The sequence below is a fragment of the Saccopteryx bilineata genome, chromosome 2 (assembly GCF_036850765.1).
Source record: "Saccopteryx bilineata isolate mSacBil1 chromosome 2, mSacBil1_pri_phased_curated, whole genome shotgun sequence".
NCBI classification, from domain to species: domain Eukaryota; kingdom Metazoa; phylum Chordata; class Mammalia; order Chiroptera; family Emballonuridae; genus Saccopteryx; species Saccopteryx bilineata.
The window spans coordinates 222,255,946-222,316,893 of NC_089491.1; the positions used below are offsets into that span (position 1 = coordinate 222,255,946).

General features: G+C 46.9%; 1 protein-coding gene across 4 annotated transcripts; it reads left to right on the plus strand.

Annotated features, from left to right (window-relative positions):
- Positions 1-7,725: 7,725 nt before the first annotated feature.
- On the plus strand, positions 7,726-60,618 carry C2CD2 (C2 calcium dependent domain containing 2). 4 transcript variants are annotated; one of them, XM_066259323.1, is made up of 16 exons: positions 7,726-8,451; positions 17,972-18,070; positions 33,041-33,160; positions 36,314-36,418; positions 40,232-40,354; positions 41,075-41,198; positions 42,678-42,786; positions 44,451-44,515; positions 46,352-46,476; positions 46,905-47,079; positions 47,896-48,009; positions 49,898-50,025; positions 51,733-52,042; positions 53,781-53,901; positions 54,694-54,730; positions 59,430-59,571. In XM_066259323.1, exons 1-16 carry the CDS (start codon positions 8,179-8,181, stop codon positions 59,439-59,441), a joined length of 2,040 nt encoding a protein of 679 aa, XP_066115420.1. In that variant the 5' UTR covers positions 7,726-8,178; the 3' UTR covers positions 59,442-59,571. The 4 variants fall into 4 exon arrangements, with proteins under 4 accessions (XP_066115420.1, XP_066115422.1, XP_066115419.1 ...); XM_066259325.1 differs by lacking the exon at positions 53,781-53,901 and having other exon boundaries at positions 7,728-8,451; positions 59,430-59,493; XM_066259322.1 differs by lacking the exons at positions 53,781-53,901; positions 54,694-54,730 and having other exon boundaries at positions 7,728-8,451; positions 59,430-60,618.
- The last annotated feature ends 330 nt before the right edge of the window (positions 60,619-60,948 follow it).

The following is a 60,948-nucleotide window of genomic DNA, read 5'->3' on the forward strand; positions in this document are numbered from 1 at the left end:
CCACCTCTCCCATGCCTCAGCCAATGCTCACTCCCATTTCTTGAATAAAGATGTTGATGTCATACTGATATTGATCAAATTTACAGACCAAATCAAAGCTGGAAGAATATCGGATCGGCCATGGGCAAGGCCAAAATTAAAAAGAAAAAACTTAGTGGGATCAGAAAAGAGAAGGACTCTGCAGGAACTGGGCTCTGCACGGGGCAGGGAGTTAGGGTGGGTTAACAGAGATTCTAGAACCCTACGGACCTCTCTCTAAGTCAGGCATCAAGAAATACCTTCAAAAGTGTGTGAGAAACCACGTCCTGGCAGTGTGCTGGGGAGGCTGGCCTGGGTGACAGCTGGAAGGGACACAAAGATAAACAACGTTGCCCTGCAGAGGGTTTTCTGTGGGTGCCCCTCAGGAGTTCCCAGCCTGTCACCCCCTTTTACGGGAATGTTTGCATGTATTCCTGAGTTCATGCAGTTGGTATAAATGCAGACCAGCCTCCTAAACGTCACCCTTTACTCCTGGAACATTCCTCTTCTGGTTTCCCTTGGAAGGCTCTGTTCAAGATGGAGACCTCATTTTTACCTGTTCCCCATTCACCTGCTCTCCATGGCTTTACGTGCTGCTCCTAATGACCAAGGACAGCCAGCATGCCCTGCCCAGTCCTGCCTAAGAGCAAGGGAGACATGTAGCTGGAAATCACTTGGCCATCCTTTTCCTGTTCCTGTGGAAATGGCCCCGAGACCCCCCCCCCCCTCTTGCTCAGGGAGGCTTGGCTGTGTGTGTGAAAGGCTGCTGGTGTTTTCCCTGCAGCATTCTTAGTGGTGTGGGGACAGGACAGGTCCAAGAGTACTTCTTTCTCTCTTGCTGGACAGAGAAGCATGGAGTTAAAACCATATACACGAATAATCAGGAAAACTGGTCATTTTGAACACATGCGAGGCAGGATCGTCACATGGTCACACGAACAGCAACAGTGGGGATAAAGAAGGACCTTTGTCTCCCCCTGAGGCCCATCAGTTGACTTCTTCTTGTCACCTGGTGAAGAGCCAGGAAGGCAAGGGCTGGGCTGCTTCCCTCCTGAGAGTTCCTGGCTTCATCTCTGTGGCTCCTTAACTCAAGGAGAACCAGAGTGAACTGGATGGGGAAGGGACCTGGGGTCCCAGGTGGTGTCCCCCTGCTCTGCTGGCTCCTCCCTCCCTGCGCTGAGGCTCAGCAGGGCTCCCTGACAAGAAGCTAGCAGGGCTTCCAAAGGTGACTCTGCCAGGAAATGATGCATCAAGAGAATGACTGCGATGACCTCAGGTGTTCATAGGTACAGTCACACCTGCTACCCTGAGTGGCCTGGGGATAATGGCTTCATCAGAATCGGCGAAAAATCAAACACTGCAGTGAATTCATGTGTAAACGCGTGCCATAATTGCGCAGGGATGTCGTGCAGATTCGCTGCAGGAAGGGTCATGCAGGGAACACCTGGTCTCAGGTCTAGCTCTGCCACCCTGAAGCCAGATGTCCCTGCTGAGTTTCTCATTACAAGAATTCTTGCAAAGTACTGGGCAAACAGATGGCCTCGTGTTTTCTTCTCTTGATCACCAGATCAGTTGTTTCCAGGCTTCAGTATCTTCCAAACCAGGAAAATTGTCCTCGCTGTCTCACTGGACGATTTGGTGAGCCACAGCAGTAGATAAAAGTCATCTGTAAAGAGCACATTAATTATGTGTAGGAATGTGGCTACTGCTGGGCTATTTTTAAAGCACTTTTACAGTAGTTTCCTTTAACTCTTAGTGTAGTATTTGAGATATTTGATTCTATCCTTGTGCCCAACAAGGCTTTTTAAAAACAACACCTAAGACAAAGAACAATTTTAGGCCAAAATACAGGCAAAACATTACACGGAATGTGCCTTACTGAGGGTCCCACGTTGGGTGCTGAGTTGTGACCATCCCTTCTGCCGGTGGGTCTTGGCTGACCAGCCGGGAGCACGCCCTTCTCTAGCCGAGCCATTCATCAAGCCTGCCTTATTTCCAAGTTAGCACCAGGAATGGCCAAACCAGTGGGACTGAACAGGCACATCCAACAGGTTCTGAGAAGCTTGGAGAGGGGCCCTTTGTATGGCCCAGTGTTCTGTCCCCAGCAAGAAGGCCCCACAGCGCCTACCCCCAGTTGGAGCCTCTGGTGTGGCCACAGCAAAATACCAACAAGGGCTGGGTTGGGGGTGGGCTCTGCCACATCTGTCTCTTCCTCAGCGTGCTCTCCTGCCAAGCTCCCACCACCACCCACGGAGACCCACGATCTCAACTTTTACAGGCTGGACACACCTGGCTCCAGCAGTGTGAGCTCAGATATCAGCGGACAAGGGTGGGGCCAGGGGAACAAATGTTTAGGTGACTGCCTCCTTGAAGATACTTTTTCAGCCGACAGAAAATAGGTTAAATATTTTCTTCCATAAGGCTGGTTCCAGTCTTGGGCACAGCCAAAATTGCCAAACCACCTTGCTCTTAGGCAATCATTTGGGAGGCTTAACTGAATCACCTGGTGGAATGGAGGCTGCCATCTGGGTCACATTCCTCCGTCTGCCTGGTGTGGGCACTGAGTTGCAGGGGCTGCATCATCAGGTGGGCCAGAGCAGGCTCTTGGCAGACTGGCTGGGCCGCAGCAGGCCGGCAGCACTGACCCTGTCCCTGCCTGGCTACCGCCCGGCAGCCTCCCAGCAGCACTGCATGACTCAGGCTCCTCGGGGTGAGATGTGCGGGCACATCTTGTTGGCTGTTCACTCAGGGTGGGAGGGGGATGGCCTGGAGGGCCCTTCTGAAGGGCAGTGGCCTCTCTGGCCCTCCTCAGTGGGCACCTACAGGGTGATCATATGATTGCCTGGCCATCTCCGTGGTAGACCCTGGGTGGGACTCATCTCTGTCTTCCCCAGAAAGGCTGGGACACAGAGAAGCTCTGTACAAGTTCCTCTGATGAACCCTAAGTGAACTTCCTTCCCTTCTGGGTTTGAAAGACTCCATGTCTCTTGGACTTAAGAACACAAAAGGTAATTCATCTTCCTGAGACAGGTCTTTGCTCGAGGACACGAGGAAGGGGACCCTTTCATTTCCACCTTTTCACGTGTTTCTCTTTTTAGTAGAATTTGTTTGGTTTATAAACCCTGATGGGAAAAGAAACAAAAACATGGGCTTTGGGGTCAATGTCCCCTGGGGTCAAGCTGTCACTTTCTCACTGTGTGGCTTCAGACAAGTGACTCAGTCCCTCTGGACTCAGCTTCCTCACGTTTAAAACAGATAATGCCATCCTCTGAGTGTTGCCAGGAAAGTTAAGGGAGCCCATCAAACCCAGGCCTCCCTTGTCTGTTAGCACACACATCGTGAGCTCTGTGCCCACCAGCTGACTGCCTACCACTTCGGGCACACCTAGAGGACCCCCATCACAGGGATGTGCAGTGACGTCGCCAGAAGGATCTTGCTGGATGGTGATGTCTATCTCTATCACAGTCACTTGTTTCAAGGTCAGCTGACTTGTGACCCAGTTCTCAGGCTCAGGAACTTCCCCCCCGGCCCTTCTGATGCTGTGCTTATGGAGTTTCTGCCGTTACACAGAGTGGCTGCCTTTCTCCTGGGAAGGCACCACGAACAATGTCTCAGTAAGTCATGCAAATGACCAGCAGGACCATGCAAGGCCTCTGATGGAGTTGTCCAGTACAGGGCCCAGCTCTGGCCGCAGGTGACCTTTGACTGGGTTTCAGGCTCCCTGAATCCACCCGCAGGCATGACAGGAAACTGACCCAAAGCACACCCAAGCCTCCGGACTGTGGAAATGACTAAGTCCATGCGACTGCAGCCAAGGAGATTGAGTTAAATGTCCACACAGACCCCACTACTGAGAACACAGAGCCAAATCTTAAAAGCAGTTTGCTAACGGAATTCTTGGAATGTCTTCCCTCAAGGGCTGACTGGAGGAAGCTGACCACTTGTATTTACAGGTCGTCCATCCCAGGTCATCCATCCCAGCCCTGCTGGGCCCGGCATTCTGATGCATCAGGGCATCAGCTATTACTTGCTAATTCAAGCTATCACCACCACCACCATCATCTGTAGCCATCGTCATGGCTACAGCGTAAAGAAATCTCTGTACCAAGTTAGAGACAAATGAGAATCCCCTCTGACCCCCTCCTTTCCTCTTCCAGATTTTTACAATAATACATTAAACATTTCACAAAATTTTGAACAAGTATTTATGTATATGCATCCTAATTTCTGTATTTTTTATAAACCCACAAGAATATCTGATTCAATGGTAATGACTTATTTCTAGTATTAATAATAATTTTGGTTATAGATATAAAGCATAGATAACACTGGACATATTTATTTCATTTTTAGAAATGTAATGTCATCACAGAACCTCCCGGGCTGGGCTGGAGAAGATGCTGCAGCACTCAGCAATGGGGTGACCGCGTGAAGCTCCCCCAGCAAGCTATACTTGTCTACGTGAAGAGCATTCTAGGGACATTTCCAAAATGAACAAGAGCACAACGGAGCATTTACTCCTGCGTCCTGTGCTCTAGTCCCATAACCAGTTACCGTAGAATATTCTAAAGAGGAATTTAGAAAAAGTTTCTGCTGTTTCCTCCCTGTCCTTGTGGACCGACCTGGTCCAAAGTTCAGAATGATGTCTTCCAGAATATTTTGGGAAGGTGGCTGCTTCTGGTGGGTCCTTTAGGTGGATGTGAAGATGTGTTCTCTTGGGTTCCTGTGAGCCTGGTTCCATCACTATCAGCTTGGCGTAAGAGCCAGGCTTGGGGCAATGGCTAGCCCCCCTGCCCCGGGGCCCTCCTTGCCTGCTCACATTCGATCAGCAGGAGAGCATTGGAAGATTCAAAGCACAGGGATTTCCTCCTAGGAGCATCAAAACTATCAAACAACCTCTGCAGAGCAGAGTGTGGAGGACTCGACCCATCAGAAGGTGTGGTAGGCAAGAACCAGCGTCCTTCCCAGTCAAGCAGCAGGTTGGCTCCTTGGGTTGGAAGAGATGAAGGAGAGGGCAATGTGCTGGGAACAGGGAATGTCACCATATGTGGGGAAAATGCTGCCCTTACAGAGAGCTGAGCCTTCCAGTGTCCCCCATATCTGGGATTAATGGGACGGAAAGCCCCTGACACCAGGCTTTCAGGAGCAGAAGTGAAGGCAGACCGGTCTTTTCCATAGATTTACAAGATGTTCCTGTTGCATGTTTTGGCCAACTGCATTTTCCTGCAAGCCCAGATGATTCCTCATTCTCCCTCCATTTTGTTCTACATAGAAGTAATTCAATTCCTAAATGTGTACATTCCTTTGTAAAAATTTCAAACCAGGGGTGGTTGTTAGATCACAGTTTGTTACAAGCCTCTAAATGAGCCAGGGGGGTGAGCATGCCCTGGAGACATGGCCATGAGGAATGAGACTGGTTCCACCAGTCACACAGGATGGACACTCTGTAACTGCCCACATGGCTACAGCCAGTGCTGGCGTGCATGTGGACTCATGCTGGAATAAGGAGACAGGAGCTCAAGGTATTTGGTAATCCCTGGTATTCTGGCAAGGGGGCCAGCAGGGCTTGAATTCTTCAACTGCGTTGATCTGGTTGCAGATCAGAAAATAACTAGAGGTTTGCTCCACATAAGAAGAGATTTCCAAGAAAAGGAGAGTCATTCCTCAACCTTTAAGGGCCTGGGGCTGAATGAAGAGCTCGTGTTTAATGATCAGATGACTTGCAGAAAGTAATAGGACCATTCTAGTTCTACTCTCAAATATCAGACCTGCTTAGAGCTGGCTCTCCCCTGCCCAGCTCACCTGGGCAATCTGATGATTTCTGTTCCCTGCCAGCTTCCCGTTCTGTTCCCCACAAGGGCTCTCAGGCCAGCGGCCTCCCCATTCCTTCCTTCTTCCTTTTTTTTTTTTTTTTTTTTTTCTGTATCTTTTTTTTTTTTTTAAAGATTTTTTTTTTTAATTTTTATTTATTTATTCATTTTACAGAGGAGAGGGAGAGACAGACAGAGAGAGAGAGAGGAGAGACAGAGAGAGAGAGAAGGGGGAGGAGCTGGAAGCATCAACTCCCATATGTGCCTTGACCAGGCAAGCAGGGTTTCGAACCGGCGACCTCAGCATTTCCAGGTCGATGCTTTATCCACTGCGCCACCACAGGTCAGGCCTCCTTCCTTCTTCTTAAAGAAAATCCAGGCCCTCAGATGTAAACTTCTTTCACCCTCCTAATGATTTCTGCCCCCCAATTTCAAACTCACTGATTCTCCTCACCTGGCCTCTTAGCCTCTAATCAAGGAATACAGTCTCCTGTGAGGGCCCATCCCCTCTCCCCCAGTGGTGCTCAAGGCCTAGCTAAATCCTTCTTGTGGACTCTGGGGTTACGCTCTGTCTGGACTCTCTTCCCCCTCTACTTCCCTCCAACCCAGCCTCCTCTACCTGCTGCTGAGAGTAATATTTGTAAAATGCAATGTTTTCACTCTGTGCTTCAGACAGTGTGTGGCTTCTCCTTTTCAGTGGCTCAGTCTACTCCCCATAACATAGGTGCTCCAGTTGCAACCCTACACCACCCTCTTGCACTCTCTGCCTCAGAGGTACAAAGTCACATGCAGGCGCCAGCATGTGCGTGTGTATACACACACGCTTCTGTATATGTCATCACAGCAACCTCCCCATTTCCAGCCTGCACCTTACTCCCTGTGTTTAATACTTTCTATCCAGGGCAGATCCATCACACTATCTGTGGCTCTCTCTGCTCTCCTGTCCCAGGAATTTTGCACAATAGGTAACAATAAATGCCACTAGCCTGTGAACCAGATTTAGATCCTAATCTCCGGTCTGCCAAACTAGCCTGCCTTCTTAGCAAACTCCCCCAGCTTCTAAGGCTTCTCTACCCAGTATAGCAGCAGGGAGGGGCTGAGGAGGAAGCAGGGATGACCCCTCTGCTGCAGCAGCAGAGCCACAATCACCATTGGGCTTACCCACCAGCCTGGCCCATCTGCAGACCCTGGCTAAGTAACAAAAGGCGAAGTGTTCAGGTCTAGCCAACCCATTCAAGGTCAAATGCCCTTTAAACAGCTGCAGAAAACATCAGTGAATCATTATTTTATGACTTACGCCTTGGAGAATCCCAAGCTAGTGTTCTGTGGCATTTCCTAATGAAGGAGGCTGACTGCAGGGTGAGAGGCAAAGGGGGCTGCCAGACACAGGTGTGCATACACACTTCTTAACAAATAACATCCATTTGAAGATGGTGAGTCTCCAGGCCCTCCTGACTTTGGGGTGCGAGTCATGGATTTCTAGGGACTTTCCAAGTATGTTAAAACCAGACACCGTCTTGCTAGTGGACAAATGATGATCCTAGAAATCACCTTTTCACAGGCACAGGCACACACAGGCATGCACACACATGCACACGCACGCGTACGCGTATAGGGAAGCCGAGACAGCCAGTCCCACAGTATCCCTGAAGGCCAGCTGACTAATTGGAAAGTCCCGCGCACCGCGCTGTCGCGTCTCCACGCTGAGAGCTTGTCAGCTTTGGAGAAAGACGCGCTGGGCACGCCCAGCAGGGCAACCGCGCTGCCGCGGTTCGCGGGAAGTCGCGGGAGGAGGTGGGTGACACGCTCACGTGGCCAGGCTGAAGCCGGGAGCTGCGGCGGGGGCGGTGTTCACTGGGGACGCTGGCACTAGGCCTTTAAGGGGGCAGGAACGGCCCAGGCGCCAGGCACCCAGGCCCCTCCCCCTCGGACCCAGCTCGCCCCGCCCTCTCTCCCGCCCCCGGCCGGAGACTCTCCGGACACTGCTGCGCAGCGGGCGGGACGCTGGCGGCGGCGCGCGCAGGAAGAAGCCTGCCGGGCCGCGGCCCCGGGAACTGCCCAGACGCTAGGTCCGGAACGCGGGCCGCCGCGTCCCCTTTGCCAGGTGTGCGGGGTTGGGGGCGCAGTCCCGGGCGGTGGCCGCAGTGTGCGGGCCGGCATTTCCTCCTGCTCGCCGCTCCCGGCTTCCTGGCTCCCGGCTCCGCGTCCGGGGCCCACGCCGCCAGCCGCCCAGATCCAGCCCGCTGCACCCCTCCACGCCCCCCAGCCGGCCGTGGGCTGATGTCCTGAGCTCGCCGCCGCGGCTGCCCTAGGAAGTTGGGGCGAGGCGCGCAGGGTATGCGCCATCACCATGTCCCGCTTGGACTCATGGCTCGGTGAGGTCCAGTGGCTGTTCTTGGTGTCGCTCTTCGTCGTGGCCTTGGGTACGGTGGGCCTGTACCTGGCGCAGTGGGCGCTGGCCAGGGCGCGATCTCGGCCCCCACCGCGGGCGGCGCAGCCTGGCGAGGACCAGCGCCCGGAGTCGGACGTGCTTCTCTCCTGGATTCTGACGCTGAAGAGCTGGAGGAGCCAGTGGCAAGCTGCCTGGGTGGCCGCCCTGAATCAGGAGGCCAGACGGAAAGGGGTGAGTTTCTGTGAGGGCGTTGGTGCAGCTGCCGAGTTGGGTGCGTCTGTGGCGGGGTGCCGGCCATCAGCGCAAAGCTCTGCTCGGGAGTCTCCCAAAGCCCTTGATTGATCCTAGGTGAGCCTTCCTCGTGGGAGGGCGTCCTTGGAAGTTAGTAGAAAGGCCCTGGAGAGCTGATGACACTTGATGGGGAGTCAGGACAAAGTGATTAGACTTTACTTGCCACACATGAAGTGTGTTAGGTACTGGCTGTTGGAGAGACTTGTCAGAGGGGCCCATTTCCCATCTAGCTCATATCAGCCCTTCCTGGAGTCCCAGGTGGATTCTTGTTCCCAGCTGGACACTTTTTGCGTTTGCACCTGTTGTATGAATAACTGTGACCCAAATATGCTTCCATCTATAGGGCTGAATTTCACCAAGAATGTATTTGCAAAAGGTTTCCTTACATTCCCTGGCATATAAAATTTGTGACCATTTGTTGAGAGCCAGCCACTTGCCAGACATTGTAGTAGGAACTTTGGGTACACCTATCACATGAATCCTCACAACACCTGGGACTGTAAACACTTTATAGGTGAGGAACTGAGACCTGGAGAGGTTCAGTATCCTGCTGAGGGTCACAGCCTGTGCTTGGCAGAGCTGGGATTAGACCTAAACAAAGTCCCCAGGCTTGTGCCCTAACTGCTACCACACACTCTTCTGATTTTGTTTCTTCCATAGTTAATGACGTGGTGACTTATTTTTACTTTTAAGACATCTTAGTTTAATGACAAACCCCTGGCATCTACTATTTCCAGGCATTCCGTAGTAGGAATTAGGACCTGGTGGGATTGAGTAGGTGCTTCTCTGCCTTTGCTGGTCCTCCTTGCTTTCATGGTTCTGCATGGGCTTATGCAGCTCAGCAGAGAAACTGTGGGCCATTGGCTTTGGACATAGCAAATACAGTGCTCCTGGACCCATCAGCCTTCAAAATGTCCCAGAGCGGGCCCTGGGCCTGGTGTTTGTGCCATAGCCTTGACTCGTGTGGCCATGGGTTTAAAAAACAAGAAAGCTTGCATCTAAATGAACATAAATCCAACAACTTGAAAGAGCATGTTCTAAACTATTGAAAAATAATTGTACCTTTTGGATGAAAAAAAGGCTTCAAGGTCAGTTGGTGTCTATCTTGCTGCCTAGAATCTGTGTCCCTGTTGTCCAGAGCTGGACGTCTCCTGGTCAGGGGAACTCATCTGTTGTGGGAGCCCTAAAGCCATGTGGCCTCACATGTGGGAGCAAACACAGATTTGTTTCCTCACCAAGCTGCTGTCATTGACCCAAGATTGACCTGGTGTCACAAACTAGGTCCTGGGGCTGAGGCCACCTTTGTTGGTGGTGTGAGCTGGTGTGAGCCTTGTTCCTGCTCTCTCTAAAATTGAAAGGCGTGTTGAGTGAGTAACCTGGGGGATCTGTCCTTCTAATCCCAACGAATTCCTTCTGTGTGTGAGTTAGGATAGTCCTTCTTAACCCAATCTGCTTCATTTCCTGACAATTTTCAGTTGGTTTCAAAAAATAACATTGCCTTAGACCAGGGGTCCCCAAACTTTTTACACAGGGGGCCAGTTCACTGTCTCTCAGACCGTTGGAGTGCCGGACTATAAAAAAAACTATGAACAAATTCCTATGCACACTGCACATATCTTATTTTTAAGTCAAAAACAAAACGAGAACAAATACAATATTTAAAATAAAGAACAAGTAAATTTAAATCAACAAACTGACCTATGCTCCTCTCACTGACCACCAATGAAAGAGGTACCCTTCCAGAAGTGTGGCGGGGGCCGGATAAATGGCCTCAGGGGGGCCGCATGTGGCCCGCGGGCCGTAGTTTGGGGACCCCTGCCTTAGACCCTGCTTACAATTCCCCTCTGGAATGTCTGGTTGGTCAGGTGAAGCTGAAAACCCTGAAGAGTCTGAAGGTTTCGAAAGTAAACCTTTCACTGAATCACTGTACTCTGTGGGAGCAGGGACAGCTCTGTGTTCAGGGAATGGAAAGAGAAATTTGGCTTGCTTGCATTTCCTCTGTTCTCTGTCTGCTATTGACCATATACTGCAGGGTCAGAGACATCCATGTCTCCCATCCCTGTCTGGAAGGGAACATAATGTATAGGATTCAAGCTCAAAGCAGTGCAGAGGCTTCCCTGACAGTTTTTAGTGGCTGCAAATTGGATCTGATTGTGCTCCCTTATGCCTGGAAGTGTTGCTTGATTTGAATTCAAATGGAAGGTTTTGCAGACAAATAGGATCTGGGGAACTCAGCTTCCTGCTACTTAACTTGTCATAGGCTCTTCCCTGTCCTAGGCCATCACTGTTGCAGCACCAGTGACAGTATGAGTGAGCAGGCTGGTGGTGTAGTGGGTGTCCTGACCCTGGCAGTCAGCCCTGCAGTTTCTCTTTGCCCTCCCTCCAACTCGATTTCCACTAATCCCGGATTAGGGTTGATACTCTGTGCCCAGATAGGCCCAGAGAGCCATAGCTTAATGTCCCCCTCCAGTCCCGCCTTTCCTATTATCTCCCTGTCCAGGCTGGGGAGGACACCACTACTCAGCCTGTCACTGGGAGGGTTGGACGTGCACTGGAAGTAACAATCATATCCAGCATCTTTGTGAAGAGCGGTATTTTCTATTGAATGGAGATGGTAACTCCTTGCATTCTAAGTCTCACCCCAGCTTTGTATTTTAAGACTGAAAGGAATCCTAGACTCTTCTAGTGAAGCCCCTTCCTTTCTCAGAGGGGAGACTGAGGTCCACAAGCTGGGGAGACTTGCTGGGGTTGACCTAGACCCTGGTCTGGGTCTTCATGGTTCATCCACACCTACAGTTACATTCCCCTCTGGGCAGCAAATTCAACTTTGAGACCGTACGTTCCCTTTAACTGAGGTCCAATGAGAAAAAGATTTGACTGTTTCATGTATCATCCCTGTGAGGCTCTTTTCTCCCAAGACCCAAGGATTGAGCAATAGCCATGGAGCCTCCTTTGATTCTGACAGTGCAGGTCCCTTGTGTCCGGTGGCCCTATGATTCTGACCCTCACTCCAAAACTATTTTTAAATTAGGATGGTGAGTTGGAGAGACATGAGAGGAAACCGTTGCCACTCTGCCAGCTGGCCAGGCTGATTCAGTTGTTTGGGGAGCACAGGAGAATTGCCTAGAGAGCTTTGAAAAAACACATGCCTTCCCCTTTTGCAGTTTGGACTAAATAGGTTGGCAGGGGTGTGGAGAGTATACTGTATGTTTCACAAGTTCCTAGTGAGAGGCTACTAGATGTACACCTGTCCCTAACTATCAATCAGTTGCCCAACAACACCTCTCCACTCAGATGTTCCAAACACCTAATTCCAATTGATCTGATCACAGTTCAGTCATGGAGGACAGAGACCCTAGAAATGCCTCAGTCACTAAACTTGGAACTAATACCCTATTATCCAAAAGCAAAAGTTATGCCTTTAGTTTCTCTGCATAACACTGACATTCACAGAATGGTTTGTGGTGGCGGTCAGTTACCCCAGCGATGGTCCACACCCCTGACATCCACCTGGGAGACTTGGGATTGCCATTTTTACAACCTCTGGCAGTGAGCTGGACAGTGCTTCCCTCCCTAGATGGATGCCCACACATCGTGAGTGCTGGCCACAGAGTGTGGGCTGCTTTTGGACTTGTCAAGCCTTGGGCCACCCTGAAGCTCTGTGTTGCTTAGGCCTTTGCCCCAGGATTTTTTTCAGAGGGATGTTGTAGATGCAAATGATCAAGACTGTGGGATAATTTTTGGTTTTCGGAAAAAACACAAAAGAGGGTGTGTGAACTTAGGGCATATTATTTATAGTTCTAATTTGTAGAGGAGCTTCAGCAATTTAAAAAGTAAACAAGCCCTGGCTGGTTGGCTCAGTGGTAGAGCATCAGCCTGGCGTGCAGGAGTCCCAGGTTCGATTCCCGGCCAGGGCATACAGGAGAAGCGCCCATCTGCTTCTCCACCCCTTCTCCTCTCCTTCCTCTCTGTCTCTCTCTTCCCCTCCCGCAGCCACGGCTCCATTGGAGCAAAGTTTGCCCGGGCGCTGAGGATGGCTCTGTGGCCTCTGCCTCAGGTGCTAGAATGGCTCTGGATGCAACAGAGCAACACCCCAGAGGGGCAGAGCATCACCCCCTGGTGGGTATGCCGGGTGGATCCCGGTCGGATGCATGCGGGAGTCTGTCTGACTGCCTCCCCGTTTCCAGCTTCGGAAAAATACAATAATTAATTAATTAGTTAATTAATTAAAAATTTAAAAAAGTAAACAAAGTGACAATACTTCAGAATTTTCCTGTTATATAATGAGCTTTGAGTGGCACTCAAAAAAAGTCCAAACTCCTTAACTAGTGACAGTGGGCACGATATAAGAAGTCAGTTGGCATGAAGGTGAAGGCAACCTTGGGTAAGGGGCCTGAATAGGCCCCTCCTTGTACCATACACTGTGACCCCTACCCCATAACTAGTCTTTCTGTTGCTCAAACATTCAGGGTTCTTTGCTGGGGGAGCCTTCCCACAGGTCATTCCTTTTGTCTTGAACACTTATTTAAACTTTCTCCATATTTAACTTCAGTAAACCTTTTGGAAAGTTACCTGGTCCTCCCATTCTGCCAAGAGGCTGCCCCACCTCCACCTTAGTAGCCTGTGCTTGTGCCCCGAATTGCATTGACACATTGTGGTCACTTGTGCCTCATGGGATTGTGAGCTAGGCCAGAGCCCTATCTGTCCAGGCACAGCCCACCTGGTGTCCAGCTCAAAGCTGGCTCGGAGCAGGTTGTAGTTGGGGTGGGGGTGGGCATGGGCTGAATGGCAGGGCCAGTTAGAAATTTGTCACTGGTTGGGGAGAAACACTGGTCATGTGTATCACCCCATCTGGACACAAGCCATCCCCACTTGGGAGCCAGCCAAGCCTGGGCAAAACAAGCTGTTTAATGTGCTTTTGTTTTTCACTTCTAAAGAATCAACATTAAAGGAAGCTCACTGATGACTTTGCAAATTGTCCATATGATTGTCCGTATGGAACGCAGGAGTAGGCGCCAGTTCACATTATTCTTTGTACTCACCCATTCTCCCAATGGGACCAGAATTTGGGGGAAGGAAGAATGGGTGTAGTGTTAACTAAAATTCCACCAAAGCTAACTTGATTTCCTTGACTCCTATCAACCCCTCGTAGGCTGCTGAGTTGGAAGGGAACTTCTTGAGCCAGTTGGAAGAGCTGTGTTCACTGCTCAGGCTGAAAGTTCTGGGGCTGTGTGACCTTAGGCAAGTCCTGACCTCTCTGTGCTTCATTTATAGAAGAGGATAAGTTTGGGTTCAATCTGGAAAACAATATACTCTGGAAAAGATAAGACCTATTTGAGGCATTTAGCATATAGAGTCAATAAAGGTGGGCTGCTTTCTTGTAAAGTCTCTTTTAAAAAACTTATTTTTTTGTTGCTCTTAGATTTACAGAAAAGTTGCAAAAATAATTCAGAGAATTTCTATATATTCTTCACCTAGCTTCACACCAGGTGTGTACAATGATCAGAAACAAGAAATTAACCTTGGCACATTGTTACTATAAGTTACAGTAAAATATTAACATTGTAACAGGACAAGAAATTAACATTGGCACCACATTATTATGTAACTATAATTCATGGTACAATGATATTAATGGTATAACAAAACAAGAAATTAATATTGACACAATGTTACTATAACTCATGGTACAACGATATTAATATTGTAACAGTAAAAGACATTAACATTGGCACCATGTAACTATAATTCATGGTACAGTGATATTAATGGTACAACAGAGCAAGAAATTAATATTGACACAAGGTTACTATAACACATGGTACAATGATATTAACATTGTAACAGTATAAGATACTAACATTGGCAATGGTCTAACTAAAGACCTGAATTTCACAGATTTTCCATCAGTATCCTTTTCCTTTCCAGGGTCCCATTCAGGTCCCACATGGTGTTCAGTTGTTGCTTCTTCTTAGTCCCTTGAACGGTTTGGTAGTCTTTCCTTGTTTTTCACAACCTTGACAACTCTGAAGAGGATTGATTATTCTTTTGTCAAATGTCCCTCAACTTGGTGTTTTTACAAGATTGGGCTGAGGTTATACAAACCACAGAAGTAATGTGCCCCTTTCATATACTACTCTAGCATGGGCTTCATGATGTCATTGTAACTCACCGCTGGGGATGTTGGCCTTGATCCCTTGGTGAAGGTGGTTTCTGGCTGTTTCTCTTCTATCTTATGTCTCTGGAGTTAAAGATATTTTGCGAAGATACTCTGAGACTGACTATACACATCCTGTTACTCCTCACAGTTGTCTCACTGATTTTGGCATCCATCTGCAACAATTACTTCTAGGGAGTTTACTTAATGATGATATTTTGTTGTTTTTGTCTCTCCTACATTTATTCATTGGAATTCTGCTGTAGGAAAGAGCTGCCACTTCTTCCCCATCTATATATTTATTAACATCAGTGTGGACTCAGGTATTTATTTTATTCTGTGCATTATAATCCAGCCCTATAGCTGTTTGTTTTGTTGTTACAGTTGTTCTTTTTGGGCCATAGACAGCTGTTTTAGTAGTAGCCTTCGTGTTCTCCCATCAAGATAGAAAGCTGTGTGTATGTATATTTAGCACTTCCTTGCTGGTTCCGCAGATGTTTTTTCTAGACTCATCTTCTGTTTTCCCCTGTCTTAGCCCTGAATTCAGCCCTTTTCCACCCAGCCCTGATTCCTTCTACTGGGGAAGTGTTTAGGAACCAACAACTGGGCATCAGGTGGGCTCATTGCTGCTGAAGTGTCATTGCTTCTAGACTTTTTTAGTGGATAGAGCTAGGAAATACATGTGTGTATACTAACACACTCAAGCATACGTCGGTATTTCTCTGTCTTCCTGTCTGTCACAGCCATGACTTCTGATCCTTTGGCCTTCGGTCAACAGCATAGAGTTTATTTTATATTCCCCTGTCCATATTTTAAACTTTATTCTTAAGGAGGGTACTTATTATCTGGGACATACTTATTTATTGGGTCAGTTCTGGCATTCGCATGGCGTAGTTTCTGAATTGCTAACCTGTTCCCCTGTGAGAAACACATTTACTGCCTAGATTACAGCATTTATGTGCAGTCAGGATATTGTTTTGTGAAGTGTCTTAGGTTAGACCTGTGTTTTCCCTCCCCTTTCACAGTTATGATATTCATTTATAATGCAGTTGGGTCCATTTGTTAGTGTTTATATTCCACCTGGGGTTCTTCTCACGTCCTGATTAAAGAGAGAATCCATATTCACTCAGTGATCTGGGAAGCCACCCTTGTCCCATGCCAAGTTTGCACATGTATCTGTATCTGTTTAGGACTTCTTGTTCCTGTACACTGGTCCATTCGCATGTGCATGCGCCAGTCCACATGTTAGGAATGTGAGGGGTCTATTGTGTGTGCTGTTGTCTAACAGGGCTTGTCCCTTCATGGTTTATCTTTTCTACTGTTTTCCTGGTGGTTCCTGATGTTCCTTTTACAGCTGGATGTAAAGTCTGGCTTTGGTCTATGCGGGGTAGCATCCGGAGTGGGGGCTGTCTGCTTGTGAACAGTCTGGGAGATCTGGGAGTTCGTGGCTGGGTGTTGTGCACACACTAGGCTTCCCGAAACTCCAGAATTAAGCAACTGGAAAGGGAACCTGTGTCCTTGTTTTAACTTAATAATTTATTTCCTTTTTGAGACCATTCTTGGGCATTAACTTTCCTGGCAGAATCTTCCCAGAGTTTTAATCCATAAGGTGCCCTAGGTATGAGCATATGAACTGCACCCACCGGTTCCCAGGGTAGGATGCTGCATCCAGGCTGCACACGGCAGTGGTGGGTCTTTAGGCTGGAACAGAAGGTACATTGTTTCACTGTGCTGTCTGGCAGCTGTTACCACTCCTACTGATGGGTCACTTCCCTGCCTGGTACTGGGCGCCATGCTGGGGCTGTTCTCTCAGCCAGCCGGCCAAGTACACGGACCCATGTCATCACCAGGCTCAGGGGGTACCCCTGGTCAACAGGTCACCAAAATAAGCACCAGCCGTAAGGAATGTCAGTAGAGCAGGCAGAAACTGTGATTTCATCCCTCTTGGGGAGTAGATTTAATTCTCCTCTGATGATTTGGGGGTGCTGAGATTGGCATTGCTAAAACAGGATGAAGTTCGAAGCGTGTAATTGAAAGTGTTTTGTGCCTATTAGCTTTGCTCTGGATCATGGGGCATTCTTAGGAAGTAGCTTCTGATGACAGCCCTGATGACATCATCGCCTGCTTGTTTGTGCTGTGCCTGTCAGAAGAGCCTGGGTGCCTTGTGCAGAATTTTATTTTCCCACCCTGGTCACGTCTTGTGGTTGGAACCAGCTCACCGCAACGGAGAGTCTCTGAAATAGATGGACAGTGGGGGGGGGGGGGGGCAGTTGTGAGCTGGAGGTTTCTCTTGCAGCACCCAGTCAGAACTTGCTTGACTGTGATGCACGTCAGAAAGGGTTTTAAGAAGAATTCTGTTCCAGGATCATGTCATTGGCATAAAAGTGTTTGGCCTCTCAAGAGAAGTTATTTTAAAAAGGACAAACCTCATTGGCTCTCCAAACCCTGATTTGTTCTCTCATAAAACATCCGTCTTGTTGTCTTGGGGGGGGGGTGTCAAATTAATTTAATTGTACATCTCTCTCTCTTGGAGATTTTTAATTGCAAGAACCTAAATGGACATCAGCTGACAAGCCACGGGGGAGTTTACGGGAAGGATGCAGGAGGATGCACGGAACTGAAGGCAGGGTTGAGCCAGGGGGCCTTGGAGGCAGGAGCAGTAGCTCAGGAACACTCCTTGAGCACAGCCACCAGGCTGACTCATTTCCAGCCAAAGAGACTCAAATTCCAGGGAGAGGCGGCCAGCCCTGGGGGTCCCTGCCCACCCACCCCTCAGGTGGTGGGAAAAGAGAAGGGGACACCTTAATTTAAGTACAATGCCAGCATCCATGGGCCAGGGAGAGGTGATGCTCTCAAAACAGAGAGCCGTCACCAGAAGAAGGAGAGAATAGAGCCCTGGAATCTGCTATGCTCAGCCAGATTTTGTGCGGGACCCACAGACCCACAGATCAGCACACACACCTCCCCAAAGAGCCCGTGTTTCTGTACACTGAGAGCGTGAGCATGCAGAACACCCCTCACCATCATAATTGTGACTGCTTTGCTCTGATCCTGGTCTCTGCTTCCTATCCTGGTCCCATCACCGAATCTGCCCCTGAGCGCAGTCCAGCCTGAGCTGGTTCACTGGTGCATGCACCTACTGATATTTGACCATTACTGCTGCTTAGAAGCACAGGGTTAACTAAAAGAAGCCATATTACATTTCCTTAGGTTTGCAGAGCTTTATAGCAAGTACATAATCTTCTCTACAAAGCAGGCATTGCTGCTGTGCATGCGTCTCCTCACTGTGCTCTTCTGTTCCAGGGCCCGCTGTCCCTTTCCTTCGAGGAGGACCTGCAGCAGCAGCCCCTGGAGCTGGCCGTGCAGCGGGTCTCAAGTGCGGCCAAGTCAGCCCGGGAGAAGGTGAGCTGGCTGTGGTGGCCTGTGGTGGGCCTTTCCTTACTGAAGAAGCAAATTTGAAGTTGGTGGGGGTGGCTTACTCTTCTTAGTATTATTGAAAATGCTGACATTTTATAATAAAAAAATATCTGCTCCATCAGCTGGTGAAAGGATACATAAAATGTGGTATATTGATGCAATAGAACATTAGTCAGCCTTAAAAGGAATGAAATTCTGACACATGCTACAACATGGATGAGCCTTGAAGATATTATCCTCAGCTGGAAGAAGCCAGACACAAAGGGCCACATGTTTTAGGATTCTGTCGATACGAAATATCCAGAATGGATAGATAAGTAGAGACAGAAAATAGATTAGTGGTTGCCAGGGCTGGGTAGGGGTCGTGTTTAAGGGGAAATGGTGATGGCTTGTGCGGGTGTGGTTTCTTTGGGAGGCAATGTAATTAATGTTCTGAAAGTGATGGTAGGGATGGTTTATATAACTCTGTGGAGTACATTTTTAAAACATTTAATTCGATAGTTTAGATGGATTATATGATATGTGAATTATTTCAATCAAATATATACATTTATATGTATGTATATTTATGTATATATTATGCTCTATGTAGAGTCATTTTACAGTTATGAACCATTCACAAACTGAAATTACTTGTTAGACTGGTCAAATACCATAATTTTAATGGTTTTTTAAATGGAAAGTATCTATAAAACATATTAAATAACTTTCTCTTTTTAAAAATAATTTAAACCTTTTTTCAATTGATTTTGAGAGAAAAGAAAGAGAGAGAGGAGAGAGAGTGAGAAGCATCAACTCATAGTGGCTTCACTTTAGTTGCTTGTTGATTGCTTCTCGTACATGCCTTGACCTGGGAGACTCAAGCCAAGCCAGTGACTCCTTGCTCAAGCCAGTGACCATGGGCTCAAGCCAGCAACCTTAGGCTTTAATCCAGCAATTTTGGACTCAAGCCAGTGACCTTGAGATCATATTGATGATCCCGTGCTCAAGCCAGCAACCCTGCACTCAAGCTGATGAGCACATGCTCAAGCTGGTGACCTCCAGATTTGAATTGGGGACCTCAAGTGTTCCAGGTCAATGCTCTATCTACTACTGCACCACCACCAATCAGACTAAAAAACTTTCTCTTAAATACAAGGCTTCCCTTGTGTCTTTCTACATTTTATTATTCAGTTAAAAGCATACTGTGTAGCAGACGGTGAGGAAGGGACATCTTTGTGCTTTGTAACCCCAGGTCAAGAAGCACAGCATGGCCAGCCCTGACATCACCCCCCACCCTGGCTCAGCTAGAGTTTATTCTTCTGTATGTACAATTTTATAGCAAGCTTTCCCTTTATAGGACATGGCAGTTTTGAGAGTCATCCAGATCAATGTATGTATTGCAAATGTAGAGCAAATCTATTCATTTGCTTCAACTACAGTTCAGAGTTCTGGATGGACCAGAGCTTCTTTCTCCATCCTCTATTGATGGATTATTAGGTTATTCTCTCTTGTTCACAAGTGTAATAAAGCTGTAGTGAACTTGAATGTTAATATCCTAACCTCTCAGGCACCAGCACAGGACTGTGTCAAGGGAAGACAAGGAATTGCCAACAGTGTAGGCGTGTACCTTTCAGCTCAACCACGTTCTTTAGAACTGGTCCCCAAAGAGCTGTTCCACCTCACGCTGCCCAGCAACACAGGCAAGCCTCTTTCCCATCCCCTTGCCAAGAGAGTCACATAGCTACCTAATCCTGGAACGAGGGTGGGGTAGTCTCTGGAAGATCCTGGGTGACAGGAGGAACCAGCGGCAACAGCACGGGATGCTCTGACCAGCACAGCCTGTAGCGCTGGGAGGGGCCGGGCAAGCATGGGGTCTAGTGCCCAAGTTTCACAAATGGGGGCGTAAGGCGCAGACCCTACTGAGGCCCCTGTGTGAGCAGTACCTCCCAGTGCATTGAGTGCCCCTTTTATCACAGGCACATAGGGACTGAGTCCTTTTGTGGTGGGCAGTTTCTGTTTGGTATTTTCTGCCACTGTCCCAATTAGGAGAGAAACAGTGCTCCGGGCCGGCCAGGAGGTGTAGAGGAGGGAGCTGGCTCTGGAAGCAGCAGTTGACCATTCTTGCTGTTCTTGTTAGTACTAGAAAAAAGGGGAGGGTTCAAGTATGTTTGTTTCAATGCAATTACAGAACTAGTGCATGCTCATTAAAGAGTTGAAAACAATTTAGAAGTGTAGAAACTTTCCTTTTTTAAAGTCTGCCCCGAGCCCTGCTCCCTCAGGTCCCCCAGGCTGGGACTGCTGACTGCTGACCACAGGGTGCCCACAGAGGCTTTCACTGCAGGCGGGTGGGAGAGGGCGCACATAGTACTGTTTTGTTTTACAGGCATCTTCAGGCTCTTGACTTTTACATTTCCTCAGCCAGATGAGGAAATGAGAGCTTGTCATTGCCTGGTCATGCCGTGGCCAGTGCTGTCCCCTTCGGACAAGCTGGCCGGCCAGTTGGATGGACAGGCCCTTGGGGCTCTGCACAGTATGGGAAAGTGGGTGTGGTGGTGGAGTGTGTCGCAGTAATGCCTGGCAGCCCGGGGCCTGTGCATGCCCACCAGTGGGGACACCCTGCCACTATCTGCCTGGCTCCTGGGAATTTGAGAGTAGGACTCATTGGGTGCTTGGATCCTGTATGTGGCCTTTTCCGCTCTGGGACGAGCATCCTGGTCGACCATGGCACCTCACATGGTGTCCTTTTGCAAAGGGCTTGAGCCAGGCTAGTCAGTTTCTCTTGTAGTGTGTCTGTGGTGGGTTTTTTTTTAAACATCCGTGCATTAAACGAAAGTAAGCACACAAGAAGGAGTGTTCTCGAGCTGCCTGTCAGGCAGGACGCTGACAGTGCTGGCCTCTGTCTCCTTTTAGGGCCTAACCTATACCCCCTAACCCAAGGATCCCACACTTAAATTGAGTCCTCTGTACTCATCATCATGCCTTCTCTCAGCATAATTCTTGAGAAGGAACAAGCTGACAGAACCAGAGGCTCACACACAGATGTTGTAAAATAACTACAAGTGTGTGATTTCAAGGACATTGCTCTCCCCTTCCTAAATTCTCTCCACAGTATCAGAGTGTAGCTCTCTTGTCTCTCTAACTCAGCCGCAACACAGTTCGTGTGGATGGCGTTTGAGCTAGTGACAGAGACAGGCCTGCCTGGACCCACGGTGTCTAATGAATAGTCATGTCTTTGATCACTTAGCTGAGAATAGGAGCTCTGGTCTGCCTTTGGGAGCATCTTCCTGGTGTGTCTGTTCTTGAGTCTCCTCACGGGCCCCCCAGGAACAGAATCTGGCCTGCTCTGCTCTCTGGCTACCCTCCACTTGGTCTTTCTCCTGCAACCCCTGAAGATCCCACATGCCAAAGTCATTGCCTTTTCAGACATCTGGTTCACCAGCAAGCCTGCCTCAGTGTCCTGCACAGAGTGGGGTCTTGCTTAGAGCTGTCATCCTGCAGGAACTGTGGGAGGTGCGGAGCCCACACTTAGAGCTGTGGCATAATCGGGGCAGCCTGAACTGCAGTCACAACACTTTGGACACCAAATATGTGGCGTTTTCTTCTACGCAACAACCCATTCTCCAACTTTCTGGACACCAGTTGGGTGTTTAGAAATTTAGTTCGATTTGAGTACTGACTGGTGCAGGACCCACAGGGTAAGGGCTCTGCCCCTGGAGACTGTCCCCATGTCCAACACGAATTTCAAGTCAGGACCATCTATAGTCTGATCAACTGGCTAAACCATCTACCTCTTCTCAGGTTTGATAATTTGCTAGAACAGCTCACAGAACTCAGGAAAGCCGTTTACTTATTGTTATCAGTTTGTAACACAGGACACAACTCAAGAACAGCCATGCGGAAGAGGCTCTGGGGCGAGGTGAGGGGCAGGGCTTCCATCTCTATGGGCACTGCCCTCCCCAGCACGAGGGGATCATATAGAGGTTCCATGACATAGGCTGGGTTGATTAAAATCAATGGCCACTGGGGTTGAATTTAATCTCCAGCCCCTCTCCCCTCCCAGGAGGTTGGGAGGAGGCTGAAAGTATGAACAAGTATGAACTCTCTAGCCCTGTCAAGGTATCACTGGTGATGGCCCACCTGAAGCCACTAGCACACAAAACACACCTCATCACTTGGGAGAGTCCAAGAGTTTTAGCAACTGTGCCAGAAACTGGGGACAAAGATCAAATATTTACTTAACACAAGCAGCTGCTCTGCAGGGGCTGTGACATTTTCCCAAAGAAAGCCTCAAGCATCCTGTCACCAGGGCTCCTGTGTGCAGCACACACTCTGCCCAGCCCCCTCCCCCCTGGCTCTGGTGGCCAGCGTGGGCTGGGTGGAGAGGCATCCCCTCCCCCTGGGGTGCAGCAGGGAACTATCACCTTTCATCTCCCCTCAAGGGGCTCGCTCTGCCTGCTGTCCAGTCTCCGCAAACCCTGAGTCTTCATCTGTTTCCCAGACTGTAATTATGCTCTTAATGCAGCGAGATTCTACCTCTGTGCTCTTGCCTCACGTCCTGGGAGAGGCTCACTCTAGAATGTGTGACCCAGAAAAAAAGAGACCTTTATTTCAATATTGCTGGTGGCCCATGAGCCAGCTCTTCCTCCTCATGATGCAGCAACAGCCCCTCCCAGCCTGTCCCGGGGCTCCTGAGCCACTTTACTGGGCTCTCAAGTCCCACTTGCAACTCTGTGCAGGTGGGAGGTCTACCAGCACAGCCTGGAAACGCCTCATATGTGAAACGGGCTTCCGGGCTTGTGCAGTGATAGGTGCTTTGCTGGGCTAGCCATGCACTTTTTTTTGTTTAGGAAGCAGGCTGAATGTCTCTCTGAATGTAGCATTTATTTGGAAAGCTTGCCAGTTAACATGCTGGGAGCAATTTTTAGAGATTGGCAGGGTCATTGACTTTTCTTGGTGTGAGGCCTGGTGTCCTGTGAAAAGCATTCAGTCTCTTTGATTTCAGCACCATTTGTAAATAAATAGAGACTTCTAATTAATGATCAACTGGGGGTTACAGTTTTAGGTCAACGTAATGACCCAGCCAGCATGGGGGCCCAGCTGTGAAGTGAGGGGTACGGTTGGGTCTGGGCTTGTTTGGGGTGCTTCCTTCCCTCCTGAGCCGCAGGTGCCATGTGTGTAAAGTATTAATTCCTCCCTGGCAGGAATGTGAGGCTGCCAGCCCATGTGGTACCCAGCATGACGCCTGCCATGTCGTCATTCCTGATGCTATCAGGTGTGACCAGCCCTGGGCGATGGGCTCGTGTTCATTCTTGCTGTGTTCCAACACTCCTCTGCCCGAACAAGTATCACACCCACTCTACAGTGGAGAAAACTAAGGCAGAGAGAGTCTAAGTAGCTTGCCCAAGGTGACTAAGAGCTACTAAGTAGCAGAGGTTGGATTTGAACCCCAGTTGCCCCTCCAGAAAGGAACTCCAATCGCTGCACACTGTAAACAGCATCATTACTATTATTTTTGTGTTTTTAGTATAATTTCACTTAAGCCCTCACTCCTACCCTCACCAGGAAAGAGATGTTGAGGATGAGAAAAGAGAATTGAAAGGCACTAACCAGCCTTTTCTTCCATAAAGCCAGAACAATACAGAATTGGACGACTGCCTGGGGTTTCCCCAAAATCGTTCTGCATTGTAGGTCAGGGAACCCCATGGCAGGTGCTGGGTATGTATCCTATATTGTGTGCATATGGTATTGCAGGAATCAAAGGAGGACAAAAATGCCCAGACAACTTGATAAAGGAAGTAGAATTTATTTAGCTGGTGGAGCAGCATGACCCCAAAAGAGGCGGCAAAACACGTGCTCTCCAAGTTGATTTTCTTACAGGTTATATACCTTTACAGAATACAGGTTTTCATGCAAGGGGCTCGTGATCCCTTTGTCTAGAGGTATATGTCACTCTCATGACTCCAGGATGGGAGGGTGAGTTTAGGTGGGTTCAGAGGATAACTGTTGGAATTTTAAAATTAAGGTATGTAAACATTGTTTCTTAAAAGCTTTTGAGAAAAGAAAAGGGGAAGGGATTTTCAGATAAGTTCTATCTTCCTTGCTTTGTGTAGCAAGTGGCCCCAGTTACCCTTTCAGAGAACTATATGAAGTAGTTAATCTATAACTGGCTGACTCAGTTGCCCCTGCAGGCTCTCTTCCCTTGCATTCTTCTTGTTTCTTCCTCCTCAGGGACGAGAGGTGGGGGCCTGAGTTTTCCTTCCTTAATGGTTCTTTCTAAGGCTGCCTGTTATGCATTTCTATATTGTGAGCTTCTGGGGTCTCCTCTGCTCTTTCCAGACTTCAGTGGGTCCCTTGGTTTGCAGAGTTACCCTGGTTCATAATTGTTCATGTTTGTCTTTCTAGTTGCAAGGAGAATGCTTAGTTAACCTCTTCTGTTTTTCTTTGTTTGTTTGTTTTTTTGTCCCGCTTTACTCCCCTCCTCTCCACCCCAACCCTCTGGTAGCCACTTCACTTTTATCTATGTCCATGAGCCTCAGTTGTTTTTTGTTTTGTTTTTTGCTTTGCCTGACTTGAAATTCCATGTACTCCATTAACCTGGAATTTATGCTAAAATACTAACAGGTTGTGAAATTGTTTTGAACTAAGTCTTTCCGAGGGTAGGTAGAGATTACTCCTGGGAGGGCCACCTGTTTGCGTGGGTTACAGTGTATGGAATTCTGGGCTCAGTAGCTGTCGAGCGTAGTCTGACTTCCCCTGGAGAAGACAAGGGAAGAGGACCCACAGCCAAGCCGTGGTTTTGTTTGTGTGTTGAACACAGAGCATGGTGTTAGGGGAAGGGTGTAGCAGGGTGACCTGGCCCCCGACGAGAGCGCTCATACACAGCCTGGAAAAGACCCAATTCTTTGCCCTTCATCTTAAAGGAAATTTCTTGCATGTGTTTCTTCATGCACAGAGTCAGTGAAAGAGAACTTCACGTTTACAGATTTTGAAGTTAAAGAATGTGCAGTGAGATTGTGTAAAAAGTGTACACCTTGTGGAAGTGTAATGTTACTGAAAGCTTTGTTCATTTTAAAGTGTCCCAACAAGAGAGGCATGCCCCTTGAACGTGGACCCAATGTTCCCTGGGCTTCCCTCTTGTTTCTAGCATTTGTTCTCTCCGTCCACTGGGAGAGTTGTGTACAAAAACCCACCTTCGGCCACATATTGTGAATGAGTGGGCAAGTAGGATTAACTTGATAGATGTTCTGATAGTGTTTAGCCCTAATGGATATTACCTTTAAAACTGAGCCTCTGTTTCAGAATAGAAACAATATTTTAAATCAAGTCCACGCTATTTTAGGGATCCTTACAAAGCCCAGGCTAGATTGCAGTCGGGAATGAAATCTGATTGGGAACTCCGAATGATTAGTGAAGGATCTTTCCTTCCATTTTATTTTAGAGTTCTGTTCTCAGGATGTTACAAAGGATGATTCAAGTGAAAAATATTCAGTGACATAAACCTTTATGGATGCGTTTTTTCTCGGCACTGTTCCTAGTTCTTTTGAAGGCAAAGTAATTAAATTGTTGCCAGTTCTCCAGAGTGTTCTAAGAGAAGGAGCTGAGGCAGCTGTACAGGAGGCTTAATTGAAAGGAAAAGCAGAGAGAGTACAATGGGGTGTGAAGACTTTAGGGGACTTTCTGGTTGGTAAGCAATAGCAAAACTTGGGAGTGCCAGGCCTGGAGTTCTTTGGCCTAGTTTTAAACAAAGGAACACAGTTTCAAGATAAGATCTATTTGTATAGGTCTGTGGGTATTTAAGGGACAAGACCTATTTGTATAGGTCTGTGAGTATTTAGGGCTTGAAGCTGGAGTCTGTCATGCAGGTCATGATGCATGACAGTCTGATGGTACCTTCACTATTGATCCTGGGACTGGACTAGTGATGCCCTGACCTTGATCTATCTGACCAGATGCTATGGACCAAAAAAAAAAAAGATTCTATAGAAAAGTAACCAGTGTGATCATAAACTCCAAACAGGACAGGTTGTGGTGGGTAGTCATACCCCAGGTATATACCTTCATTAGTAAAAGGCTTATCTTTGCCTCAGCAAGCCATCTCCATTGTTTCTGTGTGTCTAGGTTAACACATCTTTGAAATGCCTCTTTTCAGACCATTCCTTCTAATGTGTGACCACCGTCAAGGGAGCACATAATCTTAACTCTCCTATAATCCAGTCCCACCTTCCATGAATCTTCCTTATGGTCCCTTCTTACTTTCCAACGCATAAAGGAGGGGGCAAGCAGCCATTCCAGAAAGCATTGATCTCTGTCTGTTGAGATCTTGCTTCCAGGTGTAGCCTCTGTTTGGCTCGACAACATTTTTGTACAAATTCTCTATAGGTTTGGATGTTACTATGTCAACATGTTTCTTGAGTTCAAGACGCCTACTGTCAGGACCCTCACCACTTGCAGCCCACCCTCTGTGAAACACTCTCATATGTACAGAGGAAGGGGATTCATCAGGAACACACCAGCTCAGCCTTCTTTTGCATGTTGTTGGGGCTTTCTGAGGAACTAACATGGAAGCTTCTGAAGGAGTTCCCATGAAACCAGAAAACATAATGGAGTTTGTGCCGCCTGTCACCAATTCTGAGACAGAGGTTGAATCTTTATGGGTGCTTTATTCAGATGGCCAGCAGTCTGGGAAGATGTGGGCTACATTCCCAAATTATCTCAAACCCCTTTCCCCGGCCAACCTTCTTATAAAGGGAAGAAAAGGGCAGGTGAGGCTTTTGGGATTTCAAGGGAGAGTTAATCAGATCATAGTCAAAGTTAATTGGATCATAGCAAGAGTTCTGTCCTTGGAACACAAAGGCTTTGCCTGCAGTCCCCTGGGGCACTAAGGTGGCTTGCTCACAGATGTTCAGGTGTCCGTTCTTGGAGCAAAGCTTTTACTTGTGTTAACCATTAATGCCCACTGACCATAACCACAGCCACCATTACTCAAGCTTAAATTTTAGCTCTTGAGTTACCCCTATCATAAACACAGTGTATTTGGGGCCAGGAGTCTCAGAGGTCAAGATCAGGGCTTCTATCTGTTCATTGATATTTTCGGAGCTGTCAACCTTGGACATCCTGGCCACTTAGGAAAGCTAACTAGCTGGGATTTTGAACCAGGTGATCCTGTCTCTGCTTCTAAGAGGGGAACCCACTGGGGTGGCGTGGTGTTGCCACTGTTCTCCTAGGCTGAGGGATTTAATCCCCATTGTAGCTAACACCTTAATGCACTAAAAGAAGATTACTTATGTTTAAAAGCTTTCCATTTTGTTCTCATCCATTTGACAAACGGTCCATTACTATTCTCAGAGTAGCAGGGGCAGCGTCTGGCCTGGAAAGGATGTGGCCCTAATCGTCCCTCCAACTGGCCTCATGGGAACAGTGGTCGCATTTTGTTTTGGCCATTTTGCAGTGTTAAGGTAGGATCAGATTATTATTATTTTTTTTTTTTCATTTTCTGAAGCTGGAAACAGGGAGAGACAGTCAGACAGACTCCCGCATGCGCCCGACCGGGATCCACCCGGCACGCCCACCATGGGGCGAAGCTCTGCCCACCAGGGGGCGATGCTCTGCCCATCCTGGGCGTCGCCATATTGCGACCAGAGCCACTCTAGCGCCTGAGGCAGAGGCCACAGAGCCATCCCCAGCGCCCGGGCCATCTTTGCTCCAATGGAGCCTTGGCTGCGGGAGGGGAAGAGAGAGACAGAGAGGAAAGTGCGGCGGAGGGGTGGAGAAGCAAATGGGCGCTTCTCCTGTGTGCCCTGGCCGGGAATCGAACCCGGGTCCTCCGCACACTAGGCCGACGCTCTACCGCTGAGCCAACCGGCCAGGGCCAGATTATTGTTTTAATTAGCATTTTCAGATGGACACTGGAGAAAGGCCAAGAAAGGGTTGGTCTGTGGGACTTGGTTGTATCTAAAGCAGTGTTTCCCAACCTTTTTTGTGCCATGCCCCACCTTAACCTTTCTAAAATTTTTATGTCCCCCCTATGTAACATACATAAATTTTAACATTAAAAAATTGATTTGTTCACTTAATAAACATAAATGATAGGTTCTAGGAAGAAATCACTATGAAATTGTTAACAAAACACAGTAAGTAAAATTTCAAAACATATAATGAAAAACAGAAATTTAAATTCCAAATAATTTTAATACAGATTTTTCTATATTAATTTATTATTTTAATTTAGTGTGATCTTTGCGCTTGATGCTTGCTGCACAGAGATTTTATATTAGGTTCCAATTTGGTTAGCTTTAGTCTCAAGTCTCCACATTGTGTTATATCCAGCCGATTTCTTTTTTTTTTTTACCAGTAAATCATTTATAGCACTAAATCCACATTCAGCTAAAAATGAAGATGGAAACGGTAGCAATAGTTTTCTTGCACATTTGGTTGAATTTGGGTATTTGATTTCTGTTTCCTCACAAAGCCATGCCATCGCTCCTTTGATATTAAATAAAGCTTTAACTGACCCATCATTTTGCAATTCTGCGAGTTCTTCTTGATACTGCATAGTTGATAGATCAGACAAATCCACTAACTTTGGCTGCATCATCCATGTTGGGAAATCAATTTGTTTTAAATCAGAAAATCTTTCTTTTAAATCAGCCGATAGAATATTCAAATGATTGACAATAACAAGTAAAGCAGTATCAGTTACTTCACATTTTTGGAGCCAATGAAACTGTTTAAAGTTTTTGTTGTTAATATGTTTCTGACATAACTCAATATTGGTAATGAAACCAAATATCTTTGCTTTTGCATTGACAAGAGTTTTATTCCTTGAAGTTGCTTATTTAATATATTTAGTTTTTCAAAGATATTGGCTAAATAACTCACAAATGCTTTACCATCTATTGTTAACAGATACTTCATTTCAGGTTTGTTGCTTAAAAAATCACCCAGAGTATCAAACAGTTCCATAAATCTTTTCAAACAGTTTCCTTTAGATAGCCATCTTACTTCAGTATGAAGTAAAAGTCTCACATGGTCTTCATTTTGTTCTTCACAAAATAGCTTGAAAAGACGCTCACATTTGCCACTAGCTTTAATAGCATTAACACAGTTTATTACTGTATGTAATTCTTCATTCAGAACAGGCGAGATGTTTTTAGCTACCAAGTTTTCCCTATGAATAACACAACTCACAAGAATCATTTCTGGATTCGCATCTTTCATCAATTTTAAGCAGCCATTTTTCTTGCCCATCATATTGGGAGCACCATCTGCAGCACAAGATGTTCTATTTTTCATTGGTATATCATTGACATCTAAGTAGTTTTTTAGCTTATTATATATATCTTTGGAGGTAGTGGTGCTTTCTAATCTTTTACAGAACAACATTTCTTCAGCAAAATGTCCTTTATCAATATATCTTACGTAAGTTATCAATACTGCCTCACTGTCTCTCAAAGTTGATTCATCCATTTGCAAGGAGAATTTTCTTGTTTTCAGCTTTTCAATAAGTTGTTTTTCAATATCCTCACTCATTTTGTCTATTCTTCTGCTAACAGTATTGTTACTGAGTGGCATAGCTTTTACATCTTTGTCATCTTTTTCAAGAACCGTTTTAAGAAATGCTGACATTAAAATATGTGTTAAAATATATTTAATGTGACATAGAGTAAACATATACTAAAAATTCATATTTATTTAAATGTATATAACACATTTACTACACTACCACTGCAAATCAAAAGGTATCTATATTTTTCCACTTGACAAAATTTTCTGGAAAGTTATGCTTCTAAAATTAAAATTGTCGTGCATGCACTACTATAGCCCCAATAATATTTATAAAATATTATTGCTTTCTAGCCCCAATGCAAGAAGTACTTAATAAAGAGTTTAATATTGATAAAAATAAAATCAAATACTTACCAATTATATCTATACAATATATATATGTATATTTATTAAATCAATAAGCTTTTTTTTTTTTTTTTTACAGAGGCAGAGATAGACAGGGACAGACAGACAGGAACGGAGAGAGATGAGAAGCATCAATCATCAGTTTCTCGTTGCGCGTTGCGACTTCTTAGTTGTTCATTGATTGCTTTCTCACATGTGCCTTGACTGCGGGCCTTCAGCAGACTGAGTAACCCCCTGCTGGAGCCAGCGACCTTGGGTCCAAGCTGGTGGGCTTTGCTCAAACCAGATGAGCCTGCGCTCAAGCTGGCAACCTCGGGGTCTCGAACCTGGGTCCTTCCGCATCCTAGTCTGACGCTCTATCCACTGCGCCACCACCTGGTCAGGCTAAATCAACGAGCTTTTACAACAGTTTTGACTGACACTTATTTCAAATTAACACCAACTGAATGATGTGAAACACTACAGAAGTTGCGATGGGCCAATTAGGTGAGAATAACTGCGTTGTTTAGCGAGTTTTTAAAACGTCCGGGGTTCCCCGTGGCAGACGGCACGCTCCGTGGTGAACCAAGGACGAAGTTTACTTGACGACGCCAATCACCCAGTTGATGTTTTGGTCTCGTCAAATGAAATTATACTTAATAATTATTTACCGCAATTATTTAAGAATTGCATTTTTTGTTAAATTTGGCACCAATATCTAGCATTGCATTTAAATGGCCCGGGGCGAAAGAGTTAAAGTCGAGTCGAGTCCATTTTCAAATTGCCCCCCTTAACTATGGAATTGCCCCCCTGTGGGGTGTGGGCCCCACGTTGGGAAACACTGATCTAAAGAGTCAGGAAGCTGTCGGGCTGGGAAGATCCTCCAGACAGTTTATGGAAAGACATTTGGAGCTGTAGATGTCTCCTAATGGCTGCTCTTACCTCCTTGATGTGACTTAAGTGGTTATTGTAATCTTCGGAGTCTTACATTCCAGAAATGTTAATGTCTTTTAACTTCTCTTTGTTTGGGGTTTTGTTTGCTTATTGATTTGGCTTAAATTCAGGACCTGACCTACTCATGTATCAACTAAGAAAGTTGTTATTTTTCCCGGTAAAATTCTCACTCGCTGAGTATAGAAGATCCCAAAGAAATAACAGAACTAAACTAGACAATTGGCTGTTCTTTTTGTTTGTTTATCTTTTTTTTTTCTTTTTAACATGACACAGAAAACAGCCCTGGGCTGCAGAGAGGAGGGACAGTGAATTTTCTCCATGTCATGTCAGTTTTGCATGTCACTTATCTGGCATCAGACTGTTCCTCCTGAAAGGGTTGTTTTTAGAGCATTTATTTTTAAAACGAATAAGTGGCATTACTTAGACAAATATGTTCTTGTTCCAACCTCTTATGAACCCTGAGATGCAATAACATGTGGAAGATACTGTAACTAATTAGCAAATTACCGTAGTCTTCTAAGAGCGACCTTACAAGGATGGGGGGAAAGTAAGGGTTGGGCAATTTTCTGCCCGTATTGAAAATAGGCAAGATTTTCTTCTTCTAGCTCTATGCCATGGAGGTATTTCATGGTGGTCATTGGAAATTGACCCCTTGCCAGGGGCCCTGGAGTACAGGTCAGTTTTGTTTTATTTTTTACAGAGACAGAGAGTCAGAGAGAGAGATAGATAGGGACAGACAGACAGGAACAGAGAGAGATGAGAAGCATCAATCATCAGTTTTTTGTTGCAACACCTTAGTTGTTCATTGACTGCTTTCTTATATGTGCCTTGACCGCGGGCCTTCAGCAGACTGAGTAACCCCTTGCTCGAGCCAGCGACCTTGGGTCGAAGTTGGTGAACTTTGATCAAACTAGATGAGCCTGCGCTCAAGCTGGCGACCTCAGGGTCTTAAACCTGGGTCCTCCGCATCCCAGTCCAATGCTCTATCCACTGCACTACCGCCTGGTCAGGCCAGGTCAGTTTTTGTTGGGCAGGTGGGCTCAGAGGAGAAAGATGCTGGACTGAGGGAGGAAGGAGCTAGGGACACAAAAAGAAAAGCCTGAACTTTGTGAAATAGCAGATCCCCAAACAACAACAACAAAAAGCTATTTTGATAACTTTTCTATTTGCTATTTTAGATTCTGATGAGCCCACCAGAGAATTAAAATTTTTTTCTCTTCATTCCCATGTGCCATCCTCCAATGAGGGGTCAGCAGTTCCCTTGGGACTGTGGGGGCTGCGAGGTCCATCCTGTCCTGTTTTTTTCTCAGATTCCTGATGACCGACGATGGCCAGATACACTGGTAACCTCCTAGCCACCCTCCATCTTCCCTCACCGCCCCTCCTCCCAATGTGTGCACACCTGGCACCTGGCCTGGAGGTCAGCCCACCCATGGCTTGCTGGCATTGTGCTGGAAGGATGGCTGACCTCTCATTCTAGAAGATCTGCTTCTATACAGGGGTTCTAGGGCAGACACTGACTAGTTCTCTGTAACAGCTATCACAATCACTCCTCTAAAATGCTTTGTGATTGATATCAGCAATATGGCCTGGTTTATTCCAGTGTAATTGCTTGTCTTCTTAATTGAGCTCATTTGATACTTCTGTTTTTAAGGCTATATAATTTTGTAACTGCTTAATATTTCATGCACTCTTTGAATTATTCCCACAGCTTTGAAAACCATTTTATTTTTTTGTTTACTCGTAACATCTATAACTTATTTTCTTTTTAAGCCTCATTTCTTACTGAGAGACAATGGCTAATGGTTTTCACTTGTGATTGTAGAAATGTCTGGGGAAATTTAAAATCAGCTGGTATGGAGGAATGGAACAAAGCAATATTAACAGAAATAAAAACCTTTGCCTGTGGAGAGAGCACAACAACTAGACTTGGGAAAGAAACAGTTTAGCTCTTGAGAAATCTGTCAGAAAAAAGAGATTTGCAATATCTTTTCCCATTTTCAGACTGCTACGTGTTAGATAAGATGTGAATCTGGGTATTTTCCCAAGTTTGAAACTCTAAATTCTTGTCCTTGCTGATTTATTTCTTTCTCTCTAAGTTCCATTAATGTTATCTTGTTCCTCCTCCAGGTGGTGTCTTGTCACGTGGTGGGCAAGACCATTCAGTTCCTGGTCAGCGCAGGGCCAGCCTCACCCGAGGACATGGGGAAGCAGCAGTACAGCGTGCAGCTTACCCCCCTTCATTTGCAGGTGAGGTGGGGTAGGGTGTGCAGGTCGTGGCAGATGGTTCTCATAAACCTGTAGGGCAAACATGGGGGCCACAGGGCCATGAATACCCATGTTTTAATTAGTTGCCATTTGTTTCATAATTTCCCAATTGTAACCTTCCATATTATATTTGTAGGAAATAAAAAGGTGTGTGTGTGTGTGTGTGTGTGTTTATTTATTTATTTATTTATTTTTTACAGAGACAGAGAGGGATAGATAGGGACAGCAGACAGGAAGGCAGGAAGGGAGAGAGATGAGAAGCATCAATCATCAGTTTTTTGTTGCAACACCTTAGTTGTTCATTGATTACTTTCTCATATGTGCCTTGACCATGGACCTTCAGCAGACTGAGTAACCCCTTGCTTGAGTCAGCAACCTTGGGTCCAAGCTGGTGAGCTTGGCTCAAACCAGATGAGCCCGCGCTCAAGCTGGCGACCTCGGGGTCTCGAACCTGGGTCCTCTGCATCCCAGTCCGATGCTCTATCCACTGCGCTACCGCCTGGTCAGGCCTATATTTTATATACACATATGCATACCTACACACAGGTGTATGTACACACATGTATATATACATGCATATATACACATAATACATATATACACACATGTGTATACACATATGTGTGTACATATAATGAATTTAGTAGTTGCCCATTTTTCAGAAATGGGAGAGATGGTATCTTTCAAGGCACTTCACCATGTCAGGGGTGTTGTCGGCTAGTAGGATCAGGTAAGTGGCAGGTGAGGTGAAGAGAGTGGTTCTGTTTCAGAATTGGCTCTGGACCCTGGAAGTTGACTGGCTCTTGGAAAAACAGCGTAGGGGCTAGACTGGGGCATTCAGCTTTTTAGTTTCTAAACAAGGCAACTTTAAAAGACCCCCCCTTGTTATTTTTATAAGTTAGAAAATGACCAGAACCATTATTTTTCAGATAAGAGACATTATAACTATAATAGACATATATAACTATTTCATAATATATATAATTATATATGAATATTCATAATTATATATAACAGTTATATAGAGAGACATGTCATAACTATAGTAGATTTATTAGGGAAACTTCTAGGTAGCTGAAATGTCACATAACTCTGTATCTCTGACATTAAGCAGAAGTGCCCTGAAGCTCCTGTTGAGTGGTGTGTAAAGATTGTGACTTTCTGGGTCTGTTTTAGGGGTCACTGCCAATTTAGTCCTGCGTTTCCTCTCTTCTGTCCTTGTGCTTGGCTGCCAATTTTGGGGGCTGAGCTGAAGTCATACAGGATTCTCAATGACAAGGGCAGACGCTACTTCGTGTACTTTTCTTACAAAGATATAGTTTTAAATAAGCAGGATGAACAAGATTTTCTGGCCACCTAAATAGCTTCTTTTTTTTCTGCAGTCTAGCCCCCTCACTCCCTTTTCAAGTTGAAATGGTTGAGTGTTGGTCTCATGGGCTTGTCAGATGCTAATTCGTCATCTTTTCCCCAGTTTTTTGGACTATGTGACTAGAACATAACCTCAGAGTGTGGGACACATTTACATGATATCTGATACACACTTCAGGACTGAATGAGTCCAGCGAGGACCCCAAACACTAACGGAGCAAATGCAGTTTCTGGGAGGGGCTGGATGTGTCATTCGAGCAGCTCAGACACAAGTAACACAACTGTATCTTTGATCTCTCAGCACAGTTTAAAGGCAGCCTACCGATTAGTCTGCAGGCAGAGGCTGCCACTAGAGACGGGTAAATTATTAATGCTCAGGGCAGCAGGCCTCCAGTTTCTCCGTTGTTTTCCAGATAAAAGGCGCACAGAGGGGCCAGCAGTTCAGCGTGCTGCTACCCCCTCCTCTGCCTGGTGAGGGTGACTTGGGGACCTGTGTCAATGAAATTAAAGTGTGCTTCTTACAGGGTTATCAGGGACAGCATCATTTCTCATACCCTCTTGCTAGCATGAGGTGAGAGTCCTGAGTATTCAGAATTGCATGCTGAAACCATCCTTTCCTTCCCGTTGGTTGTGGTTGGGGGGTAGGGAGAAGGACAGGGATGTGAAGAGCTGAGATTTTTGTCTCTGGCTGAAAAACAACGGCTGGTGCGTTCATTTGCTTTGGCTGTGGAAACAAATGGCCACAACCTTAGCTTAAAACAGCACAAATTTATGTTCCCATTCTGGAAGACTGAGGTCCAACACAGGCTAAAATCCAGGGGTTAGCGGGCTGCCCTTTTTTCTGGAAGCTCCACGGCAGAATGTTTTCTTGCTCATTCGAGTTGTTGGTAGAATTCAACTCCTTATGGTGGCAGGACTGAGGGCCCGGCTTCTTGCTGGCTGTCAGCCATGGGCAGTTCCTAGCTTCTAGAAGCAGCCTCATCCTGGGGCCCCTGGCCTCCGTCCTCCGTCCTCCTTCCTCAAGTGCACATCTCTGGCATGCTCTTCTGCCCTTTTCTTCCATTTTTAAGGGCTCATATGATTTGACCAGGCTCACCAGAATAGCCCAGGGTCACCTCCCCATCATCCTAATTGCACCTGTGAAGTCCCTTTTGCCATGTAAGGTCACATATTCACAGGTTCCAAAGATTGGGACATGAACATCTTTGGGGTTCATTTTTCTGCCACAGTGGATGGGGAGGGTTGAATGGGCTATTGTGAGAGGCAAGATCCGGTTGGAGGTTGTGTGGTGGCCCAGGCAATAGAGGACCAGCATGCCACTGTGTTCTGTGCACAGCTCTCAGGGCAATGTGAGCCTGGGGTTGGCTCGAGTATCCCGGTTCTGTCTATTACTCCTTCTCCTCTACCTCTTGGTGATACTCTCAGAAGAAAAATGCAGAGTACAGAGAATTTAAAGTAGGCTGCAGAGTTTCAGTGACATCTGGCCTCTAGCCACCGACGCTGAGGGGCCTTGCCCAGTGGTGGTAGGGGGAGGCAGGGCAGAGTACTGGTGGGGGTGGGGCAAGGTACTTACAGTGCAGAGGGGGCCAGAGGGAGTTTGGGAACCCTCCTCTCCATTCTGAAAGTGCTCAGTATGGCATGGGGAAGCTAAGCAATTATCTAAGGAAATTGGTGAACACACACAGATGCACATACCCCCACAGATGCATATTGTGGCTGTGGTGGAGACAGTAGTCCTCTAATAACTATTTTTTTTCCTCTTTAAAGCTGGAGCTCCACATGAAAGAGCAGAGAGAGGACATTCAGATATGGTGGTCATTCATCAGTGTGCCAGAAATGGCCATTACAATCCAGCCCAGAGCACCGGGGGAGGTCAGTCAATACATTTCCATGATGCCTCCATCTGTTTACTGAAAATCGTGATGGGTTTGCTGCCCACTCTCACCCAGACTGCACTCGGAATCACCAGGCAGCTGTTAAGAATCCGGAAACCTGCTTGCCACCCCCATGCGGCTGGAACAGGGCTGGGAAGTTGTTAAGTGAACCACTGAAGGAATGAAACCTTGGTTTTCCTTGATGTTTTCTCACACCTAATCATCAGATCCACTCTTCCACCCTGAAGCAGCTTCACCTACAGCTTGGGCTGAGTCCAGCCAGCTCCAAGTGCAACCTCCTTTCTCCCCTGGTGTTTGCAGAGATGAGCCTCCAATCTGGAGGCAGTCTCCTCCCTGCTTCCCCTGGTCTTAGCTATTTGGAGGTGTGATTCTAGGACTGGGAATGCTAGTCATGTTGGTGTCGCTATTTCCAGATGCTTAAACGGTCATGCAACATTTATACCAAAGCCTTAGTTTATCATGTTCTTCCTTTGCAGTGGCTTGTACAAGATTTCCTTGTGATTTTACCCTGTTTCTTTTCCCTCCCCTCCCCTCCCCTCCCCTCCCCTCCCCTCCCCTCCCCTCCCCTCCCCTCCCCTCCCCTCCCCTCCCCTCCCCTCCCCTCCCCTCCCCTCCCCTCCCTTCCCTTCCCTTCCCTGTGAGATTTATTCATGCCTTGTGTGGTTGTATCTTGTTTGTGCTCATTGTGTGTGGCTGCCACACAATTTATGGATCCACCCAGCATGCCCACCAGGGGGCGATTCTCTGCCCATCCGGGGTGTCTCTCTGTTGCGACCAGAGCCATTCTAGCGCCTGAGGCAGAGGCCACAGAGCCATCCTCAGCGCCTGGGAAAACTTTGCTCCAATGGAGCCTCGCTGCGGGAGGGGAAGAGAGAGACAGAGAGGAAGGGGGGGAGGGGTGGAGAAGCAGATGGGCACTTCTCTTGTGTGCCCTGGCCGGAAATCGAACCCGGGACTCCTGCACGCCAGGCTGACGCTCTACCACTGAGCCAACCGGCCAGGGCTGGTTTGCATGTATTTTAATATGCAAAATATCAACATGGTTTAAAAGTCAAAATTACACGAAACATTATACTCAGAAGTCTGCCCCCCCCCCCATTCCTGTCCCCTTTACCTCCATTCTTCCCCTGCGAGTGGTAACATGCTTCAGTACTTTTTATCTGTTCTGTGTGTTTTTTTGCAAAAAGGACATTACTTCTCTTTATTACTCAAATGGTGTTTATACCCTGCTCCCCACCACACCCTGCTTGTATTCATGAAAAGCATGACTTCCGCAGTGAAGCAACTCTGTAGAATTAGCTGGCCCCCTGCAGTGGGTCCTGTGCCCTCTTTACAGAGCTGCTGGGTCCCCCAGTAGATGTGACAGCATGGAGGCAGGGAATAGCTTGGGAGCAAGGTTCCTGAGTCAACTTGCTCTGAAGATCTTAGTTGTAATGGACTCTGACACCTGATTACCCCAAAGCTCATGCCTTGGTTTCCTCATCTGTAAAAGGAGGAGAAGTTGTGAGGTTAAAAATGTAAAAGTAAACCAACAAAGTGAGGCCCATCCAGATAATGGAATCTCATTCAGGCATAAACGAGAAGCTGAAACATGCTTGACCCTGAAAACATCACACTCGGTGAAAGAGGCCAGACGCCAGACATGCAAGACCACTGCTGTGTGAGTCTGCATCTGTGAATTTCTGTTCTTATCAGTACAGACCCTGGAGCCTGAATCACCTGGGTCTGACTCCCTGCTCTGTCACTCATGAGCTGTGTGACTCTACACGTATTAATTCCCTTTTCTGTGCTTCAGTTTTCTCCTCTGTCAAGTAGGGGCAATGATATTTAAAATGATTGTGAGGATTAAATTGGTTAGAACATATAAATGTGTAAAATCAAGCCTGACAGGCCCTAAGAATGATGTAAGTATTAACTATGCTGATTATTATTAGTTGAGAGAGTAGGTTTTCAGTAAATGGCAGACTTGGACTAGTAAGTTTGCGCTCACAAGGCCTGGCCAGCCAGTTGTTCTTTGGACGCTGAAGACCAATTTCTGAACTCACTTCCAGCCCCACACACTGAGAGGTTTTAAGGTCTGTAGTCCTGGAGGAAATCCAGTTCTATGAGTGTCCCATCCCCCCATGCAGGGTGGGGACGGGCTGGAATCCCACAGTGAAAGCATTTATACCAGAGGTGACAAGGGGCACCAGAGGGCCCTGGAGTCATCAATAGCAGAGCCAGAACTGGGGCTGAGACCACCAAGCTCTGGCAAAGACTCACTCCACTGCAGCTGCTCTCCCAAAAACACGGAACAGAGCCTGGATCCTGCACAGCCCACAGAGTCTGACACATTCTATTAGCAAGAATACAGCCAGAGCTAGTTTTTAAGACTTCAAAACAGAAGCTTTTGTATTTAAACAACGATTTTATTTGGGATTTTTAAAAATAGAACCTGCTTACTTAAACATTGTTATTGAGATACGTTGTACGAAAAATGCACTTATCATATGTGTCTAGCTCATTGGAGCTTTCACACACTGGATGTTCCCAAGTGCTCAGCACCCAGCTCAACAAAAAGAGCAGGAACAGCTCCCTAGACAACCTCCTCTGTCCACTACCACTCACTGTTTCCAGCCCCCACCAAGGGTGAACCATGCTCCTGATTTCCAAGGTGTTTGAGTTATCTATGCTTGTAATTAATTACCACACACCTAGCAGTGTAAAACAACACACATGTATTATCTCATAGCTTTTGTCCATCAATCTGGGCAGGGCTTAGCTGGATCTTCTGCTCAGGGTCTCGCAGGCTGTAATTAGGTCTTAGTCAAACTGCATCTTTCTAGAGCTCATGATTCTTTTCCAGGCTCATGTGGTTGTTGGCAAAACTCGGTTCCTTGTGACTGTAGGACTGAGGTCCCAGCTTCTTGCTGGCTGTCAGCTGGGGGCTACTCTCAGCATCAACATCCCTGCCCTGTGGCCACTTCACATGTGGAAGCTGACTTCTTCAAGGCCAGCAGGAAAAATCTCTTCTCCAGTTTGCTAAGAGGAAGTCTTATATAATGTAATTTCTGACATTGTATCACCTTTGTCATATCCATTGGCTGAAGGCAAGTCGGGTCATACATATACTCAAGGGGAGGGCACAGTTCATTGAGGGGTCATCTTAGAACCTTGTCTACCATAAACAACATGGACTAGTTTTGCCTGTTTTGGTAATTTACAGAATCATACATTATGTGCTTTCTGTGTTTGGTTCCTTTCACTCAACATCATGTCTGTGAGATTTATTCATGCCTTGTGTGGTTGTATCTTGTTTGTGCTCATTGTGTGTGGCTGCCATACAATTTATGAATCCATTTAGCTATTGATGGACACTTAGGTAGTTTCCAGTTTTGAGCTATTAGGAATCATGATGCTGTGAACATTCTAGAATGTATGAACACAGTTCTCTTGGGTATGAAATTTTGTAGCTTTATAGATCTTGGCACTGGGCTTTGTAACTTGTCCAGCTTTGTTGTTCTTCTAAAAGCTTGTCTTCATTCTTATCAGGTCTTTCCATTTATTTGAATACTTTCTAATTTCAAAAAAATATCAAATATTACTTAAGAAAGAAAAACCACTTCTGAGATCAGTGAAAAGGATCCTCTCTCTCAGATATATCATGGGTCCAAATCTGACTTCCTGGAGCCCCAGTGACATCAAGTTTGTTCATCTCGGAGCGATAGTGAGAAGAGCCAAGCATTTGCCTGACCTTTTGTATGCATGTGTGGTGATGACATAATTTGTTGATGTCCTCCTCTTTTGGCAGGACCGGGCGGTAGAGGTGAACGCAATATGTGAAACTCTCAAGGGTATTTTGAAGTACCTGGTTAGTTCCGCCTCCCCATCGGTGGTGCTGAGCACCAAGCCTATGGACATGAGGGAAGTTCAGGTAAACATGTTCACAGGGTGTGGGTGCTTCCAGACCCCATTAGAGATGGTGGGCCGCCTCTCTGGAGGATCAATGTTTCTCTGCCTTGCTGTGATAGAGGAAGATTGTAAGACTATTTGCTGGTCAATAATAACCGTGCTCTGGGGAAACTTCGAGTTCAGGTCACAGGGTTTCAAAGACCTGTGAGATGAAAGAAAGAGGGCCACTCAGCACAATCTGACCCTGGTTAGTTCTAACCCTCCACCTTTTAGGAGCCCCGACTTGACATTTTGCTGTCTATTCAGAGCCAGTGGCCTTGGACCTCATCCTTCCAGGACTGAGGTACCTAGGAAAATCAGTTAGCAATGGGAATGTGCCCCTGAAGCAGGCAGAGCAAGGTGCACTGGATAGACACACATGTCTTGCCCAGGCTGGGGACAGCCTGATGACCTGCAGACTGGAGAAGGCGTCCCACTCGCTCTCAAGCACCTGGGCTGGGTCAGGCGTGGACCACATGGTTGCTCCAGTCTTTACCCACAGTACAATTCTGCGGAGCCCTCTCTGGCTAAATGCATTGCTGCTTTTGGGATAGATAAGGCTTCTAAGCAGGGAAGTGGTTCTGGTTGATGGTGCTCTACCTTCCTATGAGGAAGGAAACTGTCACAGAGCAGATGCCGGTGTTGGCTCTGGCCGCTGCGGTCCTCTACTTCCCCACGGCGACTGCTCCTTTTCTTCTTGCAGACTCTCCAGCGCACTTCACCTGCCTCTCAGGAACCCTGCCCTCCCAAACCTCCAAGGGCTCATGACCTCAAATTGTTGGTGAAGAATATCCGAGCCTCACTGCTAAATGATCCTGGTGCTTCAGGTGGGTGATGGTGCTGCAGGAGCTCTGGGTGACGACAGGGTGCCTGGCTGACTGTAGAAGTGACTGTCCCACCATGTGAGCCAAGTGGAGGGGTGACCTGTGGCTCCCTCCATTTGGGTCTGCAGTGTGATCCTGACTTTGATCAAAAAAGAGCCCCTGGAAACCGTAATAATAATGCAAGTCCACTAAACTACAACTCAGATTTTGCTTATGTGAGGGAAGGAGGAACACAATTGTAGCTTTGCCCTTTTTCTTGAGTCTGGAAGGACTATCTTTTTTTTCTTTTCTTTTTGATGATTGAACCTAAAAATGCATGTTCAGCATCCCTGACCAATCTGCTTTCCTGGAAGATGAGGTGCCACATGGGTGGTTTATGGGTGTTAGAAGGCGTTGGCCCCAGTGGGGACCCTTTGGTGCAGAGAGGCTGCTATTTGAATGAAGACAAAAGTTATCCCTAGAATGGATGAATTTTCAGGTGCTTCTGAATTACTGCAGAGATCCGAAATGCTTAATGGCCCATGACAGGACACAACTCTCCCCTTTGATTCGATTTTGCTGAGGATAGCAGTAACTTCTTTTCTATTGTCTGAGAATGTGGGGTTACTGATCTTTGTTTGCAAGAAATTTCTTTCCGTTCCAAGTACAGATAGGCCACATTTAACAACCAAGACTCTGCAAAGCTAGTTGTAGGTGATGGTTTTGGTAAAAGCACTTGCATGCTGCCTTTGAGGTCCTGTGCTTAGCAGTTGAGAGGGCACTTCTGAACTTAGTTGGGGAATAAAGGGTCTCAGGGTCTGAGTTTCCTCTGAAGTTGATTGTGAAGATGAATCAGTAAGATGCTGTGTATGGGACACCTGACACCGCCAGACTTGTGGTAAAGGGCCAGTAGAGCCCAGTGATTGTTGATCACACAGGGGTTCATGGCTTTATGCCAAGCACAAGGCATTGCCTCGAAGCAGAAACAACTGTTTAATAGAAGACTGTCCCATTGCCTGGAAAATACCCCAGAAAATATCTTAAGTCATTGAGTCAGGTATAAAAAAAACACACCCGTCATAAGCAGGGAAACAGGTTCTGTGTAAGTTATCCCCAAATTTAGAGTCATCCCAGATACCTTTCCTTTGGAAAATGGTGAGTTTTGTTCAGAAGCGGGGGCCACATCTCTGCTGTAGTCAGGTCGCCCCCAAGAGGGTCCCCCATCACGAGTCTGTGCCTGTAGCCAGAACTGAGGGGTGAGCATACACTTGGGAACAGTCTGGGGCCCTGCATATCAAGTAGGGGTAGGAAATCTTTAACCCCAAATGAAGTGGGGTGCTTTGAGAGTTCGTAAATAGCAAATGAAAGAAAGAATGGCCCCTCAAAGAGGGTGAGCCAAGACCTTAGGCAGTTTTATTTAGCCTTTTATATGCAAACGTGTCTTAAAGCAATTTTAAGAAACAAAAATAAAAGGCAGTGCGGTGCCCCTTTGTTTGATTACAGGCCACGCTAACCTCCGCTGTGTCGTTCAGCTGAACGAGCCTGTTCAGAAGTTCTCCAGCGCCCTCCCGAAAAACACTACTGACCTCACTTGGGAAGAAGAATTTACCTTGTGCGTGCAGCTCAGTTACCATGGGCCTGTGTCTCCATGGTGATGCCTACTCAGGACTGCCAACCCCTGAGATCATTTTGTAGAACCAAAAAATTATTTTAAAAAAATTTAAAAGGCATATTAAACATCTGAGGGAGCTTTAAGTCAAACATAGATTTCTTTTTGAAGGTAGCTCTATATATGCCCAAAAGATATTCAGTGACAATACCCATTCCTAATGTTAAAAATCTTAATGAGAACAAGATTTATGGGCTCTTCTTTAAAAAGACTTTTTTAAAAGTCATTGAAAGTGATAAATACCAGAAACAGCCCCACTAATGTCAAGAGAAAGGCAGTCTAGAAGCACTAGTTAGTGTAGTTGGATAAGATAAAGACACGATATATATATGTATAAGTACCGGCAAGGAAGAGGCAAAACTAATCTTTCCCTGGAGATATTATTTCATATCTAGACTACTCACAAAAAGCAATTAAAACCATTAGAAGTAATAATGGACATGGGATAGAAATAATAATATTATAAAAACTAATATAAATAATATGTCAGTAAAGTGGCCAATTATAAAAATACAGAAATCACTTTCTGGCACTTAAACAATAAACAAGTACAGAAAGTAACAGAAGAAAATATTCCATGTATACTATAAAACATTTTTATAAATCATTCATGAAAATAAAATACTCTCTTAGAAAAGTGGGCAGAATTTTCAGAATAGAAGTACAAAAGCAAGTACTATAGCTAGAAACTTCTGAAAAGACGTTTAATCTCAGAAACTGGGGAAGTAATGCAGACTTAAACAAGAGCTTGCTTTTCACCTTGTGGGTTGCTATAGAGTAAGAAAATGAGAATGGCCAGGGGAAGCGTACATTGGAATAAGAATTTTGGAGTTCATCAGTATGTATAAAATAAAATCTCTTTGATGCATGTACCTATTGACTGGCAATTACAGTTTTCCTGAGGAAATAATCCCACAGTTGTGTGAAGATACATGAGAAGGGTGTTTAGTTCAGCTGGTTTATGATTATGAAATATTAAAACAACCAACTCATTATTAAGGATTGGTAATTAAGGAATTGGTTAAGTAAAATATCATAAAGAAAAATAGTGGAATACTAGATACTTATTAAAAATGTTGTTCCTCTGCAGTTATTGACAGGGAAAGATGTCCATGATATCTTAAGTGAAAAAAAAAAAAAAGGTTACAAAGAAGGAAGGAGGTCCATTATGTTCTATACTTTATTTTAGAGAAGTATATTGCTACCATTTCGGTATAGTACCTAACAGCCACATGTGGCTTTTTGAATTTCAAGTAATTAAAATTAAAATTAAATCCAGTTTCTGTTTGCACTGGCTACATTTCAAGTTTTCAAAAGCCACATGTGGCTAGTGGCCCCATATTTGATGACACCTATATAGAATATGTCCATCATCAGCCAGGGAGTTCTGTTGGATCCTTCTGGGAGGGGAGGCACCAAATATTAACAGTAACCTTTTCTGGATAGTGAGGTTGTCAAATTTCTTTATATTTTTGGTGTGTCTTACAGTTTTTAGAATATTGTTGATGACCATTTCTTTCTATAATCAGAAAAAAAGATACTATTCCAAAAATTAATAAAGCATTTTTAAGGACTTAAGGACTCACAGCTCTTTTTCTTTTGCACAGTGAGTTGAATGCCAAGTCGAAAGAGTTGCACCTGCAGATTTCAGAGGATGGACAGTCCTCAGAAGGTGGGTAGTGAGTAGGTGGACGGAGGCCCCGCTCTCTGGGAGTGTCGGCCAAGCCCTTGACCAGGGCTTTGGGAAGCTTGGGTGAGGAGACACCCAGAGGAGGCCTGAAGCCCTCCCCTCCCCTCCCCTAAACCATCTGGGTCTTTTCAAGGGAATGTTTGGTTGAAAGTCCATTTCAGTTATTAATGTTGTACATTTTGAGAAAGAGTATATTCAACTGGTTTTTGTTTGTTCGTTTAAACAAATATCCAAAGTCTTTTATTTAACAATTCTTGGCTTAAGGAAGTGGTTCTCAGACCTCTTAGCCTCAATAGAGCTTTTTGTTTTGTTTTTTTAATTATTTGTGATGAAATAACATGTAACAAAATTCATCACCTTAGCCATTTTTTAAGTTTAATTTAGTGGCATAAGTGCATTCACATGGTTGCGCAACCATCACCCCCATCCATCCACAGAACTCCTTTCCTCTTGCAAAACTGAAACTCTGCCCCATTAAACACTAGCTCCCCACCCCTCCCCCTCCCCCAGCTGTTGGCATGCCATCCTACTTTCTGTCTCTGTGGATTTCAACTGGCTCTTCCTTGTTCAATAAGCCACAGCAGCCCAAGTTGAACACATACTTTACATACAAGAAAGATATAAGAAGTCACTAACGACAGTGTGGACCTGTATGTGTGGTCGTGTATAGATCAATAGTTTCTATATTAAATAGACTTTTAAAAGTCCCCATAAGTATACTAACATTTGGAGAGGGGGACCTTACCTGGCTTCTCCAATCTGTTCATCCAAGCTGTTTGGTTGTCTCCTAACAGCACAGAGACATAGGAAAAAGCCATTCAGGCTTCTGCTCATTTGCAAGAATCCTGAGACAGCTTCTTTGACTTGCTGAGTCTGGACTGAGATAACTGGACTGCTCTGGAGGGGAGAACTGAGCTGCTGACAGCCGTGTGTGTGAACACTCGGTGGGGCCACATTTGCCTGGAGAGAAAGGAGTGACTCCTAGTTTGTCCCGGGGGCACCACCTCTGCTGGCTCTACTGGAATTTCATTCCAGTCCAGCCAGAGGGGACTATAAAATTTCAAACTTATAAAAACAGCAACAACAACAACAACAGAAACAGAACGAAGAACAACCATAGAGCCTTTCTTCAGACACATATTTGAACATTTGCCCGTTTTCTTTATTAGCTGTGCTCACACTTGGTCACTTTTGATTTTGTGCATGCTCTCTCCACACATACACAAGGGTAAATATGTGGACCATTTTATGGTAATTCTATGCATCATGATCCTTACACCCCTAAATTCTTTAGTGTTTTTATTTTTTAGTGTGTTTTTTTTTTAACTTACTGATTAGTTTTAGAGAAGAAGGGAGAGAGAGAAAAAGAAAACATCATTGTTTCTTATGTGTTCTGACCAGGGCACAAACCTGCAAACTTTGTGCATTGGGACAATGTTCCAACCAACCCAGCTCCCCGGCCAGGGCTTTAGTGTGTATTTCTTATGAACAGGATATTTGTATGTGTCCATAACACAGTTATCAGTTTCCTGAGTGACGTTGATTCGGTTCTTTAACCCATCACCCACATCCCAATTTTTGTCAGTTGACAAAGCTGATCTACGTAGTAGCTGTTTTCTACTCCAGTGCAGACAGGTTCAGACAGTGCCCGTAATCATCACATCTTTTAGTCTCCTTTGTCTTTTTGACCTTGATGTTTGTCAAATGTTTTCAAGTAACAGGACTATTAGGAGTTGGTCTGGTTGTGGCAGCTCACATAGACCGTTTTGCTGTCATGGAAACACCACGGTACTCATTGCTTGTGTCCTGTTGTTGTAGCTCTCCTGGCGATGACGACTGTCCCTTTAGATTTGTTTAAGAAGCAGCCTTCTGGCCCACAAAGCTTTACACTGACCAGCAAGACCTTGGTGGACAGCTCAGTGCTGGGCTCCGTCACCGCAGAGGTACTTGGACAAGCTTCCACTTAAGATGAAGAACATTTTCCTTCCTGTCACAGTCTTGCTCTGGTTTGAACATGAAATAAGAAGTTCATCTGGGAAGAGCTGTGCATTTCTAGGCTTGACTGGTACCCTTTCTGCCCATGACCTGGTCAAGTTGTCTGCCATGTGAAGTCTCTCCCTGAGGCCCTTTCTTGTGGACCTAACCCACAAAGGGCTGTTATTTCGCTTGCTTTGCCAGCTTTTGTCCCCATCATACGTGTTGCATGGCTGGGTTTGAACATGGGTGTCACCATCTTGCATCAATTCAGGGAGAGATCTGGGTTCCTGCTGCAGGAACCGAGGGAATCACTGGTGTTGCAAAGAAGGGTGGTGCTCCCTGGTGGGGGAGTCTTTGCGCTGACTACACCACACACATCTGGTTTTCTCCTCAGTTTTGTTACATGGAGCCCACTGAAGCAAAATCCTGGCAGACCCCTCCACCTGTTCCTGCTGCCAAGATTGAAAAAGACCGCACAGTGATGCCGTGTGGGACTGTGGTCACTACTGTCACTGCTGTGAAAACCAAGCCTCGCTTTGACACGGGGAGGGTGTCCCCACTGAGCTCTGGTGAGATAGTCTCCTATTCACCACAAACGTTTGTCCCTAGGAAAGCAGAGTGCCCCAGGCTACGATGTTATTAAGACAATCTCCAGGCACTGGGAGCATGGTAATTGGCAAGACTTTTGCATAGCCTTTTTTTTTTTTTTTTTTAGAAAATTATCTTCCTATTTTATCAAGTGACACACTGAAGCAAGGTTCAACCCTGTTGGATATTCTGAAGCTAAAACCTAGATATTGGATGAAACGGCTAGTTAAATTAAGAACTTCGTTATGTTTATGTGGGACAACACACTCTCTTGAAACATTGGCTGTGAGTGTGGTCAGTGTGGAGTACCTTGTGTTTAAAATCATGGATCAGAAGTCTTGATGTGCAGTCACTTTAGATGCAGCTGAATTCTGTACCTGTCCCCACAGCCACCGCCTTGGAGATACTTTTGTATACACGTGTGACTTATTATTATTTTAAAATGTGTACTGCGTTTCTGCTTGTACAGAAGTATTCCCTTCCTGGAATAGATCACTTGGCACAGTTCTTGGTTGGAAAACAGAACGTGAAATTCTTCCTTAATTAAAACATTTTTGAAATTTTATTTTAACCTGAGCTTCCAACATTCCTTTTGACGACCTCCCCCAGCTCCCCCCCCCCCCACCACCACAAAGAAAAAGAAAAGAAAAAGAGAGATTGTGACAACATCTTGAGGTTTGGCCCATTCCTTTTCTAACAACATGAGAAGGAGTTGAAGTGAGGTGTGATCTCCCTTCCCGGGAACTAGATTCAGACAGCATCTGGAGGCCAATATAATCAGGGTTTGTCTCTGCCAGAGTCTCCCCTGCGGACGCCCGTCAAGGTGAGAGTGATTGAGAAGGACATCTCCGTCCAAGCCGTCTCCTGCCACAGTGCTCCCGTCAGCAAAACACTGTCTTCTTCAGACACAGGTAACGAAGCACGCCCACAGCACTCTCCCTCCCTGCCCCCCCTCCAAGCTCTCTCCTCCCAGCCTCTCCCCTGATGAGAAGTGAGCATTGGGAGTTTGGGAGGTCTTTTTTTGAGTAACAAGTGGAAATTGAAGACCAGGAACAGGGTTAGCACCCAGCTGTTGTCAAGGGGACGCTGTTAACAAAATAAACATGAAACCCAGCTTCCACTTCACTTTGTAAAATCCCCGAATATTATTTTTTCTCTTATTCAACATACCAGTGACATGAATATCATAAAGAAAGTAGGACTTGGGGGATGTAATCATAAACCCAACTTCATTTTTGTCTCCAGTGTCCCATGAAACCTGTTGAGTAGGAATAGTCCTCTCCCCCCAAAACTCTGGGTGCCAATTTCCCATTTTTATGGTCACTTCCAGGTAATAAATGTCTTTAAAGAGGTGTGTTACTGTCTCTTTGAGTCAGCACAGTCTAAATATGGGAATTCCTTCCCACCCTTAGCTCGTGGGACCTGCGGTCAGAGAAGGGGCCAGTGGGCAGCTTTTTTCTGGCTCCCCTCCCCATTCAGTGAATCTGCTCCTGATCTCACCAAGGTCAAGGATGGAGCAAGGAGGAGCCGGTGGGGTGGGGGTGGGGGTAGGGGCAGTTCTCATTTGATGGGAGCTGTCTAGGATGCTTCTGTATCCTCTCAGCCTGGTCGGAGTTGAAAACGGTCTCTGTCCCTGAGGGAGTTTTCATGATTCTCGGCATGTGGTCGTGCAGGGTCCCCAAACCACAGCTTCCAGGACACAGGCAGTGCTGCTCCTTCGGCTGGCTGCACCCAGGGCTCTTTCTCAGCTTCTGCCCCTGGCAGTATGCCCCACCTGCCTCACACTGTGGGGTTCCTCCACTAGGCAGGACCCCTTCGGCAAAGACCCGGGGCTGGCATTCCTGCTGTGAGTTTCTCATTGGCCTGTGGGCAGTGGAGCCAGCTCCCGGCACCAGCTTCCAGTGTGCAGGGCTACAGCAGCTGCAGCTTTCTCGGGCCCACCTGCCACCTTTCTGAGGACAGCGCAGAAGCACTGGGCTTGGCGTGCAGGGGTGGCACTCCTATACCTGTGTCTTGGAGTTATTGGGAATCACCGCACAGCTCTCTCCTAAAGTGTCCTCCCCCAAACCTCTCTTGTGACCCTCCTCTCGTCTTGGCACAGGTCACGGCCAGGCAGTTTTTGACTGTATTCATCCTGTCACCACACTCTGTGAAAATGTAGTCTCTGTTGTCTGCAGTCTACGGCCAAAACTGAGATGAGAAATACCCCTTTTACATCCTGTTCCTTTGATATATTGCCGTTTTAATTTTACTCTTAGCAGAACAGTGTGCTTTCTCAGCGTCAGCTTGGAGTCCAAGAGACCAGGCTAGGCATGTCAGCTCTGCCGCCGCCCTGGCTGCCTGACAGCTTCCTCTGTTTCTTGAATGAGGATTTAGAAAGTACCTACTTCAGGGTTTGGGGAACAATTGAATGAAATAAGTGCACAGATCCCATGGCACGGCACCTGGAACAGGCTGAGTGTCCCCGGATGTTGGCTGCATGCAGTATTAACCATGGGAGGGAGCTGCTCTTAGGCCTTGGCCCTTCATAGCCTATGCACTAGCATGTGGTTAACCAGACTGGCCAGGAAAGAGGAGTGACCGCACTGCCCTTCAAAAGGCTGGAGGTCTCTTCTTGGTTTCTTTGCTCTAGTTGTTTATTATCACCTCAGTTGAGGAATGACTCACACACAATAATGCACTTGGTGTACACTTCAAGCGTGGGTCACACAGAGAGAATCAGCTATGCACGAGGGTCCACAGAGAGTGTTAATTTTTGCTAAGGTGTGGACGTTGCTTTACCCTCCTCCCCACCTGCAGAACTGTTGGTGTTGAACGGCTCAGATCCAGTGGCCGAAGTCGCCATCCGACAGCTCAGCGAGTCTTCGAAGCTGAAGCTGAAGTCACCACGGAAGAAGAGCACGATCATCATATCAGGGATTTCCAAGGTGCGCCCAGCGCTGGTGTCGGCTATGCCCACAGCCCCGGCCCTTATAGAAGTTGGCCCCAGCTCTTGATCCACCTCCAAAAAGTTCTGCTTACAAATGTCAGGTTATGTCCCTCACCTAGCAAGGGGGGAGATTTGTGGTATTTCATTCACACCACTTCTCCTGTTTGTGAAGGAAACGTGACCATTTCTTACCAGGAATGCTTTGATTGTTGAGAGGTTGATGAATTGTTTGTAGAGAAGTTATTGAAAGAGGAAGGATATCAGACTATCCTTCGGGAGGAACCTTCACCCTTATCACTGTTCAATATGGGGAGAGCTTACACATTTCCAAACCATGGTAACTTTTTGTGAATGTGTATGTCTTTTGCAATCAGAAACAGAGCTTGTTTTTGTACACATCCTGATCCCCTTCCTACTGCTGCTGGGTACCAGGCAGGCCAGACTGCCAGAAAGATCAGGCCCTTGGGGCAAGGCGCCATGTCAAATTCCATGCTTTTTTTAACATTTCAGAATAAGCAAGGATGGTGTGAGCACTGGAGGGACACTTGGGAGATTCGATGGTGGGAGGGACTGAGGAGGAAGAATTGTTGAACCCTGAGGGCAAGCTAATTCTTTGAGGGCATCCAGAGGATGGGACAGGAGGGTACTGGCAGGCTGAAAATCTACCTCTCAGCTACCAGGAGAAAGGCCAGAATGGGTCACGGAAGGTGCCAGAGGTGAGTCACCAATATTGCCATTAAACTCAGGGCGTAGGCGGCCAGTGCTCAAGTCCCAACAGGCACAGCTGGGACTTCCACAGCATCACCCAAGAGCCAGGTCACACCTCTCTGGGTGTCCTGCTTGCACTTCCAGCCACAGCCAGCAGGTGCCGGTGGTGTCTCTGGAAGCTCCCTCGCTCACTCAAGGTTTTGTTTTAAGTTCTGAATGCAAGTGAGCAAAATAAGGATGGGGATTGTGACCATCTCCTCAGAAGTTTTATTTTTAAATCATTAGGAAGTCATGGATCTTAACATTTGACAGTTATTATTTCTACTGGTGCTCACATTGTCTGACTTGAGCCAGTGGACATGTCTGCAGGGAGGCAGTTGAGTCAGAGAACTGCAGTTGTCTGTTGTCACTAAGTAGATGCTCCTGGACAGCTGCTCCCGGGTCAAGAACCATAGACCAGCCCCAGCAGACCTCCCCACCCTGTGCCTACCCCCCCCCCCCCCCGTAGTCACTTCTCACCTTCCAATGTGCCACTTTCCTGCCTCCCAGCCCCACAGGTTAGTTTAGCACCACACAAGTTTTACACACTTTATTAGGGTGCAAAGTATGTGCTGATTAGTTTCTACTTTCAGGAAACAAAAGTGCTGTAGAAACAAATATTCTAAAATGAACTGAATCTGGGACTCCAAGGTCATGTCCTTGGTCTCCCTGTGTTCTCTGGGACTTAGAAGGATGAGCTCACTCTTCCATCTCACCTCCTGGCCTTCCCACAGGTCTCCTAGCCAGCCTGTCTGCTGGGGGAAGGATGTCACCCCCTCTTGAAAACTCAGGCTATGCCCCTCTGCTCTGCAGGGACACCTGTGTTGGCTGAGTTTCTGACTCTTCCCACCCCATATGCCATTGCCATATTCAATGAGCTGCTCCCTGGGGGGATAAGCTTCCTTCAGTGTGTCCCTGTAATCTTCCCTCACGCTGACTTTTTCTCTCTGCTGGACAGACTTCTCTATCTCAGGACAATGATGCCACCCTGATGCTGGACTACGCAGCCTCCATGGATGGCACCCACGAAGAGGACACCCTGTTCCAGCCGGGGGTGGCCTTGGCCTCTACCCCACCCGAGGCAGAGGCCTCAGCCCAGGCCCCACCAGTGTTGGGGCCCCAGGATTGCGAGCTGGCCTCCTGGGACTTGGAGAAGGAGTCACAGGTCGAGGCTTGGGATGGCCAAGCACTGCTGGACCCCGATGGGGACGAGCTGTCAGAGAGCTCCCTGAGTGTTTGGGAGCCAGATGCTCCCAAAAAGCATAAAGGTACCTGACCCCCACACCCCTGAGTCCCAGCTGACGGCTGCTTTGCTTGGGTGCTAGTGTCTAAACTTTTAGTTCTTCTCCCCTGTTTCCTCTCCCTTCTCTGCTACCTGTCCCACCCCAGCACCCCCACCAGCAGACACCTGTGCTGAAGTCTGAGCCCACCGTGGGCAGGGTGGGATGGGGGGTGCTTCAGAGTCCTTTTGAATGAGCACAGGGTCATCTCTCCATAGTTGGGGGTCCGCTTGTGTTCATATCTAGAGGCGCCCTCCTCTGTCTGTCCCCCCACACACAGAGTGGGTCTAGAGGTGCCCCTTCTCTATTCCCCTCCCCACACAGAGTGGAGCTATCCAGAACAAAGCTGGGCAGAGATGGGGTTCCCTTTAGCATGGAGATTGGCACCTCTGCTCACTGTGCCTCTCAGAGTCTCCCCTGCAAGAAAACCAAACCACATGTCATCACTCTAACCTAAACTGCTCCACAGGGCCATAAACTGCCCAGAAAGTTAGCCGATTAACTTAGGATGTGTGTAGTGATGAGGTAATCATTTCACTGGAATAATCCCTTGTTTTCCATTAGCTCTAAATTAGTACTTTAAATTTATGAATTTCTTCACCATGTCACACTTTGGATGAGAGTGACCTGAAGAGACTGAGTGAGGGAACAGAGGCTGGAGGACAGGTCCTGGCCTGAGACTTCACCATGAACAGGGTGTCCCCACCACCTGTACCCTTTTCCCACAAAATCCTGCTGCCTGCCAGGCCATAAGGAGACCCCAGTGAGGAAGACAGCACTGGGGCCCTGAGCCACAGCGGGAATGATGGTGTGACTAGTATTAAATCCTAGTTCCCAACAGTATAGACCTTAGGAAACCCCTGTTGGGAACCTGGCCGGCAGTCCTGCCTCAGCCTCTCTGCTCCTCTGTTCTTGGTGCGGGGGCAGTGGTCCTCAGACAGGGTGACTGTGCCCCAGGGGACACAAGCAGTGTCTGGAGACAGTTTTCATGGTCACAACTGAGTGTGGGGTTGCTGCTCGGTTGGGTGCTGCTCAACGCCCCACACAGGATGACTTTCCGCAGCGTCGTGTAGCCCGGGTCTGCAGGGCTGAGGCTGGTGACCCGTGGTAGGGGTCTGCGTCCCTCCTCACCCACCTTCATCCCGTTTGCTTCACATCTGTTCTCTATGACCCATCCCCTGGCCGGAGCATAGCAGGGACAGATTGGGGAAGAGTTGAAAATTAGAAGAAGAAAGAGAGAAAGGAGGATGATTCATGGATATGGTGTCTAGACCATGTGATGAAGATGGAACCACGGGCCTCCATTTGCCTGCTATATGGTCTTGGGTACATCATCCTGTGGACCAACCCTGGTGACCTGGGGCGGTTTGGGAAGCTGTGACCTGCACACTGACCTCTAGGCCCAGGTTGTAGAAGGGGTGGCCCAGCTGCTGGCCCAGAGGGCTGCCCAACCCCCTCTGGCCTGATCTATGTCTGGGGCCAGGGCATCCCCAGAGAGCTTACCTGGTCCTGAGACAGGCAGGTGGATGTCAGGCAAGGTATAAAGCAAGGAGGTGCAAGGTGGGGTGCCCCTTCCCTCCCTTCATTTCCTTTTCTCTTCATGGAACCCAAGTCTCCCACCTACCCTCCTGGTTCATCCCGAAAGACCACACCTCACTGACCCCAGGTCTATTCACTGACCACTGTCCATTCATCCTCCTTTTGCTCTCTGCTTGTCCTTCTGGAGAGTTCTTCCTTTGGCTTTCCATCCTTGCTTTGTTGTGGCCATCCTGTTCCTTTCCCATCACCAGCCAGATGGATGACACCCCTCTAAAAAAGGAACGTTTGGGGACCAAGGTTCCAGACAGGTATGGCAGGGGCCGCTTCCAGCTCTTGCCCTGAGCACCACCCTGAGGGTTGGCGTTTGGGGCTGCTGCCAGGATGTCAGGCCTGGGGTGCTGCAGATCTGAGGCTTTAAAAGAGACAGGTGCAGTGGTATTTTAAAATTGCTCCTCCATTCTAGTGTTTTCTGAGCAATTTGCACTTGGCATCTCTATGAGATGATGTCAGAACCCCCGACAAGTATGTACAGTGGGTGCCGAATAATTTTTGTTTTCCACCGAAGGTTTTTGAACTAGTGTTAGAGGGAGCAGGCATGTGATTTTTCTCTCATGTTTAAACTAAAGCTTATTGTTATGGCGGAAGAGCCCCATGTCTTTTGCAGTAGCAAGGAGCTCTGTACTAGGTTTCCGAGGGTGGCTGCATAGGTAGAATTCTGGAGTTTTGCCATTTGCAAATGTTCCTATTGATAACGCTGTAGCCAGTGCAGCCAAATTGCTCCCTAAGGTTAGGCTTATTTTTAGCTCAGTAAAGTATTGATGCAATGCGGCTGCCCAGCAATGTAAATGCACTTCACACTGAACCATGACTGAGCCTTGCACTTGGGAGTGGCTGAGGTGGTAAATTGTGTGTTATATGTGTTTTACCACAGAGAAGAAAAGCATCAATAAGTACACAGAACCTTGCCAGATGTCCTGCATGGCAGCTTCATATGTGTGCATGATGTCAGTGCTGCAAAACTCACTGTTTTCATTCTCATTTTGCTCTCGCTTACCTGTTACCTCCTCTCCTCACCTCGTGCTCCTCCCCTTTTACTTAAGAGGATCGCTATGCCAACCAGAATTAATTGCCTACACAGTAAGTTATTTTTGTTATATATATATATATATTTTTTTTAATTAAGTATAGCCTTGCCATGAGAAAATCCTATACAATCCCCATCACTTCTTCCCTGCCCCCCTACCCCTTTATCCGCCCTCCCCCGTCCCTTTCTAGTTTTACTTGCCCAGGTGCAGATTTTCTTGTATTCCTCCTAAACAGTGGCCTGTCAGGTTAGGGTAGCACTTTGGTCTCAGCTGGTCTGGGGAGGACATGTCTCTGTTACCTGATGGGATAAAATAACCTCGCTGTGACACACATATAGATTGGTCCCTAATCGGCCTCCAGGACTAAAGAGTTGTCCCTGTTACAACCAGACTATTGGTTCGGCCTGGGGACAGCAGACTACAGTTTATAAGGTAGCGTTTGGTCAGTTTTCCTACCTATCAGGTTTTAAGATGGATTATTCAATGAGCTATTTGTGTCTCTTAGACTCTGTAGAAACTAGGGAATATATTATTCAAGCTGTAATAATGTAGAATAATTTTTTAAATTCCTTCATGTATTGTTTATTCTTCGGCCTTTTTTGTGTGTGTGAAAATTTTTTTAACTTTGCTAGGACCAGGGAAAGATTATTTTTCCTGGCCCCATTTAAGATTTTGGTTTTTTGCCTCAGATTTCATATAATCTGTCTCCAATTTTATCACAAGGAATTGTGGAAATTGTGGGTGAGGGCTGAGTTTTGCCTCTTGCCTGTTGGTGTGGAGAAGGTAGCCTGCAGGAAAGGAGTGAGGCTTATAGAGGAGATAGCCCGTCTCCTTTTCACGTAACTTTCCTATCTGCAAAGGTGACAGGTTCTGTGGGCCCAACATCAGGTGTGACACGCCAACTATTAGTTATTGTCTGGGTTCTCAGTCAGGGTTCTCTAAGAACCAGAACCAATAGGCTCCATATTTCAGGGACTTGGCTCATGTGACCCTGGGGCTGACAAGTCTGAAATTGAAATCTGGGTTGGCCAGGGGGGAGACACAGAACCAGAATTTCTTCCTCTCCAGGAAACCTTGATTTTTGCCCTTTTAGGCGTTTAGTTGATTGGGAGGCACCCAGCCCCAGTATCCAGGGTCATCCCCTATAGTTCAGGCCAACTGGCTGTAAATGTGAACCATACCCACCAATGCCTTCATAGGAAGGCTGAGATCAGATTGATTGAATCACTGGGTGTGCGGATCAAGCTGACACAAAAACTGACCACACAGTATCATTAGTCAGGGCAGCTACATTTGGTATTACTTCTCCACTGATAGAGGTGTGTGCCTGCCTGTCTGCACTATAAGCCTCACGCCCACCGTGGAGTGTTCAAGTCCTTCTGGCACTATTTACCCCTAAGGTGATTGTGATGCAGTGGTCAAGTTTAAACAGACCAGTGATTTTTTATTTGGGAATGATGATGGAGTTACCTGTGTTTATGCTCGTTATTCTTCCTGTTTGGTGAGTTAAACTGTGGGCCCCAAAGAAGGGTTGGCCACACTGGAATGTCCTCTCCTACCCATGCTACCAGCATGCCTCCAAAGAGATTTACATTATTCTAGAAAGCCTGTCCAAGTCCATGCAGAATGCGGGGCTCTGCTCTGCGACATCCTCTGATGGTTACAATCCACCTGGTTCTCCAAAGGCCACCCCCATGACTCGATCATGGATGTGCCCTTTACAGACACTTGCTGGCCACTTCTCAAGGGTGGGCCCCATCCCCTTCCAGCTCAGGTGCCACCCTTAACAGCACAGAAAAAGAGCAGGCATGAAAACACAGGTACCCTATTCTGGGCCCATGTTAGCAGGAAAGAGCATGTCACCTCTGACAGCTTCAGCTTCCTCATTTGTTAGCCAAGGTGAAGACCTCCCTCTGAGGGGGTTGGGAGATGCATCTGGGGCTCCAGCCTATAGAATTGCAAACTTCCCCTCACCTGATGGCCCTCTGTCTGAGAAGCTGATGTTGTCCCCATGGAAGCCATGATAGGTCATGTCAAGTCAGGGGAAACATCGGTGTGGTGACTTGTTGGTTCTTCCTGAGGCCATGAGGGAGCATCTGTGCCTGGTCTCCCTCAGCTTCTGGTGGCTGCTGGCCATCTCTGATGTCCATGGCTTGTAGGCACATCACCCCTTATCTGTCTTTACCTTCATGTGGCATCCCCCTGAGTCTGGGTCCTAATCGCCTTCCCCCCTTTTTTGGGGGTATTTTTCTGAAGTGAGAAGCAGGGAGGCAGAGAGACAGACTCCCGCATGAGGCATTCCCACTAGGGGGCGATGCTCTGCCCATCTGGGCCATTGCTGCATTGCAACTGGAGCCATTCTAGCGCCTGAGGTGGAGGCCATGGAACCATCATCAGTGCCCGGGCCAACTTTGCTCCAATGGAGCCTTGGCTGCGGCAGGGGAAGAGAGAGATACAAAGGAGAGGGGGAAGGATGGAGAAGCAGATGGGCACTTCTCCTGTGTGCCCTGATGGGAATTGAACCTGCGACTTCCACATGCCAGGCTGATGCTTTACCACTGAGCCAACTGGCCAGGGCTCTAATTGCACCTTTTTATAAAGACACCAGTCATATTGGATTAAGGTCTATCCCAGTGACCTCACGGTCACGTAATCACCTCTGTTAACCCTGTCTCTAAATAAGGTAACATTCTGCGGTACTGAGGGTTAGGACCCCTAAATATGAATTTTGCAGAGATGCTGTCCAACCCATAACACCACCCTGGCTCACACCTTGGGCCCTGACTCTGGACCCCAGAGTGACTTAAAAGCAGGGACACATGAAATGGGTTTTGGAGATGAGACCTCTGGAAAAGACTTGGTGAATGCTGAGACCCCAGATCTCCTGCTGACCTGGGGATGGACTGGTCTGCTCCCCTCCCCACGTTTCCATTCCTCTTGGGGGATGGGTTGGGGGTATGGGATTAGAGAGTCCAGGTTCACCGAGTGGACCCCTCAGCCCCTCCGGCCTCTCCTGCATCCCAGTGGGAGAGCCCCACATTGTATGTCCCTCGAGAACACCAGCCTTTACCGAAAGCCAGGTGAGTACAGATCAGAAATAGCTCCTCAGCCCCCAACCTGAGTTTACCTAGTCAGGCTGGGAGCCCCGTCACTGCACCCAGGCATTGATACACCAGGTAATTAGCCAGTGGGCACCAACCACTACATGCACTTGCCAGACTTCAGGGTCAAGTGCAGTCAGTGGTGGTGCTCTGAGCCCCGACACACCCTAACTGGTGATATTTCGTGACTCTGCTTCTTATGGTGGTTTGAATGGCTGCAGGAATAAACATAGATGGCTTGCAGATGTCACACATCAAAGCCAGGGTCAACAGCAAAGCCACAGACAGACACATCCCTCTGGCTTCATCCCTCCCCAGCCATCCTTAAACCCTACACACAGCTCTCAAACTTGAGATCACTATAAAAAGTGTTCTAATGATTTTTCAGAATCATCTACTTGATTGATCCAAGGAGAGAAAAAAAATGTTTTTCTTTGAAGTCTTTTCAGCAGCTTTGAACAGATTAAATAGGTCCACTTCTTGGTGGACCTCACATTGTTCCATTCTGCTGCTTAGCCCAGGCACCCGGGACACAAGGTTCATCCCCAACACCAGGTCCAGTAAGTGGCCTCTTAAAGTCATGGGTACTGTGCTTGCTTTTCCCCAACTAAGTGTTGATTATCCAAAGTTTGCAGACAGGGCTCGGGCAGAAGAGAAAACTGATGCTCCTCACTGCCCCACCCCTCCTTTGAATAGACATGGTAGGTATTTTTGTAGGTCATGACTGTTGAAGAATTTTTCAGATCAGGAAAAGAATGAATTGCCAAATTAGCTATAAAGTTCCCTCTTTGATCTGCAGATCTATCTTCTTTCAGAGTCACTAACCCCTCCATGCAAGTGGTAATGACTTTCACAGGCTAACAGGAAAGGCTCCCCACCTTGCCAGGCCTTGGTTAATGTGATGTTAAACTAATTTGTGAAAATGTAAGATTAGTGAGTTAGTTCTGTTGCTGTGCTAGCTTACATTTGATCTTTAAGGAATCCTTGCTATTGAAATTATTTTTTCATTCCATATTTCTTTACCTGACATTACATACAGCTTGGTCAAACCATACAAAATTGAGGTTTGGTAGGTCAAAAACTATCAAATAACAGATATCTCATACAATTTAGCCCTGAGATGATGGAGTTAATTTAAAAAATCTTACTCTCCAGAAGAATTAATATTTAACTTTCTCAAGAAAGCGAATACTATTGTTCTTAGAGCCCTTGATTTGGCTTTAATAGCGTGACCGTCCTATGGGAGCAGCTAGGACTGCTTTGGCATTTACAGCCTTCCTAATAAAGGGAGGAGAGGTGGGGTGCTGAGGGGACCCGAGGGGCCAAGGTGAGAACGGCCTGCCGCCTTGTGGACTGACTCAAGTCAATGATACAGGTCCCTGCCCTGGAATGGATACACACTGGTGGTCCAGCTTACTGCTTCTACTTTCATAGTCTTCTCTTGATTTCATCTTGGGAAGTCCAGTGTTTGTGCACAAGCTGGATTCCAGTCATTTTTCTCACGCGAATAGCTTTGGCACCCTGGTGGAATAAGCTGCTCTTTTCAGTGTCACTCAGATTTCCTCTTTGCTTTGTCCACACGGCCCAGTTGCCCCTGCGTTCCTTCCACCCGCAGCCGCGCTGACCAGCCCCCTTGCTTTGCTTTCCCAGGGGGCATTTTAGGAAAAGGTGCAAAGCTGTTCTTTCGCCGGCGGCACCAGCAGAAGGACCCCAGCCTGAGCCAGTCCCACAATGATCTGGTGTTTCTACAGCAGCCAGAAGGGCCCCGGAGGAAGGGGGTCACACTCACCAGTATCCTTAACAAGAAGCTGCTGTCCAGGCACAGGAGCAAGACCACCATGAATGGCGGCCCCAGGGACCCCGGAGTGTAGGCTGAGGGGTGTGGCCTCCTTCACTGCGATTATGGATTATGGAGACAGGGACCCATGAATGACCCATCTGGACGGAGTTGGAGTGAATGCCAGCAAGCTGTCGGACGCCAGTCTTGTCTAGCTGCCATTTTACTGACAGTGTAATCTTTTAACGGAGATGAAAATTTTGAGTCTCCAGCCAGGAGTCTACCCCAGAGAGAACTGACCAAACCTCTACCACCAGATGTCAAAGGAGACCGGAGGGACCTGCACACGGGCTATGCTCAAATCTAAGAGCTGAAGTTCGATGTTAAGATTTACATTATGAACTAAGAACCTACTACAGTGGATGTGGATGGGGGCAAGTCTGGAGCCTCAATTTCACCCACTCTGTGCTCTAACGGGTATTATTTTGGGTCCACACCTGGACCATGTCACAAGGAGATGACCCTCTGTGCTGTCACTGTGAATGGAATATATAGGTCACTTTTTTTATATATGGCTGCTCGGGATAAAACAGCACAGCTGGCCCTGAGTAGAGAGAGGTGGGACACAGGCAGATTTTGGTAAATAGACAGATTACGACAGAAATGGAAACACTATGACAAATGTAAAAAGACACTTGCCTTTGCTATTAGCCATAGAACTTGAAAAATTATGCAAATACTAAATATATCTATGCATATTATGCTGAACACTTTTCTAAGTTTACTTTGAGCCTATTTGCAATTGGGAGATATATAAATTCTTGTATGGTTTTTACATTTCCCCAAGAGTGTCAAAAGCTCTCCTTCAGTACCAGTGGCACAGTCAGCACATGGACTTGTCTTGTCTGGCTCTTGCAAAGCGCAGGAGTGCAGCAAGCCTCCCCAATGCACTTAGGAGCAATAAGTGACAGCTCAGAGAATGTGGTACCCCCACATACATACCTGGATTCTCTTTAGTCCAAGGTTGGCTTGCCAAATATTGCCAATAGCTGACATGAAGTACTTTTAGGGCAAAAGAGGAAATTATTTTATGTCTCAGGTATGACTCTTAGGAATGGAAGTTTAATAAGAAGAAAAGGGGGCCAAGCTTGTATGAGATGCCTTTCAGGAGCTTGTCTGAATTCTGCTGTGAACAGTGCTTGACACACTTTGGGATGGGTGTGTTCAATTTCTAGTGGGGAAAAAATGCTAAGCTTGATATACAACTTTAATATCTCTACGTGTCTTTTCAAGCACTTTGCCCATCAGCACACTACTTAGGTCTTTTGCAGTTGTCCTGTTGGTCCACTCCTGAGTGTGCCACTTTTAGGAGATGTGCTTGTTAAGCAGTAA

What these genes read in the sequence shown, in the direction of transcription:
- C2CD2 (XM_066259322.1), top strand. Translation starts at nt 8,179, where the DNA reads ATGTCCCGCTTGGACTCATGGCTCGGTGAGGTCCAGTGGCTGTTCTTG. An exon ending in TTACCCCCCTTCATTTGCAG is followed by an intron (nt 33,161 to 36,313) that starts GTGAGGTGGGGT and finishes TCCTCTTTAAAG; the next exon opens with CTGGAGCTCCACATGAAAGA. An exon ending in AGCCCAGAGCACCGGGGGAG is followed by an intron (nt 36,419 to 40,231) that starts GTCAGTCAATAC and finishes CTCTTTTGGCAG; the next exon opens with GACCGGGCGGTAGAGGTGAA.